Source organism: Symphalangus syndactylus, chromosome 3 (genome assembly GCF_028878055.3).
Source record: "Symphalangus syndactylus isolate Jambi chromosome 3, NHGRI_mSymSyn1-v2.1_pri, whole genome shotgun sequence".
Taxonomy (NCBI): Eukaryota; Metazoa; Chordata; class Mammalia; order Primates; family Hylobatidae; genus Symphalangus; species Symphalangus syndactylus.
In genome coordinates this window covers 64,477,586-64,549,674 of record NC_072425.2, presented here as the reverse complement: position 1 = coordinate 64,549,674, position 72,089 = coordinate 64,477,586, and the positions used below count along the sequence as shown (strand labels likewise).

The following is a 72,089-nucleotide window of genomic DNA, read 5'->3' as shown; positions in this document are numbered from 1 at the left end:
AATGCTATCATTATAGAATGGGATAGGGAGAAGTCCCTTATTTTCATTTTTTTGGAATAGTTTCAATAGGGTTGGTACCTGTTCTTTATACATGTGATAGAATTTAGTTGTGAATCTGTCTGGTCCAGGGTTTTCTGTGGTTGGCAGGCTTTTTATTACTGATTCAATTTTGGAACTTGTTATTGGTCTGTTCAGAGTTTCAATTTCTTCCTGGTTCAACTTTGGGATCTTATATGTTTCCAGGAATTTCTTCATTTCTTGTAGGTTTTCTAGTTTGCATGCATAGATGTATTCATAAGAATCTCTGATATTTTGTATTTTTGTGGGGTCAGTGGCAATGTCATCTTTGTATTTCTGGTTGTGTTTATGTGGATCTTCTTTTTTTCATTAGCTAGTGGTATACCATAGCTAGTGGTTTATTCTTTCAATAAACTGACTTTTGATTTAATTGATCTTCTGTATGGCTTTTCCCACCTCAATTTCATCCAATTCAGCTCTGATATTGGTTATTTCTTTTCTTTTGGTAACTTTGGAATTCGTTTGCTCTTGTTTTTCTAGATCCTCAAAAGTGTGATGTTACCTTGTTAATTTGAAATCTTTCTAATTTCTTGATGTGGGCATTTAGTGCTATAAACTTTCCTCTTAACACTGCTTTAGCTGTGTCTCAGAGATTCTTGTATGTTGTAACTTTGTTTTGATTAATTGTAAGGAAAATTTTAATTTTTGCCTTCATCTTATTCTTTACCCAAAAGTCATTCAGAAGCAAGGTGTTTAATTTCTATTTAATTGTATGGTTTGAGAGATCTTCTTAGTATTAATTTAAGTTTTTAATGTGCTGTGGTCCAGGAGTGTGGTTGGTATGATTTTGGTTTTTTTGAATTTGTTGAGATTTTTTATGGCTGATTGTGGGGTTGATCTTAGAGTATGTGCTATGGGCAGATAAGAAGAATGTATATTCTCTTGTTACTGGGTAGAGTATTCTGTAGATGTCTATTAGGTCCATTTGGTCAAGTGTTGAGTTTGGGTCCTAAATATTTTAATTAGTTTTCTATCTTAGTGATCAGTCTAACATTATCAATGTGGTGTTCAAGTCTCCCACTGTTATTGTGACATTATCTAAGTCTCTTCTTAGGTCTCTAAGAACTTGCTTTTTGAATCTGTGTGCTCCAGTGTGGGTGCATATATATTTAAGATAGTTGAGTCTTCTTATTGAATTGAACCCATCATCATTATGTAATGCCTATCTTTGTCTTTTTTATTGTTATGGGCTTAAAATCTTTTTTTTTTTTGAAATAAGAATAGTGACTTCTGTTCTTTGTTTTCCATTTGCTTGATAGCTCTCTCTCCATTCCTTGTCTTTGAGCCTATGAATGTCATTGCATATGAGATGGGTCTCTTGAAGACAGCATACAGTAGTGTCTTAATTCTTTATCCAATTTGCCACTTTGTGCCTTTTAAGTGGGGCATTTAACCTGTTTATACTCGATGTTAGTATTTATATGTGAGGATTTGATACTGTTGTGTTGTTAGCTGGTTGTTATGTAAACTTGATTATGTAGTTGCTTTATAGTGTCAGTTGGCAATATATTTAAGTGATTTTTTTTTTGTGGTAGCAGGGAACTGTTTTTTGTTTCCATATTTAGCACTCCCTCAAGGACCTCTTCTAAGGTAGGACTGGTGATAATGAAGTCCCTTAGCATTTGCTTCTCTGAAAAAGATTTTATTTCCACTTCACTTCTGAAAGTTAGTTTTGCTGTATATGAAATGCATGGTTGATATTTCTTTTCTTTAAGGATGCTGAATACAGACCCCAATCTCTTCTGGCTTGTAAGTTTTCTGCAGAATGGTCTACTCTTAGCCTGATGGTGTTCTCTTTACATGTGACCTGCCCATGCTGTCTATCTGCCTGTATTATTTTTTCTTTTGTGTAGACTTTGTGGAATCTGGGGATTACGTGTCTTAGGGATGGCCATCTTGTACAGTATTTTGCAGGACTTCTCTCAGTTTCTTGAATTTGCATGTCACCCTCTCTAGCAAGGTTGGCAAAATTTTCATGGACAATATCCTCAAATGTTTTCCAAATTGCTTTCTCATCCACATCTATTCTAGGAATGAAAAAGAGTCATAGGTTTGATCTCTTTACATAATTCCATATTTCTTGGAGGTTTTGTTCATTTTTAAAAATCATTAACAATTTTTTTTGACTACCTTTGCTGGTTCAAAGGAATTTCAAGCTCTGAGATTCTTTCCTCAGCTTGATCTATCCTGTTATTAATGCTTCAAGTTGAATTCTGTAATTTCCATAGTGAATTTTTTATTTCTGAGAGTTCGGTTTCGTGCTTTCTTAAAATGTCTATGTCATCTTTAAACTATTGGGCCATTTTATTGTTTTCCTTGGATTGAATTTCAACCTTATTTTATCTCAATGAGTTTCCTTGCCATCAAGATTCTGAATTCTATGTCTGCCATTTCAGCCTGGTTAAGAAACATTGCTGGGAAGCTAGTGTAGTCATTTGGAGGTAAGAAGATACTCTGGCTTTTGGAGTTGCCAAAGTTCTTGTGTTGGTTCATTTTGATCTGAGTGGTCTAATGTTCCCTTATTCTTTGAAGTTGTTGTATTTTGGATGAGGCTTTTTGCTTTTGTATTCTTTGATGCCTTTAAACATTTGACTGTGGTATGGGTTGGGTTTAGTCAAGGGGCATCATTTCTACATGCTTTCAGGGGGCCAAATTTTATCTTGGCATTCCTGGGCTGCATGCCCTAACTCTTGGGGGCTGGGATCAGGCCGCCTGCAGCTTTGTTCTTTAGCCCTTCAAGGTTAAGCACCTGCTGCACTAGAGGGGTTAAGGGGTTCCCGGTCTGCTGGCATCAAAATTCCAATGGAGGCTGCTGGCAAAAGCACCCTAGGAGGGCGGTAGTGACCTCCCTCACATACGCATGCCAGCAAAGTAGCAGGGGTCCTTGTGTGCATGTGCACTGGTTATGGATCCGCAGGTGTATGTGCATCTGCGAGTCTGTGCATGTATGCATGCTGATGGGGCAGTGGCTGGCCCCATGCACATGGTGCAGCAGTGGGTTGGTTGTGGGGAGGCTGAGGGTGAGTGGGCACAGGACAAGGAAGGCTGTGGGTGGGTCCATGCTGGTGGGGATCAGTGGGGATCTAGCTTCAAAAGTGTTATGATGGGTAGGTGATGTCTGTCAGTGAAAGAGCTGTGGTGGTGGCCGCTAGCAAGCTGAGGCTGTGCTGCTAAATGGGTGCAGCCAGGCAGGGACCCTGGTAGAGGCTGACAGATATAGGGGTGTTCAGATCACACTGGCCTCACCACACTGGCAAGACACCCCTGCTTTGTCCAGGTCTAGCAGCTAATAAAAGCTAAAGCCACCTGGGGGAGTATGTTGAGCTTTGGAGGATGGGCACCAATAACCATTCTCCACTGCAGCCATTCCCATGCCAAACCTCCTGGGCTCTGTGCAGGCTGGAGTTCTGCCTGTGCAAACTCTCTAGGCAGTCCTCCCTATCAGCTCAGATGTCTGTGGGGATCATGGGGTCTGCTGCAGCTACAATCCCAGAGGACCATGGCTACAGTTTGCCAGTTCATACCTGTTTCACTTGCACCTTCCCTAGGAGCTGCTAATGGTGAGGTATGAGTGCTGGTTCTTAGAAACCCCATGCAGGTTTCCCAGCTATCTCTCCTTTTATCCTGCAGCCTGCATCCTCCCTCTGTCAACTCCCAATGCCCAAAAGTCATTCAGAAACTACTTTCAGATCTGCTCAGAGTGTGCCAGTCTACCTCATGGTCTGGTCTCTCCTGATGGGAGAAGCTCTTCCTGGCTGTTTGTGGTCAGCCATCTTGGCAAAGCTCAAAAAAAAAAAAAAAAAAAAAAAAAAATCACCCTTCTAAAGACTACTACTAAGTCAATTAAATTTGTAGGCAATAAAATTGTTAATATTGTTAATGGGATTTCTGTTATATTTTTGTGTTTTCATAGCTGACAACAGAGATATTTAGATTAAAATATCATCACCATGGAGGCTTTTAATTCCTGCTTATAAAATTATCAAATTTATATAACATTAATCGATCACTTTCTTACTGGTGGAAAGAAAGCTTTTCTAAACAGCTTTCCACCAGTAAAAAGTTGTGGCAAAAGTCTCTGTAACCAGAAATGCTGGTTATCAAAATGCAAGAAATGTATAAAAAGCTTTGAATAATGTTTATGAATTGTTAAAGTATAATAAATTTATAGTTCTCCAGTTTTACTGTTAAAGAGCAAAGAGGAGAATTGGTATGTTATATTTTTGTTCACTATAAAAATAAATTAAAATAGGCCAGGTGTGGTGGCCCATGCCTGTTATCCCAGCACTTTGGGAGGCCAAGGCAAGAGGATTGCTTGAGGCCAGGAGATCAAGATCAACCTGGGCTGAATAGCAAGACCCTGTCTCTCCAAAAAATAAAATTAAACTAGCTCCAAGCATCTCTATTCTCTTTTCTGGTCTACCTAAATGAGAGCTTCTTAATGGAATCTTCTTACTCTACTAACCTGTCCAATTCTTGGATAAAAAGTACTGTTGACTCTGCTGTGGTTATTTAGATCTGTGATGCTGTAATCTTAAGCTCTGTTAACTAGAGATTGGTCCTAGATGCCACCTCCCTCTCACCTAGTTGAAGTGATAGAGTCTTTCTCTGTCACCCAGGCTGGAAGGCAATGTTGGGATCTCAGCTCACTGCAACCTCTGCCTCCTGGATTCAATCCATCCTCCCACCTCAGCCTCCCAAGTAGCTAGGATTACAGGAGTGCCCCATCATGCCTGGCTAATTTTTTTGTATTTTTAATAGAGACAGGTTTTCACCATATTGGCCAGTCTGGTCTCAAAATCCTGACCTTAAGTGATCTGCTCACCTCGGCCTCCCAAAGTGTTGGGATTACAGGCATGAATCACCTTGTTCGGCCGAATTCTAATCTTTGCTGGTGGAAAGTCTTGCCTCGATGCTGATGGCTGCTGACAGATCATAGTGGTGGTTATTGAAGGCTGGGGTGGCTGTGGCAATGTCTGAAAATAAGAACATCCATACTGTTCTTGTTGATTTTTCACCTCCTTCCATAAATCACAAATGTTCGTAATGCCATCCATAATGGGGAGTCCTTTCCAGGAAGTTTTCAATGTACTTTGCCAGATCCATTAGGGGAATCACCATCTATGACAGCTATAGCCTTACAAAATGTATTTCTTAAATAATAAAATTTGAAAGTTGCAATTACTCCTTGATCCATGGGCTGCCGAATGGATGTTGTGTTAGCAGGCATGAAAAAAATATTAATCTCCTTGTGCATCCCCATTCAAGAACTCTTGAATGACTAGGTGCATTGTCAATGAACAGTAATATTGCGAAATAAATCTTTTTTTTCCTGAGGTGTAGGTCTCTTCAGTAAGCTTAAAATATTCAGTAAACCATTCTGTAAGCAGATGTGCTGTCATCCTGACTTTGTTGCTCCATCTATAGAGCAAAGACAGAGTAGATTTAGCATAATTCTTAAGGGCCCTAGGATTTTTGGATAGTAAATGAGCATTGGCTTCAACTTAAAGTCATCAATTGCATTAGCCCCTAAAAAGAGAATCACTGTGTCCTTTGAAACTTTGAAGCCAGGCAGTGACTTCTTCTAGCTATGAAAGTCCTAGATGACATCTTCCAATAGAAGGCTGTTTCATCTACATTGAAAGTCTGTTGTTTAGTGTAGCCACCTTCATCAATTATCTTAGCTAGATCTTTTGAATGACTTGCTGCAGTTTTACATCAGCACTTACTGCTTCACTTTGTACTTTCATGTTACGAAGATGATTTCTTTCCTTAAACCTATGAACAAGCCTGTGTTAGATTCAAACTTTTATTCTGCTGTTTCCTCACCTCTCTCAGCCTTCAAAGAATTGAAGGCATTTAGGGACGTGCACTGGATTAGGCTTTGGCTTAAGAGAATGTCATGGCTGGTTTGATCTTCTATCCAAACCACTGAAACTTTCTCCATATCAGCAATAAGTCTATTTCACTTTCTTGTCACTGCAGTAACACTTTTTTCAAGAATTTTTCTTTTGCATTCACAACTTGGCTGTTTGGTACAACAAGCCTAGCTTTTGGCCTATTTCAACTTTTGACATGCATTCCTCACTAAGCATAATCCTTTTGATTTAAATGAGAGACTTGTAACTTTTTCTTTCAGTTGAACACTTGCAGCCACTGTATGGTTGTTAATTGGCCTAATTTCCATATTATTGTGTTTCAAGGATAGGAAAAGCCAAGCAGAGGGGAAAAGACAGCGGAACTGCTGGTCATGGAACAGTCAGAGCACATACAACATTTATTGATTAAGTTGGCTATCTTATATGGGTGAGGTTTGTGACGCTCCGAAGTAATTACTAGGTTGGTGCAAATGTAATTGTGGCTTTTGCATTTTTGGGTTCTATGCTAATAAATGCAATGCCACTTTATATAAGAGACTTGAGCATCCCTGGAGTTTGGTATTCGTGGGGGTACTGGAACCAATTTCCCACAAATATAGAGTGGCAACTGAGTTTTGTTACGGCAGACCTAGAAAAGTATTAATATAATAGTGACATCAAAGATTACTGATACTAATCACCATAACAGATAACATAGTAAGGAAAAAGTTCAAAATATTGTGGCAATTATCAAAATGTGACACAGAGAAACAAAGTGAGCACATGCTATTGGAAAAATGGTACCAATAGACTTACTTGATACAGGGTTGTCAAATCTTCAATTAGTAAAAAATGCAGCATCTGTGAAGCACAATAATGTAAAGTTTAATAAAATAAGGTATGCATGTATATATTACATTTTATTGATCCATTATTCCATAATTGGACAGTTGGTCAGTTTCCAGCTTTTAGCTATTGTGAATAATGCTTCTATGAACATTAGTTTACAAATATATGCTCAAGTCCCTGATATCAATTATTTTGCGTATATACTTGGAAGTGGAATTGCTAAATCATATGATGTATTTGATGAATTTTCATATGTTGAAACATCCTTGCATTCCAGAAACAAATCCCAGTTGATCATAGGTGTATAATCACATGCTGCTGAATTGAGTTTGTTCATATTTTGTTGAAATTTAAAAATTTTTTACATTAATTTTCATAAGAGTTATTGATCTGTATTTTTTTTGTAACATTTTTGTCTGGCTTCAGCATCAGGATAATGCTGGCCCTAGAGGAAAAGCTAGAAAGTGATTTCCTGCTCTTTGAGTTTTAGAAAAGTTTGATAAAGGCTGGCTTCGAGTTGCTGTGTAGCATCCTTCCATTTCAACCTGAAAGTCTCCCTTTATCATTTCTTGTAAAGCAGAGCTAGTGGGAATAAACCCCTCAGATTTTGCTTATCTGAAAATGTCTGAATTTTTCCCTCATTGTGGTGGACAGTTTTGTTGGACATAGAATTCTCAGTTTACAGTTTTGTTTTTCTTTTAGTACTTTAAATATATTAGCCAACGAACTCTGGATTCCAAAGTTTCTTCCTAATAAATTGGTCAATAATCTTACTGCTGATGATTGGCAAATGATAAATCACTTCTTTATTGCTGCTTTCATGTTCCTCTCTTTTTCCTTGTTTTTATTTTTCAACAGTTTGGTAACGATGTGTTTCAGTGTAGTTTGAGTTTAGCTTACATAGAGTTTATTGAGCTTCTTGGATTTGTAGATTCATACCTTTAATCAAATTTGGAGATTTTTAGACATTATTTCTTCAACTAATCCCTTTGCCCTTTGTTCTCTCTCTTTGCCTTCTTGAACTCTCATATTGCATATATTGGTCCTCTTAATGGGGTGCCACAGGTATCTTCAGCTTTTTTGACTTTTTTCATTCTTTTTTGTAGGCTTTCTCATCAATAGTTTTTGACAATTTATTTTGTTCCCTTAAGTAGGTCATGTTTTCTTGTTTCTTTGCATGCCTTGTAATTTGTTGTAATTGTTGAAAACTGAGCATCTGAAAAACAGACACATCTTCCAGTTTTTGAAGACAGACTCTGTCTAGGACAGTACTTCACTGATTAGCTGGATTTTCTCTGAGCCTAGCGATCAGCTAAAGGTGGAAGTTTAAAGTATTTTCTGAGTATTCATCTCTCCAGGGTCTGAAATTGGCCTTCTCAACTCTAAAATATACATGACTTCTCTCAAATGTCCTAATTTTCCAAAGAGTCTTATCCTAGATTCTCCTTAGGGCCTTAGATGGTCTATTCTATGTCTCTACCTATAATCTTTTGTCATAGACATCAGCAGGTCTGAAGTCTCCCTGAAGCTTTAAAAAGCAGAGCCTGATACTTATACCACCTAAGATGTGAGTTATGCGAAATAGAAACCAGCCCTTTGAGCAGTCCCTGAACAGTTCAGAACATTGCAGATAAAATCCTCTCCACTCTCTCCAGTTTGAGGGGGAGAACTGGTAGCTGGGCTGCCACCTCTTTCAGGCTAAGACCATGAAACACAGAAGGGAGATGGGAATTTGCGCAAAGGCAGGTGAAAACACCTTAAAATGTCCTACCATATGAAGGTGGCCTTTTCCTGATTGAGCGTACATTCATTTGCTGTAAATCTTTGACTTTTTCTCAGAGCTTCTATAAGGTTAGTTCAGCCAGTTTCTGGTTCTTCCTTGGTGTTTTTGGTGTTTTCAGAGCTTAGAGATTCCTAGTCTGCCATTTTGCTAATGTCACTCTTGTCAGTTAGCCTTTTCATTGAACCTTTTAATGAGTTCTCCTCATTCATTGATAACAGGACAGGGGCCATTCATTCTAAAGCACCACTGATATATATTTCACCAGTCCTCAATGCTATTATTTTCCATCAACATCCTATAGCCAGTTTCTACCATTCCACCAAAAATTACTGTCAAAGGCAACTTAATGACAGAGAAAGGACTTGGGGTTTTGAGATCATCAGGACTTGGTTAAAATTCTGGTCCATAATTACTTGTTTTTGTATCTTGGACAACCATCATAAACTCTGCAAGTCTCAGTATAGTGAGTTATTTCATTATTTTACTTGTAATATAATCACTTTGCAAATTTGATTTAAAAATCAGGATTAGGCTTGTGACTACCCCACCCCCCACCAATAACTCAAAATCCATCTCTCCCTTTTTTTCACATGGTTATCCTATGGAAATCCAATAAGAACTTTTATGCCTCTTTCGAATCGCTGTAGCACTTGTTACCTGTATCATTTATATGTCAGTTGCCACTCTGTGACTGGAAATACAATTTTTCTCTTTGCTTATGCCTTGGATCTTTCTTAATAATGTGTTCATTTGGAAATAAAGTCATGTCTCTATCTGTCAATTTATCTGTTGCTTATTTATTGACTGTTTCATAGACATTGTGTTAGGTTGTGGTTACAGATGCTAGTGAAATATAGTTCTACTGCAGAAGCTTACAGTCTGCAGAAAAATAGAAAAAAACCAACAGCCTATGCCTCAAATACCTTTGCATTTCCCAAAGAGAACACAATTAGTAGGCACAATAAATTAATGTGTTATAGGTAAACATATACTTATTTGGCATCAAAACCCAGTTAACCACTTTTCTATTTTGAAATAGAAAACTTCTCTTTTCTTCTTGGTTTGCTCCTTGATATCTGGGATAAACTTAAGCTAGCAATGAGCAAACCTTATGAGGTTCAGAACTTTAGTTCAGAGAAGCACTGAGAAGTTATTATCTGAACACTTATACAACATGCTTGACATGAAAATACAGCTGGAAATTTCTCAAAGTTAGGGATCTTTCAGGAATTTCAATACTTCCTGCTGTTGGTTGGAAGGCCTTTAAGAATAGCCTCCTTTAAAATGCAGTTAAATATTCAACGACCTATGTGTTGGCTAAGTGAGCTCAAGAAGGGAAAGAAACTGGAGTTTTAGTTCCATTTACTATGGAGCCTCTGGTCAAATTATTCACTTCTGCTATATCTCTGTCAGCTTGTCATCTATAAAATAGAGGAAGCTCTAACAACATAGTGAGAGATGCTACACAGCTTTATGTGTAATTGTGTTCATTTGTCTTAGAATACCAAGGACATCTAAACTATTACTGCAGACAATTCAAATGTTATTTGGGGTCATCTAGTAGACTCTGTGGAAACAAAAGTAAAGAGGCCCCAGAATAACTGACTTTTCCAAGGGGCCACAATTATTTTCTGGTCAACTTGGGACAAAAACCTAGATCTCCTCAATTCCACTCTATTGTTCTTTCAGTGGGTCCTAAACACAGATGCATAAACAGAAAATAAAATCCTTCTGTTCTATGTAACTTGTGCAGGGCTTGGCAATATCAAAATTGCAGCACTGAGTATTAAGAGGCATCTGGAAAATTCTGAAAATGAAGTAGGATACAGACCTGTGATACTGCAGATGAGCAGAACTGGTAAATAAAAGTTTACGAGAACTGTAGTTTCTAATAGGATAGTTGAATTATTGTCTTCTGGTAACTTGAAGTCTCCAACCCAACATACAACTCTAAAACAAAATAAATTTTTCAACTAGATCACATAGAATTCTACATGCATTCATGCAGACATGCATACATCTACATACACTGATGTAAATCAATAAAATATCCCATGTATCATTTATCATTTACTTTTCTTGATTTTTAATTTCTACTTCATTCTTTCCAAACATAGAACAGAGACTGAATATAGGTATATGGGAAGCTATGGAGATGAAATAAGCTCACTTCATTCACCATGAAAATTAAGAACCTGACAACCTCTTTGTACCTGAGAGTATCCAGACCAACTATCTTTGCTTTATAGGCAAGACTTCTGGAAAAATCAAGCTGACAAACTCTTAATTACCCAATGTCCCTTGTCTGTTTCAGTAAGTACAATTATATGAGAATTCTTCTAGAGACAGAGAAGGGCAGCCTGACTATCACCATGACCATAATATGGATATGATGGGCTCAAATTATGTTACAAGGGATGGAGCCTATTTCCCATTACTAATATTAATATAGTACAGCATTTAATATTCTCTTTGTTTTGTGCTAAATAATTTTTTACGTTTATTTAAATGGATGGGCTATAATTGAATCTGTAGTGTATGTATTGTCGAAAGCTGAATAAATCTTTGTGGGTTACTAGTATCACTTTTATAAGTCACAGGTTTCTAAGGAAGATCTGCTGAAAAACTCTCAGTCTAGTATTACATTTATAACAAAATTGTAATGTAGCCTTTAGCAAGTTAAGCTCATCTGTAAAAGAAAGATACTTACACAGTAGATAAATTGTGTCATTTACAGGAAAATTTGAATTCTCATTTTCTGATTCTTTCTCAGCAACTTTCGAAAGCTGAGAGTAAGTCCAGGGGCCTCGAAACTGAGCTCCATTACACAATAGAGGCTCTGAAAGAAAAGGCTTTGGTTTTTGAACACGTACAAAGAGAGCTAAACCAAACACAGTGTCAAATGAAGGACACTGAAAAAATGTACAAAGATGGCCCAGATAAAGTAGAAAAATGCATAGAAAAGCAAATACAATTATGTCAACTACAAAGACAAAATATGTTACTTCAACAGTAACTGGATGATGCTCACAACAAAGCTGACAATCAAGAAAAAACAATAATTGATATTCAAGCCAAATGTGATGTTAGAGTACAAAATCTTCAAGCTGAGTGCAGAAAACACTGTCTTTTGCTAGGAGAAGACTATAAGAAGTTGTTCAATGAATTTAATTATTTGAAAGTAAAACAATGTCAATACGAAGGAGAAAAAGCAGAAAGAGTAGTTGTGAGACAACTTCAACAAAAACAGGATGATATCCTAAACAAACAATCAACAACAAAAGCTCTGCTGGATGCTTCATTGCATCACTGCTTCCATTTAGAATGTGAGATGCAGGATTCAAGGAAGAAATTAGGCCAGATATCAGAGAAATGCAAATCAAAACCACAATGAGGTACCATCTCGCACCAGTTAGAATGGTGATCAGTAAAAAGTCAGGAAACAACAGGTGCTGGAGAGGATGCAGAGAAATAGGAACACTTTTACACTGTTGGTGGGACTGTAAAGTAGTTCAACCATTGTGGAAGTCAGTGTGGCAATTCCTCAAAGATCTAGAACTAGAAATACCATTTGACCCAGCCATCCCATTACTGGGTATATACCCAAAGGACTACAAATCATGCTGCTATAAAGACACATGCACATGGCCGGGCGCGGTGGCTCACGCTTGTAATCCCAGCACTTTGGAAGGCTGAGGTGGGCGGATCATGAGGTCAGGAGATCGAGACCACGGTGAAACCCCGTCTCTACTAAAAGTACAAGAAATTAGCCGGGCGTGGTGGTGGGCGCCTGTAGTCCCAGCTACTCAGAGAGGCTGAGGCAGGAGAATGGCGTGAACCCGGGAGGCGGAGCTTGCAGTGAGCCGAGAGTGCGCCACTGCACTCCAGCCTGGGCGACAGAGCGAGACTCCATCTCAAAAAAAAAAAAAAAAAAAAAAGACACATGCACATGTATGTTTATTGCGGCACTATTCACAATAGCAAAGACTTGGAACCAACCCAAATGTCCAACAACGATAGACTGGATTAAGAAGATGTGGCACATATACACCATGGAATACTATGCAGCCATAAAAAATGATGAGTTCATGTCCTTTGTAGGGACGTGGATGAAACTGGAAATCATCGTTCTCAGTAAACTATTGCAAGGACAAAAAAACAAACACCACATGTTCTCACTCATGGGTGGGAATTGAACAATGAGAACACATGGACACAGGAAGGGGAACATCACAGTCCGGGGACTGTTGTAGGGTGAGGGGAGGGAGGAGGGATAGCATTAGGAGATATACCTAATGCTAAATGATGAGTTAATGGGTGCAGCACACCAACGTGGCACATGTATACATATGTAACAAACATGCACATTGTGCACATGTACCCTAAAACTTAAGGTATAATAATAAAAGAAAAAAAAAGAAATTAGGCCAGATGAGAAGTCAATTTCAAGAAATACAGGTTCAACTTACAGTGACTATAAGACGTAGTAAGGAGAAGCAAGGCCACATACAAAAGCTTGACATAGAAAATTCCATGTTAAAAAATACAATTAAAAACTAAGACGACCAAATTGAGTGGCTTCAGAAAATCCTGTGAAGTTCAAGTTTGATGCAGCAGATGTTGCAAGAAAATGAAACTACAGAAGTAGATGAAGCTTCTTCTGAATTTAAATCTGGATCCTCCATAGCAGAGGTCCCCAACCTGCAGGCCACGGACAGGTCCATGACCTGTTAGGAACCAGGCTACACAGCAGGAGAGTTATTGTGGATCTTGTGGATCATTTGCATGCTATGTGAATCTTAAAACCAGTTTTCAATTTCTACAAAAAAAAAAAAAAAGCCTGCTTGGCTTGGGATGGGAATTGCGTTGTATCTATAGATGAATATGGAAAAGAATTAACATCGTAACAATGTTGAGTCTCTCAACCTATGAACAAGATATTTAGTTAGGTCTTCTTTAGTTTTTCTTAGCAATGCTTTTTAGTTATCAGTGTACAGATACTCCACATAGTTTGTCAGGTTTACTCCCAAGAATTTTATATTTTAATGCTATTCAAAATAGTATTATTTTAAAATTTTCAATCCCTAATTGTTTACTTTTAACATATAGAAACACAATTGATTTTTGTGTATCAGTTATACATCCTGCAGTGTTGCAAAACTCACTTGCTAGTTTCAGTAACTTGGTAATGGATTTTATTTGGTTTTCTACATAGATGATCATATCTGTGAATAGACAGTTTTACTTATTTCTTTTCAATCTAAAGGCCTTTTATTATTCTCCTTCACTCCCTCTTTTTCCCCACTCCCAATTAAAAAATGATTGCAGTGGCTAGAATTTCCAGTACAATGTTGAATAGAAGTGGTAAGAACTGACATCTCTGTCTTATTCTCCATCTTAAGGGAAAGCATTCAGTCTTTCATCATTACATAGGATGTTAGCAGTAGATATCTTAAAGATGCCCTTCAACAGGTTGAGGACATTCTCTTGTATGCCTAGTTTGCTGAGATTATTTTTTAAAGAATGGTTGTTCAATTTTCAAAAACAAAACAAAAAAAGAAAGATACTTATACTTGCTGTCTCTACCTCAAGGGGCCCTTATAATAAACTCAATAGAGGTGTACGTGCATGCATATATTTCCAATATTTACAGACATTTAAAATGAATTCTATAGAATGCACTAAAAAAAATCGTGATGTGTCTCCCTCAAATAGTTCCAGACTACATTAAAATTACCTAAATGAACAACACCCTATATATTTACAAACATAGAAGAGAACTCCAAATACTGCTTCTTGCAGTACCCTGTCCCAACCATGCTACCTTCTTCTTCACACTAGTCCTCAATTCAGACACTATGGGGATTCATTTACTAATCCATGCATACATTTATTTATTCAAGATAATTTATTAATCCCCTACCAAATGCCAGGTACTGTCCTTTGGTATGTTTCACAGGTATGTAGAGGAAATATAGTCATAAACAAAAAATGGTAAATATCTTCACCTTGTAGTTGGAGGGGGACACAAAAATAAATAAATGAATAATCTTATAAACATATACATAAATATATAAATAAAAATAGATGGGTAAAATAGTAGATCAGATAGTTGCTAGGGCGGAATAGAAAACTGCGAAAGGAGATAAAGACTGTTAGATGGTGGAGGGAGGTTGCAATTTGAAATTATGGGGGAGGCTGAAATTTAAGAAGGAGCCTGAGGGTGTTCCAGGAAACAATAATGTGCATATCTGGGAAATGAGCCTTACAGGCAGAGCGAACAGCCAAATGGGAAGGCCGTGAGGCAAGAATGTCCATGAGTATTTAGGGAACAGAAAGGGCATCAGTGTGTGAGGGAGAGAGGGATCAGAGTGGAGAGGAGAAGGAAATGATGTCAGCAAGGAAACGGAGAGCATGGGTTGCTAGGGGTTTGGAGGCATTTAGAGGACTTTGGCTTTTGCTTTGAGCAAGCCATTAGAGAGGTTTGAGTGATACAATCTGATTTAGGTTTTAACAGGATCTCTCTGGATGCAATGTTAATTAAAAATTGTAGAAAATTAAAACAAAAAAATTAGGGAGACCAATTCCTTTAAAGAAGTGATTTACTCAAAGATTTGCTTTCTACTCAGTAAAGAAATAGATCAGTGATGGGCAAAAAAATGGCCCACAGATCTTTTTGTATGACCCGTGAGCTAAGAATGATTCTTACATTTTGAAAGGGTTCTTGAAGAAAAAGAAAAAGGAGGAGGAAGGGGAACTACAGAAACTGTTTACGGCCTACAAAACATAAAATATTTGAAGTCTGGAAAATATTTGCTAAATCTTCAAGTAAAGGATGTAACTGGAAGTAGGTTCTCAATAAAATTGGAAACAGAAACACATGAGAAAATAGTTGCTGAAAACATTGTGAAGTGATAGGTGTTAAGAAACGTCTGTGGTTTCATTCCCAACCTTCACAATGTCATCATTTCCACTGAGATATTGAAAAATATGGTCGGTTTGTAAAAGAATAAACAAAAAGGCACTGTGTCACCTAGACAATGTCGTACATAAAATTGTATAGTAATAACAAAAATAATCACACAAAGCATTTTTTAGAACTTAAAGTTTTACAAAGCATTTTCATGTTAATCACCTCATTTCACCTTCAAATCAACTCCTTGGGATAGGTATAATTTCCTTATTAGAAATTACTGTATCCTAAATCCTTAGTGATTGATTGCTCAAAAAAAGTTGACGTCATAAATGCTACATCTGTTAACAGAGGTTGGTTTTCTCCTATGAGAACTTCAGATACGAAAATCAACAGGGACTTGTAGTAAAAAAGGATAGACCATGAAGACATATTAACCTTGTGTTCCTCCTGAAAACATACTTAAATAAAAGTATAAAGATACCAAAATTAGTAGACCAATAAAAGTCAAGAGATTGTGGAAGTCATCAACCACAGAAAGGTTTTGTTACATGTCTGGAAAACAAAAAGTGAACTGGAGGGGTAATTAATAAAACAATCAAGAAGAGTATCTTAAGAAGCAACTGCACAAAGCCAGTCTGTTTTTGCTGAGGCTTGGGTATAGTCAAAGGCAGAAGTGTGTGAACAAAGTGAACCTGAAAGAGCCAATCCTGGACCCTGACTGGTTAACTGGACTCCAAGCAGCCATTGGCTGACTAGAGGTCACACAGGTACTTTGAATTCCCTCAAAATCCACACCATTTCAACTTTGGAACTTTCAGAGATCACCTGAACCAACCAATTACAGCTCACCTGCCTAAGCTGATCAGGGCTCAGCTGTATGAACCAGGCAGGGCTTGTCTGTATCAGCTAATTAGAGCTCAGTTGCATCAAACTATTGGAACTCAGCTGTGTTGACCGATCTGAATTAAGCAAGTTTCTAACCTTTCATTTGTGTAAATGGACCTGAATGGGAACCTAGACAGAAAATTTCTGCTGTAAAACTCAAGCCTTCCCTGTAGGGTGAACCGTGTAGCCTAATATAAAACCTATCAAGAGAATTGCATGCGGCTATAGAAGCAAAGCCAAAAGATTGCACTCTCATGCCTGTAATCCCAGCACTTCGGGAGGCTGAAGTAGGTGGATCATGAAGTCAGGAGTTCGAGACCAGCCTGGCCAACATAGCGAAACCCCATCTCTACTAAAAATACAAAAAATTAGTTGGACATGGTGGCAGGTGCCTGTAATCCCAGCTACTCAGGAGACTGATACAGGAGAATGGCTTGAACCTGGGAGGTGGAGGTTGCAGTGAGCCGAGATCATGCCATTGCACTCCAGCCTGGCTGGGTGACAGAGCGAGATTCTGTCTCAAAAAAAAAAAAAAAAAAAAAAAAAGATTCTACTCAGCATTGTCTACAGTCACAACCCCTAGGCCCTAGGAAGAGGGGTGAGGATAGAAAGGGAAAATGAAAGAAAAAAAACAATAATAATACTATTATTATAGGGCAAGAAAGAAGAAAAAGAAGAAATACTACCTGCACGGAACTAATTACAAAAGTTAGAAATGCCAGTGTCTCCAGGTGAGAAGAAACCAGTCAAATAATGTTGGAACCATGAAAAATCTGAAAGTAGTGATACTACCAAAGGATTGCACTAGCTCTCCATTAGTGGATGGAGATTTAATTAGGTTTGATTCCTAACCAAAATGGAAACTCAGAAGTGACAGGTAAAGAATTCAAAGCATGGATTGCAAGGAAGCTCAATGAGATCCAAGACAAAGTTGGAAGTCAACACAGAGAAACTGCTAAAGCAATCCAGGAAAGGAGAGGAGTGTGTAGTGACTGACAGCAAGGACACAAAAGGTATTTTAGAGGAAAAAAGTTTATTTAATGAACTCCATAGGTCAGTAAAGTCCAGCAGACTCAATATGTCCCCATATTGACTCTATATGACTTACAATGGATTGTTGGTGATCAAGACAAGAAAAGGGGGAGTGAGAGTGTCAACCACAATTTGCCAGCTATGGTTTATTGTCACTACCACAGTTCCATCCCAAACTAGCCAACCCCAGATTCATTTTCTATGATTGAAAATTGTTCCTTTTTTTCCCTCAAAAAAAGAAAGAGGTGATTTTTTGTGGAATATCCTTGTCCACATTTCCTTGTATTGTCCTGAAGCCCAAATATGCATTATTATGTTTAACAAATTATTTCCTTTTTGGAGAAAAAATGAAAATAATATGATATTAATTTATTATTTTTAAATAAGTCTGACATATCATCATCTTTCTTCCTAGTTCCTCTAGGAAATCTTTGTCCAAAATTTGTACAGTTTGTTTTGTTCCAGAAAACAAAATCAAGAGATTATTCCTAATTGAACTCTCTCCAAATGATAGCAAGGAATTATGGTTACATGCCATAACTGTAAACCATTTATGCCCTGGTTAGAAAGGGCTTATAATATTTCTCCTCTTTTCAAACAAAATTTGGGTCTGAGCAAAATCTTTTTGTGTTCTACCAACCTCAGCCTTGTTGGGAATGGAACTCCAAGTTTGCTCTGACATGCTATAAAAGGAATCTTATGAGGAGAGGGCTAAAACCAATTTTATAGTATGTTAATTATGTACAGTGTTATTTTAAATAGATGTTTTAAAATGTAACATTATATGAAAAATTTTTAGAGAGCTCTCTTCTTGGTTCTGAAACTTCTGCATGTCATATATCTGATACACCACGTCAGCCCCAAGAGAGAAAAACACATTACTGAAATAAGCCTGAGAAATAAGATTCGAACTAGACAAATCCCTGTACGATTTTCAAATCTTTCTTGTCATGCTGAAGCTTCTAGCTCCTAGGACAGTAACACACATTTCTCTTTTCCTGACACTGAAGATCATGTCTCCTCTCTTGGGCATAAGGTTTAGAGTGATATTTAGGTGACAATAATATGTGGTGAAGAGTAGGTCCAGCTGGCATGCTCACAATGACCAAATTGTGTTAATCATATTTTAATTCAATACATTTCTCCAGTATTAACTGGCAAATAAATGATATACTTGCTTTCTAGACATATTTCAGGAAGACCAGAAAACATGGATTCTTTATTTATTTTATTATACTTTAAGTTCTAGGGTACATGTGCACAACATACAGGTTTGTTACATAGGTACACATGTGCCATGTTGGTTTGCTGCACCCATCGACTCATCATTTACATTAGGTATTTCTCCTAATTGTTGTGGGAAGTCAGGGACCCCAAATGGGGGGACCGACTGAAGTCATGGCAGAAGAATGTGGATTGTGAAGATTTCATGGACATTTATTAGTTCCCCAAATTAATACTTTTAGAATTTCTTACCCTGTCTTTACTGCAGTCTCTAAACATAAATTGTGAAGATTTCATGGACACTTATCACTTCCCCAATCAATATCCTTGTGATTTCCTATGCCTGTCTTTACTTTAATCTCTTAATCCTGTCAGCTGAGGAGGATGTATATCACCTCAGGACTATGTGATAATTGCATTAACTGCACAAATTGTAGAGCATGTGTGTTTAAACAATATGAAATCTGGGCACCTTGAAAAAAGAACAGGATAACAGCAATGTTTAGGAAATGAGAGATAACCTTAAACTCTGACTGCCGGTGAGCCAGGCAGAACAGAGCCATATTTCTCTTCTTTCAAAAGCAAATGGAAGAAATATTGCTGAATTCTTTTTCTCAGCAAGGAACATCCCTGGGAGAGAGAATACGTTCTTGGGGGTGGGTCTGAACTGGCCCCCCTGGGCATGGCCATCTTCTATGGTCGAAACTGTAGGGGTGAAATAGAACCCAGTCTCCCATAGCACTCCCAGGCTTATTAGGACGAGGAAATTCCCGCCTAATAAATTTTGGTCAGATTGGTTGCTCTCAAAACCCTGTCTCCTGATAAGATGTTATCAATGACAATGGTGCCTGAAACTTCATTAGCAATTTTAATTTCACCCCGGTCCTGTGGTCCTGTGATCTCGCCCTGCCTCCATTTGCCTTGTGATATTCTGTTACCTCGGGAAGTATGTGATCTCTGTGACCCACACCTATTCGTACACTCCCTCCCCTTTTGAAAATCCCTAATAAAAACTTGCTGGTTTTGTGGCTTGTGGGGCATCACAGAACCTACTGACATGTGATGTCTCCCCTAGTCCCAGGTCCTCCTCCCACCCCTGACTTGGGAGTGGGCCCAGCTTTAAAATTTCTCTCTTTTGTACTCTGTCCCTTTATTTCTCAAACCGGCTGACGCTTAGGAAAAATAGAAAATAACCTTTGTGACTATCGGGGCAGGTTCCCTGATACCTAATGCTATCCCTCCCCCAGCCCTGCAGCCCCTGACAGGCTCTGGCATGTGATGTTCCCCGCCCTGTGTCCAAGTGTTCTCATTGGAGAACATGGATTCTTATCCATAATAAATAAACTGCTGGTGAATTTCTTTCAGGATAGACCATAATGGATCTATAACATAATCTTTATATACTTAGATACTTCACACAGGACCAAAAATATCATCTGGTTTGCAAGGCTCCATTAGAAGAGAAATGTAGCATGACCCTGTGGGACAATTGCTGGTCCCTGCCCTACATTTTCTTAGAGGACTGGAGCCCAGTGTGGGCCATGGTCAACTTATGAGTTGAGGTAAAGGCCTCATCCTAGGAGTGCATGTGCTTATTACACATATGTCACCGTGCAAAGTACCCAGAGAAAATACATGTAAAGTAAATTGCCCATCTTGAGCAAGTTGTGCTCGCTTCTTTTTACAAATTTGCTAAAACACTCCTTTGTTTTGTACCGGATGTTGCTAAAACAACATTTGGGCCTGAGACTCTTCTCCAGGTCATTCAGGTGGCAGTGGCCCAACCAGGCTGTGAACCTGGGCTATGTGATTCCACAGCTCACGCTCTGGCCCATGTGCCTCCTTATCGTGGAGACATGGTGTTTTCTCATTCTTTCCTGTAGTCAGATGGAGGTTCATTGCCTTTGCTTCTGTCCTTCGCTGGAGACGGGCAATTTACTTCACACGTTTCTTCCCTGGTCTGGCTGTAGGCTCTCGGGCCAGCGGCCGCCCCTTGCCCTCAAGGCCATTGCGCCTGCCCGGGACAGCCGGGCCCTTTCTTATTCCTATTCAACCCGTGGCAGCCTCCTAGGCCCTCCTCTCCAGGCAGCTTGTGTGGCACCCCTTGTCCTCTCCCACATGACAAGGGCGACCCTCTGGAGTTCCTGCAGGCTGTGGCCTCCGAGCTGCCTGTTGGGAACTCCCAAAGGTTGCTGCACCCAGGGTCCCTGAGGACCCTCCTCCCGGCCGCAAGGTCGCCCTCCCGCTGCCTTCACCACCTAAGCAGGTCCCAACCAGGCTCCCGAAGGAGACTGAGAGTAGGGCCGAAGAGGAGCCCAGAACAGTGACGCAGGAGCATCACGTAGAGACCCAGGAGCAGGATGACAAGAAAAGGGCCCCTGTAGCCACGGCAGGACTTTATCCACGTCTAGGGCCCTGGAGACCCAGGGAGACCTCACCTCCTTCGAGTGCAGGCCTGGGCGTCTGCAGGGAAATGCCCACCCCTACTTGTCGGAAAACCATTTGAGAGAGAAGGCCCAGGTGTCTCCAGTGAGTGGCTCCTTCTGGGAGGGCCATGTGGCCCCCAGCTCACACAGCCCTGCTGGAGGTGGCCTTCCTCTTGGGAAGCCTGACCCGGCTCCAGCAGTGCTCCTGACCCCGGCCCCAGGCTGCTCCCTGCAGCCAGAGAAGGTGGCCAGGAAGGTGCTGGATGAAGACCATCCACCCAGCTCTCCAAGCTTGCTGATGTCGGGGAAGAAGATGCAGGGCAAGAAGCCTTCAGCTCTTCCATCATGAAACTCTTCTCCACTCAGAGCTGCCAGCAACAGGCCCTGTGAAAGGAAAATGTGGATTCCACCGCTGCTGCCCCTGGCCCCACCCTGTGATTGATGTGGAATAGAAGTGAGCTGTCTCCACCTGCTAAGCTTCCCTATCTGTCTATTGAGGGATACCTGGGCAACTTGGAGAACAGCATGGGGTGTAAACAGAACAGCAAAATCTTGGAAAATAAAATGGACACTTTGGAGGACAAAACGGAGGCCAAGGCAAACTGCAGCACCATCCAGCCTGCCCCTGCTATCTCCCCACATGTGGAAACTTCAGACTCCCTGTCCCTGGCCACCTACACCTCTCAGGTCCCAGCTCCTCCTTCCACCCTTGACTTGGCTGAGCCGGCTCCCAGACCCTGCTGCCTGTCTGTCACACCAAGAATATCCAAAATCCCTAACTCTCCATTGTCTCTTCCCACTGACCTTGTTCCCATTTTTTGGGTTCCACCTAATGAGGAAGGAGGTTCTTCTCATTCTGGAGTAGCTTCAGCATCTCCCACTTCTGACTCCCTGACACCTAGCCCCACACCTTTCTCCTTCCAGCCTACCTTCAGAAGGGAGTTCCCTACAGCCATGTGTGTGCATTCCCTTCCTCCTCTTTCCTCTCCCACCCTTCTTCCAGGACCTTCCACCAGGATCTCTGTTATCACCAGCAAGCAGATGAATTCCATAGCAGTCATTTCCACCATCACAGCAAACACATCTGCCCACCAGACCTTGCAGCCTCCTTCAGATCCTCAGGTCCTCGATAGGGACACCACTTTCCCACCTAAGGCTGTGATGTTCAGAACTTCCTCAAGCTCCAGGATGAACTCTCTACTAGTTTCCCAAATTGATGGCAGTGCACAGCAGGGGCCCCCTGGTAAGACTCAACCTACATCACCCAGCTACATTTATATTCCCCAGCCCCACCCCTCAGCCCAAATTTGGGGCCCCTGATTTGGCCAAGGCAAACTGCAGCACCCTCCAGCCTCCACCTGCAGAGACTTCATACTCCCTGTGCCTGGCCACCTACACTTCCCAGGTCCCAGGTCCTCCTCTCACCCCTGACTTGGGCATTGCCTCAGCCCACATCTCCACCAGTTTGCCTGCACAGCCAGTCATGAGACCAATGACAACTTCTAACCACACTGTAAATCTGGGAGCCACTGCTCCACTCACATTGGGGGCCCCTAATGGGCAGCAATGGAAAGCCTGTCTCCCCAGTACCCCTGTTACTCTGAGCCATCCCATCATGGCTCATCCAGACACCTCCAGTTTAGGGAGCAGCACCTCTGCAGCATCATCGTCCATTCCTACCACTGAAAGCAGTGCTGTGGATACCACCCTTGTTCAAAAGCTGTCATCTTCCAGTCTGCCTCTGTCTCATGGAAGAAGGGTATCCTTGTCTTATCTGAGGCTCCTTGGTTCTGGGAATACAGATCCCAGTGGCAACATTGTCTCAGTTCATGTCTCCACCAGTTTGCCTGCACAGTCAGTGGTAGGACCAACTGTAACTTCTAACCACACTGTAAGTCAGGGAGCCACTGCTCAGCTCACACTGTGGGCCCCTGATGGGCAGCAGTGGAAATCCTCTCTCCTCAATGGTTTTCTGAGACTTCCCAGACACCTCCAGTTTAGAAAGCAGCACCTCTGCAACATCATCTTTCCTTCCTACCATTGACAGCAAGGCTACGGATACCACCCATTTTTCAAAAGCTGCTATCTTCCACTCTGCTGCTGTCTCAAGGAAGAAGTGCATCCTGTCTTATCTGGGGCTCTCTGCTTCTACAAACAAACAACTCAATAGAAACATTGCCTTAGTTCACATCTCTACCAGTTTGCCTGCACAGTCAGTCGTAGGACCAACTGTAACTTCTAATCACATTATACATTCGGGAGCCACTGCTCAGCTCACATTGGGGGCCTCTGATGGGCAGCATTGGAAAACCTGTCTCCCCAGTACCCCTGTTTTTCTGAGCCTTCCCATGATGGCTCCTCTAGACACCTCCAGTTTAGGGAGTTGAACCTCTGCATCATCATCATCCATTCCTACCATTGGCAGCAGCACTGTGGATACAACTCCTTATTCAAAAGCTGTCATCTTTCAGTCTGCTGCTGTCTCAAGGAAGAAGTGCATCCTATCTTGTCTGGTGTTTCATGGTTTTGGTAACACAGAACCCAGTGGCAACATTGTCTCAGCCCACATCTTCACCAATTTACCTGCACAGTCAGTCATGGGACCGATCCCAACTTCCCACCATGCTGTAAATCCATGATCCACCTCCCAGCCCATATTTGGGGCTTCTCATGGACAGGATAAGTCAGACCGTTCTTTTATTCTGGGAAACCCAGCAACCCCAGCACCAGTTATAGGCCTAAGATGTTCTTGCAGCCAGCCACACAGTGGCAGCACAATGGCAGCAGATCTCACCGGCGTGACATTACCGTATTTTGCATTTGGCTTGCCTATCAATGTGCAGCCAGGTATGATTAAAAACCCAAGTGCTTTCCTCATTGGCACAGCCAAGTCATCTACATTTAGAGATACCACCAGAATGCCTGGCACTGGAGACAGTAACTGCATCAGTTGACAATTCTACTCTAGGCCCATGGGGGATAATGAGACCTGGAGCCCCTAGACATGGTGAAAACATTGGGGTGAAAACACGTCTCTGCAGTTCCACATCAAGAACACCGAAAACTATACCAGGATGGAGGGGAACAGCCAGCACCAGCCTGTTCCCCCATTTGGTCAGGTAGCCTGGGGCTCACCTGCTCACACCACATTGGTTGTGGCTACAAACACCAGCACCTTCCTTGCTTGTTCCACCTTCATGCCAAATATCTGGCATGCACCGCTGCAGAACCCAGGTGTTGCACCAGGAAGAGGCAACCACATTCCCATTGTTGGAGGCCCTCGTGGTTCCTTTTTCTATCAGTCCATGGTCGGTCCACCTGGACAAAACACAAATAGTGCATCTACAGTGAATTCCACCATAGCTATAATGAGAGGCCTTCATGTGCCGGCACAGCAGCCAAGCTCCCAAGGCCACCTGGACAATGATTAGATGGTGTCATGGGGGACAACAGCACAAATGCTGTGAGTGGTCACACTCATAGTTCCCCATTCACAAAGAGCACCTGAGGCCCACCTGTGGTGTGATGGGGGACAAATAAGAAGGAAGTTCACTTCCAAATGCAATCTCCATGAATAAACTTTGCCCCTGGAGAAAATTAAATTAAATTAAACTTAAAGTAAATTAAACTTAAATTAAACTTAAGCTGCTCTCTCCCTTCATGAGCCAGAGGCCCCAGACCTCAATGGGGGTGTGTGTGTGTGTGTGTGTTTGTGTCTGTGTGTGTGTATTTGTGTGTTGGAGGGCATGAGGAGACTGATAAACCCAGTCAGAACCACAGTGTATTTGAGACACTCCCCTGTGGAAGGTAGAGGAAACCAGCATGTGTCAGCTGTGCTTTCTCTGGCTTGACTGTTAACCTGGTTGTCCCAAGTGCCCAGCCAGTTCTCTAATCTTTGAACTGGCAGGATACCCCCTGCTATTTACAGGTGCTACTTTTCCACTTGCCCGTTTTTCACAATGAGCCCTTATCTTTCTCAATTGTGTGTATTAAAAGCTTGTTCTTGCTAATGTGCCTCTGCTCATGTGTCTTTGCTCTTTGACTCAGCTGTGGAGGAAGAATTTACGTGTATGAGGAATGATGTGTTGAGGCAGACTTTAGGCAAAACTTTCTGTATGCCAGGGAATAAGATGTGGAAGCAGCCACCCTTTCTGACTTCACAGGCTGAGTCCTGAAGCCTCTGTGTGAGGTTTGAGCATCAGGGATGACAACATAGTGAAACATGAGGTTCAGACCAGGGCGAGACCAGGTGGCCCGTCCTTGCCTTTTCTGTCTGTTCTTCTCTCCTACCTCATTGGAAACAATATATTTCCTGATGTGTGTTAGGAACCTGCACTTTCTCATTTTCATTTTAAAAAATTGTTTAAATGTCTTTTGTGTGTGTCTTTTTGTTTTAGACTTAGGTATGTCATCCTTACAGATTCCCGCTTCACTCAGAGAGGTTGGGCTTAGCATCCAGCTTCTTGCATGTAGAGGCATCAAGAAAGGAAGCACTCATGCCTACTCTGTAATTATTGAAAATTCATGTTTACTTAGAATTTATCATGCTGCTTAAAACGATCAGAAAAATTCTTTTTAAAAACTGCTCTGGCTCTAGTCTAAATCACCAAGATATCAAATCACAAGAGTTACAGTTACACCCAGATCTGGCTGACCTTAGCATTCTGCTAGGTCTCCACTAGACTGAAATGCCAAAAATACAATCTTTTATAAGGTGTTTCACAACCCAGGAGAATCATCTCAAGATGGGGAAAGAAGAAAAGTACAAGCATTTCCCTCAGCTTCTAGCATATTCAACATTTGCTAGTGATGACTTTACAATAAATTCTGTGCTAGGCCCTGAAGATACAGAGTTGAAAGACATCTCTTGCCCCAGAAAATTTACAATGTATTCGGGGAGACAGATGACCAGACCAAACAATTAACTGGATAGGTAGGTGCTGAGATAATGGGAGCAGGTAAGAAGAACATTAACTGCTGCTGGGGTAAATGAAGGATGAACTGCACCTTCAAGGAGGAGAAGGGGACAGTTGAGTGGATAAGGCCTACTTCTGGGTCAAAGCAATAGCATTAAAAGGCTAGAGAAAGAATGTAGATGACCAGTCAGTGGGACACTAGACTGGTAGTCAGGTGTGTTTGAAGAGTAAAACCAAAGGTGGGAGGTACACCTGCAGGGTTCCACAAGGGTGGATAGAAAACAAACTTAAACACCACAGTGGGGCACCTGTTCATTTTTCTGAAAGCATGAGAAGTCATGAAGGGATTGTAAGCAAAGATATGACAAGATTATATGTAGATTGTAGAAACCTCCCTGTGACTGTGTGAGAAAGAAGAAGTAAATGATGCCAGGGCAGAGGCAAGGAAACTTAGTGACACTGCAGTGAGTCAAGGAAAGATGAAGCAATGAGTTCCTGGTCTAAAGGGCCTGACAGCAGGGATAGTGAGGAGATCAGAGAAGAGGGAAGTTAAATGGGTGACAGCAACAAGCCCAGGCCTATCGTCATCATCTGGCTTGAGTAAACAAACATGAGTGATTTTGGCAAAAATTTAAGTTCTACTTTTCATAGTGTGAGATGATGGTGGAAAATCCAGATTCTATTTGGAAAGCAGTTGATTCACTCTGTCAATTTAATGTATCTGTTGAGCATCTGGGATGTGCTGTGGACTATTGTAGGTAGTAGTGTCAATTACAAGAAAGGAAAAATTCCTGACTTTGTGGACTCTGCATTCTAGTTGAAGTGGAGAAAAGAAGCAACAAACATGGAGATTATCTGGTAGGTTAGCCAGTAACAAATGCTATGGAGAATAAAGAAGTACGTGGAGGATTGAGATTGTGGATAGAGAGAAGCAGGGGTTTCCATTTAAACTGTGGACAAGACAAGCCTCACTGGGAAAGTGAAATGTGAGCCTCAGAGGCAACTGAGCCAGATATCTGAGCAAAGAGCATCCCAGATAATAGGAATAGTCACTGCAGAGGCTCAGGGGAAGGACGCCTCTCAGGTCCTCAGGGAGCAGCTAGTGAGGCAATGTGGCTGGAATGGAGTCAGTATGAGGGAGGGAGGGAGGGAGACAGGGAGGGGAGGAGGACAGAGAAAATGTGGGGTGAATTCCTTGCACCAACATTTGTTAGTTGTACAAACAGTAGAGTCAATCTTCAAGAGTCTCAATAAAGTCAGTTCTTAAGCTATGGAATGTTTACCTGAGAAAACTTCTTTTTTTTCTTTTATTATTATTATACTTTAAGTTTTAGGGTACATGTGCACAATGTGCAGGTTTGTTACATATGTATCCATGTGCCATGTTGGTGTGCTGCACCCATTAACTCATCACTTAGCATTAGATATATCTCCTAAAGCTATGCCTCCCCCCTCCCTCCACCCCACAACAGTCCCCAGAGTGTGATGTTCCCCTTCCTGTGTCCATGTGTTCTCATTGTTCAATTGCCAACTATGAGTGAGAACATGCGGTGTTTCGTTTTTTGTATTTGCGGTAGTTTGCTGAGAATGATGATTTCCAGTTTCATCCATGTCCCTACAAAGGACATGAACTCATCATTTTTTTATGGCTGCATAGTATTCCATGGTGTATATGTGCCACATCTTCTTAATCCAGTCTATCGTTGTTGGACATTTGGGTTGGTTCCAAGTCTTTACTATTGTGAATAGTGCCATAATAAACATACATGTGCATGTGTCTTTATAGCAGCATGATTTATAATCCTTTGGGTATATACCCAGTAATGGGATGGCTGGGTCAAATGGTATTTCTAGTTCTAGATCCCTGAGGAATCGCCACACTGACTTCCACAATGGTTGAACTAGTTTACAGTCCCACCAACAGTGTAAAAGTGTTCCTATTTCTCCACATCCTCTCCAGCACCTGTTGTTTCCTGACTTATTAATGATGGCCATTCTAACTGGTGTGAGATGGTATCTCATTGTGGTTTTGATTTTCATTTCTCTGATGGCCAGTGATGATGAGCATTTTTTCATGTGTTTTTTGGCTGCATAAATGTCTTCTTTTGAGAAGTGTCTGTTCATATCCTTCGCCCACTTTTTGATGGAGTTGTTTGTTTTTTTCTTGTAGATTTGTTTGAGTTCATTGTAGAATCTGGATATTAGCCCTTTGTCAGATGAGTAGGTTGCAAAAATTTTCTCCCATTCTGTAGGTTGCCTGTTCACTCTGATGGTAGTTTCTTTTGCTGTGCAGAAGCTCTTTAGTTTAATTAGATCCCATTTGTCAATTTTGGCTTTTGTTGCCATTGCTTTTGGTGTTTTAGACATGAAGTCCTTGCCCATGCCTATGTCCTGAATGGTATTGGCCTAGGTTTTCTTCTAGGGTTTTTATGGTTTTAGGTCTAACATGTAAGGCTTTAATCCATCTTGAATTAATTTTTGTATAAGGTGTAAGTAAGGAAGGGATCCAGTTTCAGCTTTCTACATATGGCTAGCCAGTTTTCCCAGCACCATTTATTAAATAGGGAATCCTTTCCCATTGCTTGTTTTTGTCAAGTTTGTCAAAGATCAGATAGTTGCAGATATGTGGCATTATTTCTGAGGGCTCTGTTCTGTTTCATTGATCTATATCTCTGTTTTGGTACCAGTACCATGCTGTTTTGGTTACTGTAGCCTTGTAGTATAGTTTGAAGTCAGGTAGCATGATGCCTCCAGCTTTGTTCCTTTGGCTTAGGATTGACTTGGCAATGCGGGCTCTTTTTTGGTTCCATATGAACTTTAAAGTAGTTTTTTCCAATTCTGTGAAGAAAAGTCTTTGGTAGCTTGATGGGAATGGCATTGAATCTATAAATTTCCTTGGGCAGTATGGCCATTTTCACGATATGATTCTTCCAACCCATGAGCATGGGATGTTCTTCCATTTGTTTGTATCCTCTTTTATTTCATTGAGCAGTGATTTGTAGTTCTCCTTGAAGAGGTCCTTCACGTCCCTTGTAAGTTGGATTCCTAGGTATTTTATTCTCTTTGAAGCAATTATGAATGGGAGTTCACTCATGATTTGGCTCTCTGTTTGTCTGTGATTGGTGTACAAGAATGCTTGTGATTTTTGTACATTGATTTTGTATCCTGAGACTTTGCTGAAGTTGCATATCAGCTTAAGGAGATTTTGGGCTGAGACAATGGGGTTTTCTAGATATACAATCATGTCATCTGCAATCAGGGACAATTTGACTTCCTCTTTTCCTAATTGAATACCCTTTATTTCCTTCTCCTGCCTGATTGCCCTGGCCAGAGCTTCCAACACTATGTTGAATAGGAGTGGTGAGAGAGGGCATCCCTGTCTTGTGCCAGTTTTCAAAGGGAATGCTTCCAGTTTTTTTCCATTCAGTATGATATTGGCTGTGGGTTTGTCATAGATAGCTCTTATTATTTTGAGATACGTCCCATCAATACCTAATTTATTGAGAGTTTTTAGCATGAAGTGTTGTTGAATTTTGTCAAAGGCCTTTTCTGCATCTATTGAGATAATCATGTGGTTTTTGTCTTTGGTTCTGTTTATATGCTGGATTACATATATTGATTTGTGTATGTTGAACCAGCCTTGCATCCCAGGGATGAAGCCCACTTGATCATGGTGTATAAGCTTTTTGATGTGCTGCTGGATTCGGTTTGCCAGTATTTTATTGAGGATTTTTGCATCAATGTTCATCAAGGATATTGGTCTAAAATTCTCTTTTTTGGTTGTGTCTCTGCCAGGCTTTGGTATCAGGATGATGCTAGCCTCATAAAATGAGTTAGGGAGGATTCCCTCTTTTTCTATTCATTGGAATAGTTTCAGAGGGAATGGTACCAGCTCCTCCTTGTACCTCTGGTAGAATTTGGCTGTGAATCCATCTGGTCCTGGACTTTTTTTGGTTGGTAAGCTATTGATTATTGCCACAATTTCAGAGCCTGTTATTGTTCTATTCAGAGATTCAATTTCTTCCTGGTTTAGTCTTGGGAGGGTGTATGTGTTGAGGAATTTATCCATTTCTTCTAGATTTTCTTGTTTATTTGTGTAGAGGTGTTTGTAGTATTCTTTGATAGTAGTTTGTATTTCTGTGGGATCAGTGGTGATATCCCCTTTATCATTTTTTATTTTGTCTGTTTGATTCTTCTCTCTTTTCTTCTTTATTAGTCTTGCTAGCAGTCTATCAATTTTGTTGATTTTTTCAAAAACCAGCTCCTGGATTCATTAATTTTTTGAAGGGTTTTTTGTGTCTCTATTTCCTTCAGTTCTGCTCTGATTTTAGTTATTTCTTGCCTTCTGCTAGCTTTTGAATGTGCTTGCTCTTGCTTCTCTAGTTCTTTTAATTGTGATGTTAGGGTGTCAATTTTGGATCTTTCCTGCTTTCTCTGTGGGCATTTAGTGCTATAAATTTCCCTCTACACACTGCTTTGAATGTGTCCCAGAGATGCTGGTATGTTGTATCTTTGTTCTCGTTGGTTTCAAAGAACATCTTTATTTCTGCCTTCATTTCGTTATGTACCCAGTAGTCATTCAGGAGCAGGTTGTTCAGTTTCCATGTAGTTGAGCGGTTTTGAGTAAGTTTCTTAATCCTGAGTTCTAGTTTGATTGCACTGTGGTCTGAGAGACAGTTTGTTGTAATTTCTGTTCTGTTACATTTGCTGAGGAGTGCTTTACTTCCAACTATATGGTCAATTTTGGAATAGGTGTGGTGTGGTGCTCAAAAAAATGTATATTCTGTTGATTTGGGGTAGAGAGTTCTGTAGATGTCTATTAGGTCCACTTGGTGCAGAATTGAATTCAATTCCTGGGTATCCTTGTTAACTTTCTGTCTCGTTGATCTGTCTAATGTTGACAGTGGGTGTTAAAGCCTCCCATTATTATTGTGTGGGAGTCTAAGTCTCTTTGTAGGTCACTAAGGACTTGCTTTATGAATCTGGGTGCTCCTGTATTGGGTGCATATATATTTAGGATAGTTACCTCTTCTTGTTGAATTGATCCCTTTACCATTATGTAATGACCTTCTTTGTCTCTTTTGTTCTTTGTTGGTTTAAAGTCTGTTTTATCAGAGACTAGGATTGCAACCCCTGCCCTTTTTTGTTTTCCATTTGCTTGGTAGATCTTCCTCCATCCCTTTATTTTGAGCCTATGTGTGTCTCTGCATGTGAGATGGGTTTCCTGAATACAGCACACTGATGGGTCTTAACTCTTTATCCAATTTGCCAGTCTGTGTCTTTTAATTGGAGCATTTAGCCCATTTACATTTAAAGTTAATATTGTTATGTGTAAATTTGATCCTGTCATTATGATGTTAGCTGGTTATTTTGCTCATTAGTTGATGCAGTTTCTTCCTAGCCTTGATGGTCTTTACAATTTGACATGTTTTTGCAGTGGCTGGTACCAGTTGTTCCTTTCCATGTTTAGTGCTTCCTTCAGGAGCTCTTTTAGGGCAGCCCTGGTGGTAACAAAATCTCTCAGCATTTGCTTGTCTGTAAAGTATTTTATTTCTCCTTCACTTATGAAGCTTAGTTTGGCTGGATATGAAATTCTGGGTTGAAAATTCTTTTCTTAAGAATGTTCAATATTGGCCCCCACTCTCTTCTGGCTTGTAGAGTTTCTGCCGACAGATCCGCTGTTAGTCTGATGGGCTTCCGTTTGTGGGTAACCCGACCTTTCTCTCTGGATGCCCTTAACATTTTTTCCTTCATTTCAACTTTGGTGAATCTGACAATTATGTGTCTTGGAGTTGCTCTTCTCGAGGAGTATCTTTGTGACGTTCTCTGTATTTCCTGAATCTGAATGTTGGCCTGCCTTGCTAGATTGGGGAAGCTCTCCTGGATAATATCCTGCAGAGTGTTTTCCAACTTGATTCCATTCTCCCTGTCACTTTCAGGTACACCAATCAGACGTAGATTTGGTCTTTTCACATAGTCCCATATTTCTTGGAGACTTTGTTTGTTTCTTTTTATTCTTTTTTCTCTAAACTTCCCTTCTTGCTTCATTTCATTCATTTCATCTTCCATCACTGATACCCTTTCTTCCAGTTGATCGCATCGGCTCCTGAGGCTTCTGCATTCTTCATGTAGTTCTCGAGCCTTGGCTTTCAGCTCCATCAGTTCCTTTAAGCACTCCTCTGTATTGGTTATTCTAGTTATACATTTGTCTAATTTTTTTTCAAAATTTTTCACTTCTTTGCCATTGGTTTTAATTTCCTCCTGTAGCTTGGAGTAGTTTGATCGTCTGAAGCCTTATTCTCTGAACTCATCAAAGTCATTCTCCATCCAGCTTTGTTCCGTTGCTGGTGAGGAACTGTGTTTCTTTAGAGGAGGAGAGGTGCTCTGCATTTTAGAGTTTCCAGTTTTTCTGCTCTGTTTTTTCCCCATCTTTGTGGTTTTATATACTTTTGGTCTTTGATGATGGTGATGTACAGATGGGTTTTTGGTGTGGATGTCCTTTCTGTTTGTTAGTTTTCCTTCTAACAGACAGGACCCTCAACTGCAGGTCTGTTGGGGTTTGCTAGAGGTCCACTCCAGACCCTGTTTGCCTGGGTATCAGCAGCAGTGGCTGTAGAACAGCGGATTTTCGTGAACCGCAAATGCTGCTGCCTGATAGTTCCTCTGGAAGTTTTGTCTCAGAAGAGTACCCGGCCGTGTGAGGTGTCAGTCTACCCCTACTGGGGGATGCCTCCCAGTTAGGCTGCTTGGGGGTCAGGGACCCACTTGAGGAAGCAGTCTGCCCATTCTCAGATCTGCAGCTGTGTGCTGGGAGAACCACTACTCTCTTCAAAGCAGTCAGACAGGGATGTTTAAGTCTGCAGAGGTTACTGCTGTCTTTTAGTTTGTCTGTGCCCTGCCCCCAGAGGTGGAGCCTACAGAGGCAGGCAGGCCTCCTTGAGCTGTGGTGGGCTCCACCCAGTTAGAGCTTCCTGGCTACTTTGTTTACCTAAGCAAGCCTGGGCAATGGCAGGCGCCCCTCCCACAGCCTCGTGGCTGCCTTGCAGTTTGACCTACGTGAGAAAATTTCTAAAAGGATAACATGAAATAATATAAGGAAGTAACTTGGAAGCCATTGTTGTTATTGTTCTATGGATAAATGGATGGATGGATGGATGGATAGATAGATGAGAGAGGTACAGACTGAAATTTTGCATTCCCTCAAAAATTCATATTTTGGTACCCTAACCCCCAATGTGCTGTTATTAGGAGGCTGGGCCTTTGGGAGGGGTCTAGTTTTAGATGCAGTCATGAGGATGGAACCCCCATGAAGGGATTCATGCCTCTATAAGAAGAGCAAGAACCACCTGAGCTTCTTGTCACTGCCACGTGATGACATAGCAAGAAGGTGACCGCCTTTAAGCCGGGAAAAGGTTCATCATGAGAAACAGTATCTGCTTTCATCTTGGACTTCCCAGGCTCTCCAGAAGTGTAGAAAATAAATGTCTGTTGTTGAAGCTACCAGTCTATGTCACTTTGTTATAGGAGCCTGTGATGGTTAATACTGAGTGTCAACTTGATTGGATTGAAGGATGCAAAGTATTGATTCTGGGTGTGTCTGTCAGGGTGTTTAACATTTGAGTCAGTGGGCTGGGAAGGACAGATCCACCCTTAATCTGGGTAGGCACCATTTAATCAGCTGCCAGCACTGACAGAATATCAAGCAGGCAGAAAAAGATAAAAAGACTAGACTGGTTTAACCTCCCAGCCTACATCTTTCTCCCGTGCTGGATGCTTCCTGCCTGCAAACACTGGACTCCAAGTTCTTCAGCTTTGGAACTCAGACTGGCTTCCTTGCATCTCAGCTTACAGACGGCCTATTGTGAGACCTTGTGATTGTGTGAATTCTTTACCTGTCACTTCTAAGTTTCCATTTTGGTTAGGAATCTAACCTAACCAAATTTCCATCCATTGATGGAGAGCTAGTGCAATCCTTTGGTAGTGTCACTACTTTCAGATTTTTCATGGTTCCAATATTATTTGACTGGTTTCTTCTCACCTGGAGACACTGGCACTTCTAACTTTTGTAATTAGTTCCGTGCAGGTAGTATTTCTTCTTTTTCTTCTTTCTTGCCCTATAATAATAGTATTATTATTGTTTTTTTCTTTCGTTTTCCCTTTCTATTCTCACCCCCCTTCCTAGGGCCTAGGGGTTGTGACTGTAGACAATGCTGAGTAGAATCTTTTTATTTATTTATTTTTTTTTGAGACAGAATCTCGCTCTGTCACCCAGCCAGGCTGGAGTGCAATGGCATGATCTCGGCTCACTGCAACCTCCACCTCCCAGGTTCAAGCCATTCTCCTGTATCAGTCTCCTGAGTAGCTGGGATTACAGGCACCTGCCACCATGTCCAACTAATTTTTTGTATTTTTAGTAGAGACGGGATTTCGCTATGTTGGCCAGGCTGGTCTCGAACTCCTGACTTCATGATCCACCTACTTCAGCCTCCCGAAGTGCTGGGATTACAGGCATGAGAGTGCAATCTTTTGGCTTTGCTTCTATAGCCGCATGCAATTCTCTTGATAGGTTTTATATTAGGCTACACGGTTCACCCTACAGGGAAGGCTTGAGTTTTACAGCAGAAATTTTCTGTCTAGGTTCCCATTCAGGTCCATTTACACAAATGAAAGGTTAGAAACTTGCTTAATTCAGATCGGTCAACACAGCTGAGTTCCAATAGTTTGATGCAACTGAGCTCTAATTAGCTGATACAGACAAGCCCTGCCTGGTTCATACAGCTGAGCCCTGATCAGCTTAGGCAGGTGAGCTGTAATTGGTTGGTTCAGGTGATCTCTGAAAGTTCCAAAGTTGAAATGGTGTGGATTTTGAGGGAATTCAAAGTACCTGTGTGACCTCTAGTCAGCCAATGGCTGCTTGGAGTCCAGTTAACCAGTCAGGGTCCAGGATTGGCTCTTTCAGGTTCACTTTGTTCACACACTTCTGCCTTTGACTATACCCAAGCCTCAGCAAAAACAGACTGGCTTTGTGCAGTTGCTTCTTAAGATACTCTTCTTGATTGTTTTATTAATTACCCCTCCAGTTCACTTTTTGTTTTCCAGACATGTAACAAAACCTTTCTGTGGTTGATGACTTCCACAATCTCTTGACTTTTATTGGTCTACTAATTTTGGTATCTTTATACTTTTATTTAAGTATGTTTTCAGGAGGAACACAAGGTTAATATGTCTTCATGGTCTATCCTTTTTTACTACAAGTCCCTGTTGATTTTCGTATCTGAAGTTCTCATAGGAGAAAACCAACCTCTGTTAACAGATGTAGCATTTATGACGTCAACTTTTTTTGAGCAATCAATCACTAAGGATTTAGGATACAGTAATTTCTAATAAGGAAATTATACCTATCCCAAGGAGTTGATTTGAAGGTGAAATGAGGTGATTAACATGAAAATGCTTTGTAAAACTTTAAGTTCTAAAAAATGCTTTGTGTGATTATTTTTGTTATTACTATACAATTTTATGTACGACATTGTCTAGGTGACACAGTGCCTTTTTGTTTATTCTTTTACAAACCGACCATATTTTTCAATATCTCAGTGGAAATGATGACATTGTGAAGGTTGGGAATGAAACCACAGACGTTTCTTAACACCTATCACTTCACAATGTTTTCAGCAACTATTTTCTCATGTGTTTCTGTTTCCAATTTTATTGAGAACCTACTTCCAGTTACATCCTTTACTTGAAGATTTAGCAAATATTTTCCAGACTTCAAATATTTTATGTTTTGTAGGCCGTAAACAGTTTCTGTAGTTCCCCTTCCTCCTCCTTTTTCTTTTTCTTCAAGAACCCTTTCAAAATGTAAGAATCATTCTTAGCTCACGGGTCATACAAAAAGATCTGTGGGCCATTTTTTTGCCCATCACTGATCTATTTCTTTACTGAGTAGAAAGCAAATCTTTGAGTAAATCACTTCTTTAAAGGAATTGGTCTCCCTAATTTTTTTGTTTTAATTTTCTACAATTTTTAATTAACATTGCATCCAGAGAGATCCTGTTAAAACCTAAATCAGATTGTATCACTCAAACCTCTCTAATGGCTTGCTCAAAGCAAAAGCCAAAGTCCTCTAAATGCCTCCAAACCCCTAGCAACCCATGCTCTCCGTTTCCTTGCTGACATCATTTCCTTCTCCTCTCCACTCTGATCCCTCTCTCCCTCACACACTGATGCCCTTTCTGTTCCCTAAATACTCATGGACATTCTTGCCTCACGGCCTTCCCATTTGGCTGTTCGCTCTGCCTGTAAGGCTCATTTCCCAGATATGCACATTATTGTTTCCTGGAACACCCTCAGGCTCCTTCTTAAATTTCAGCCTCCCCCATAATTTCAAATTGCAACCTCCCTCCACCATCTAACAGTCTTTATCTCCTTTCGCAGTTTTCTATTCCGCCCTAGCAACTATCTGATCTACTATTTTACCCATCTATTTTTATTTATATATTTATGTATATGTTTATAAGATTATTCATTTATTTATTTTTGTGTCCCCCTCCAACTACAAGGTGAAGATATTTATCATTTTTTGTTTATGACTATATTTCCTCTACATACCTGTGAAACATACCAAAGGACAGTACCTGGCATTTGGTAGGGGATTAATAAATTATCTTGAATAAATAAATGTATGCATGGATTAGTAAATGAATCCCCATAGTGTCTGAATTGAGGACTAGTGTGAAGAAGAAGGTAGCATGGTTGGGACAGGGTACTGCAAGAAGCAGTATTTGGAGTTCTCTTCTATGTTTGTAAATATATAGGGTGTTGTTCATTTAGGTAATTTTAATGTAGTCTGGAACTATTTGAGGGAGACACATCACGATTTTTTTTAGTGCATTCTATAGAATTCATTTTAAATATTTGTAAATATTGGAAATATATGCATGCACGTACACCTCTATTGAGTTTATTATAAGGGCCCCTTGAGGTAGAGACAGCAAGTATAAGTATCTTTCTTTTTTTGTTTTGTTTTTGAAAATTGAACAACCATTCTTTAAAAAATAATCTCAGCAAACTAGGGATACAAGAGAATGTCCTCAACCTGTTGAAGGGCATCTTTAAGATATCTACTGCTAACATCCTATGTAATGATGAAAGACTGAATGCTTTCCCTTAAGATGGAGAATAAGACAGAGATGTCAGTTCTTACCACTTCTATTCAACATTGTACTGGAAATTCTAGCCACTGCAATCATTTTTTAATTGGGAGTGGGGAAAAAGAGGGAGTGAAGGAGAATAATAAAAGGCCTTTAGATTGAAAAGAAATAAGTAAAACTGTCTATTCACAGATATGATCATCTATGTAGAAAACCAAATAAAATCCATTACCAAGTTACTGAAACCAGCGAGTTTCGCAACACTGCAGGATGTATAACTGATATACAAAAATCAATTGTGTTTCTGTATGTTAAAAGTAAACAATTAGGGATTTAAATTTTAAAATAATACTATTTTCAATAGCATTAAAATATAAAATTCTTGGGAATAAACATGACAAACTATGTGGAATATCTGTACACTGATAACTCAAAAGCATTGCTAAAACACTCCGGCTAACTATGATGCAGACAGTCCATATTTCATGTTCCTCCAAACACTGCTTCAGGCCTTAGGCAAAGGCTCACCAAGGGCCCATTCATCTCATCAGATAAATAATTTTATATAGGAAGTGAGGACAAAACCGTAGTTACTAATAAGCAGAGTATATATCTACTTCTCAGGAATTAGAAAGTGGCATGTGGGAAATTTTAGAATTTCAGAGATGTGGATGCATGTCTTTCTGGCTCTAAATATTTTCATTTTAGAGATCTAGAAACTGCCCCTGGCTGTAAGGAGCGTTCCTAGGCCCTCCCTGAAGCAGTCACTGCTGTGACCCCAGGGCGATGTGATGCAGTGAGGGCCTCCTGAACTACAGCTCATTCTTTTCCTGAGACAGAGCTGGGAATGACTCTCCCATAAGTCCCAGGACAGGAGTGTCATCTTCAGGAGTGCCTTCTGGATAGGAAAACTAAGGCTCCTAGGATCAAATAGCAGCTAAGTCTTAGAGCCACAATCTAGATCCTGGATTTATTGAAGGCAGGGAGGGGGTCGTGGGAGGGACCAGAAAAACAAAACCAAACAGAATCTCTGCTAAAAAATGGTTTGTCTTAGGTAAATAGCACCTTTTCTTTAAGCTCTTATTTTTTTGTTAATGACTAATATCAGAGGCTTTCCTGGAAGTACGTCTCACAGGATGGAGGGAAAAATGAACACTTAGGAGTAAAAATATAGGGCTTTGTGGAGAGACTGCACTGAAGATAAGGGTTCAAAACACATACTAGGTCAATTTCTAATTTGCCATTGGACTAGCCTAGGCTAGAAGCACTGACCAGTGTAATGTCCAAGTTAGCCACAGGGACAATCACTAAGAAGTATTTCTTCTGATTTCCCTTGAAGTTTGATGATTTCAGCAAATATATATCTCATATATGCACAGAAAATGTAAGCCTTGAAAATGCTGAGATGTTTGTGAGCCTAACCTTGATGGACATCAATACCTATGACAGAAAGTGGAGTAAGTGATAAGCTTCGGATTTGCATTTATTATTAACAAATAGTGCTTACTCTATGCCAAGCACTATTGTAAGTCATCAGCAAATTCTGATTCATTTAATCTTCATAATAACTCTGTTGATAGGTATCATTTATAATCCTACTTGTTTGTTTTTTTAAGGACGCTGAGGCCCCGAGAGGTTAAATACCTTGTTCAATGTCACACAGTTAGTAGATTGCAAAAACCCAGATTTATAACCAGACCATCTGAACTTTTGTCACTTGGCTGTACCACCTCATTAGAAACCATGTGTAGGGAAAAGACTAAATTGACAAGAATCTGAACTAAAGGCAGAAGAGGGAAATGAGAAAGTGAATGATGCTGGGACCTGGGGAGAATTTAAGTTCAGACGTTCTCAGGGAGGAGTCCTGGGAGAGGGCCTGAGATATGGCTGGAATGTTAACTTGGGGTGGCACCTAAGTCCCCTGAGACAAGACTCTGTTCTCTTTAAAGTTCAGAAAGGCAGGTTGGATGAAATGTATTGGAAACAGGGTAGAAAGAGAAAGAATAATGTGACTTCAGTGATGAGCAGTAACATTTTCCCTTTAAGTAATAGAAGAGAGGGTCTCTGGGGAAGGAAAGACCTCTTGCTGCCAGATGTCTAGGCTTTTATTCCCCGGATGAACATGGGGAAAAGTGACAGTCATTGTACTGGTTTCAGAAATCCCTTAAAACCAAAGCTTCAGTTCCCCAGAACAGGGTTAACAGTTGTGTGTTAGGCTCTCCACTGTGTCTGCAGTCACATGTTTTCCCTGGAGTAACAGTTCTTGTTAAGTATGCATTAGTATCCTATGGCCGTTATAACAAATTAGCACAAACTTGGTGACATGAAACAAAATACATGTATACTCTTGCAGTTCTGGACGTCAAAAGTCTGAAAGCACTTTCACTGGGCTGAACTCCAGAGGTGGCAGGGCTGTGCTCACTCTGGAAACTCGAGAACAGGATCAGTTTAAGATGAGATAGCACCTACAACATAAGCTGAGAACTGTTGGGTGCAAGTCAGGGACACTGAAAATGAAGGCAATTCTAGTTTAGAGAAAGAAATCAGAGAATAAAGGTTTACTTGTTAATATTTGGGAAGGTTTTAATTTTATACAACAAACATTTATAGAGAAAAGGTGACTGGAGAACAGGAATGTGCACAGGATTTGGTAATTGGTAGTGGGGTATCTGCTGTGACACTCATGAATCCACATGCTTTTTCCTCAAATGGCAAGTGGAAGTCTGTCTCCACTACTGACGTTGTCAGCTAGAACTGGATTTTGGCATTTCATTGGCTCAAATCACACTTTCTTTTGGTGTTAGAATCTCCTTAGAGTTTACAATCTTGTGTTCTACTTAGGTTGCTTTTTAAAAGTTAAATTCCAGCATAGGCTGGGGTTTGCCCACACCAACTCTGTTATAGGCGACGCCATGAACTTCCAAGGGCGTCCATTTCAATCAAGTTGTCAGAAGTGTGCAGGAAGCTGTAAGACAGGTTGTTAAGATACAAAGGGCAAGTTAAACTTTAAAATGCACTATAAGAGAGGCTGCCTCGTGACATAGTATATTCCAGGCCCTATTGAATTCACTAGGTCCCCACAGCCGAGCAAATTGAAACCTGTAGGGCTTCTTAGGGGAGAGGCCCTCTGTGTTACCTAACCTCTGCCCTGTACCAGGGCAACTGCTAGTTTTCAATCTGGAAGAAAACCAGTAGAAACAAAATTCTTATTGTGGAATCTTATATTAATACTCTCAAAAATAAGAACTAAGGTTTTCTTACATGCTATTGATGAAACTCATGATGATCTAAATTTTTTAATGAAAAATTTTAAATTTTAGTATTTAATTATGGGTGAAATTGAGCATTCGTTCAAGCATGTTTCCAAGTTATTTGTGTTTTCTTCTAAAATGTACTTCTCCTTAAATGAAAGGCAACTAGAACTTTGTTCTATGTCTATAATTGTATGAAATAATCTAATCATTTATTTCTCCAAAAATAGTATTGTGTCTTTTGATAAAAGAAAATTAAACACTGACCCAAGGGGAAAGCTCACAAATCTCGATACCTTCACATTTATTAGGGCCAACTATCCTAATGTCAAAAAAAAAAAAAAAAAAGAAAAGAAGAAAAAATATTGGCAATACATGTAATTGTGTTTAGAATTAAACTATCATTTAAAGTGCTATTATAAATCATTAAGGAAAGAGTAAATATATCCATAGAGAATAGGGAAAGGACATGAATAAATAGTTTGACAAAAAAGAAAATATAAATAGCTTAGACCATATGAATACATACTCAGTAGCATTCACATTTTATATTAAAATTAAAATAACTGTGAAATATCATTTTAACTTTTATATTAATCACAAAAATCATTGCTGAAGATGTGGAGAAATGAAAATTTTCAGGCAGTTTTAACAAGAATGCACATTGGGATAGCCACTTGAAGCACAATTCAGAAATATCTTTCACATTTTTCAATGTATTTACTATTTGACCCGACAATTCCATCTCAAGGACTCTCTCCTATGGATGCGTCTAACACATAAGCAAAGACATGTGTCCATTGTTATTAATAGTAATGGTCTGGAAACATTTTAAAAGACCCATTAATAGGAAACTGATTAAAATAATTATAGTGCATTCATATAATGGATCACCTTACAGACATTTTTAAAATGAGGTAGGTACCTCCCTAAGTTCTGACGTGCTGAAATATAATTTTCTCTAAGATATATTGTTAAGAGAAAAAAATGAAAGCTGTAGAAGAAGGTACCACAGGACACAATAATTTACATAGAAAATTCCAGAAAATATACATAAAAACTTTTAAGCAGTAAGATGAGAGGGAAAATTATTTTCACTGTTTACCTGTTTTGCTATTTTGCATATACATTCCTTACTTTAATTATATAATCTAGCTAAGGAGAAGTAAAGTGTGCCATGTCAAAATAGTCTGAGCTCTATATAAGCTTTTTAACGTATCTTTAAGGAAAGGAGGAAAAACATTCTGCTGAAATATGTCAAAAAGAAATTACACAAATAATGAATAGATAGATGAGTATCCATGATGCATGCCACTTTTAAATCTAGATGCCTGGAGTGTTTCACAAATATATCCGGGCAGGCAATGTGTATACTAGTCTCACTGACTAGTTCACTTCATGTAATTCATGCCAATTCCTCATATTGGGTTCAAAGAACACAATTGTACCTAAAGGCCTAATAGAAATACTCCTAAAACTTTTGTGACTATAAAATGAAGATGCTCAGCCTAGGAAATATGACGAGACCTCGTCTCTACAAAAATGTTTATATTAAAACTAGCCATGCATGGTGGTGCATGCCTGTAGTCCCAGCTACTTGGGAATCTGAGGTGGGAGGATCTCTTAAGACTAGGAGGTCAAGGGTACAGTGAACCATGATCATGCATTGCCCTCCAGCCTGAGTAACACAGTGATACATGGTCTTAAACAACAAAACAAAACAAATATCAAAAAAATTGCTAAATACAATTTCAAAGATAAATTGTTCATTTTAGAAAATTTATCTATACAGAATTTCTCTGATTCTGAAGAATTTGATATTTTAATCTAAACCTTAGTTAACTATGGTATCTAAAAATGTCTTAAAAGAGAAAAACAAATATGCTATTAAATCTCATTACTACTCTTAGGTTGATACATTTCCCAATAATCAACCTAGCTTAAAAGTACTCAAATAATATGGCAATGTATTGCCCAGATTCAATGCCACTTTTGGGAGTGAATATAATAACCAAACTTAGATTCACCTATTTATGGAATAATTATTAGCCTCCTTAAGATCCTTTGTGTGATTGAACCGGTAAGTAATATCATTAACTGTCAATTAAAAAGTCACACTCACTGATTTTATCAGGAGTAAATACACTCAAGAAAAAGACCTTGGACATCATCATAATTGGGATTTATACAAACTAGTGGATGAGAAAAGTCACGATGGAAGTCAGATTTCAGAGAGTGACTGGCAGAAAATCTCTGAAAGTGCAGAAGGGATTGAGTCTACTAGGGCTGACTCAGAAATAAGACCTACTTTTCAAAATGGATAGTGATTTTGGGTAGAGAGTCAGGCTGTGACTGAATTTAGTCTGCATTATTTCCTGCTAGACTGCCTAAACACTGCTAAAAAGAGAGTTTTGTAGGTGGAAATTAAATAATTGTGGCACCGGAAGCCCAAGACGTTCAGTGGGAATCCGTTTTCTTTACAGAGAGTGCTGGATGGTATAGACTGGACACTTTCAATAGGAGCCTTAATTATGGATGTGTCATAAGAATAGAAAATAAAAGAGAATAAAAAATAAAAGAGAACAAAGGCATGTTGTGGAACTTTGGGAGTCAGAACATTAAAATAAGGTGCTCCTGGAGCTTGGAGTTGAAGCTTTTATAGGTGTGGGCCAAACAGCCCATTGGTAATGATATACATGGGCCGAAGAGGTAGAGGGTTTCCAGGCTTCAAAACAAGTGTGGTGAAGCAAGTACCCTCACGAGCCTTTCTGCTAGAAGTCAGCTGGATTCTGCATTAAATATAGTTTTGGATTTAGTGCTGGTCTTCCAGGACATAAGAGAAACCTCTAAACATCTATAATAAAGAAAGGCAAGAATCTGTGTGCTGAAAGTAGAGGAGTGAAGGGCAAGCAAATAAAAGTTGGATTTTCCCAAGGCAAAACCAACATTAGTATCATACCATGTGAATTAAGCCTCAGGCTAATGGTAAATAAGTAAATCTGACCCATAGTTGCATGTATAAAACCAGAAACCCTGAATAGGGAAGTAGTTCTAGATAGGAAGTCCCTCTGGTTCCCAGCAGATACAAAGGCAAAACCACAGAATAATGTCAACCAAGCACATATAAACTCACAACCAAAGGTCATCCACCAAAATAGGCCACCAAGGGTAAAAATTTGGAGAAAAAGCAGATTCTTTTGATATTAAATATTTCAGTGTGGAGCATTAAAATGACTCTTATTAGATGTTAATAAATAAAAGAAGTAATCACAAATTTAAACAAGCAATAAGAACACAGTGCAGATATTAAAAGGAATTATGTACTATGTTTTGAAATGAAAATGTATTGTCAAAGTAAAAAGAAATCCTCAAGGACTTATGTAAACAACAGATTAATAGCAAAGAGTTGGAACCAACCCAAATGTCCAACAACGATAGACTGGATTAAGAAAATGTGGCACATATACACCATGGAATACTATGCAGCCATAAAAATGATGAGTTCATGTCCTTTGTAGGGACATGGATAAAACTGGAAAACATCATTCTCAGTAAACTATCGCAAGGACAAAAAACCAAACACCGCATGTTCTCACTCATAGGTGGGAAATGAACAATGAGAACTCATGGACACAGGAAGGGGAACATCACACTCTGGGGACTGTTGTGGGGTGGAGGAAGGGGGGAAGGACAGCATTAGGAGATATACCTAATGCTAAATGATGAGTTAATGGGTGCAGCAAAACAACATGGCACATGCATACATATGTAACAAACCTGCACATTGTGCACATGTACCCTAAAACCTAAAGTATAATAATAAAATAAAAAAAGAAGAAAAAATAACAATAGCCATTTAAAAAAAAAAAACAACAGATTAGCACACTGAAAAAAAAATTAGTGAACTGAAAGCTAGATCAGAAGAAATCAGACAATACAAAGGGACAAGAAAATGTATAACATGAAAAGAGGCCAATGGGTATGGAGGACAGAACCGTAAGTTTCACCATACATCTAATCAGACTTATATAAGGAGAGAAAGGAGGAGAGGCAATATTTGAGGAGCATTTTTTCCAGAAATGATTGAAGACATGAACTCACAGATATAAGTGAAAAGAAATCTAGACCCAGATCCATTGTAGAGAAACTGTAAAATATCAGACAAAGACAAAGAGGTTAAAAGCAGCCAGAGAGAAAATATAGATAATCCAGCAAATTACAAAAGCTACATGACAATTAACATCTCAATAGCAACAATGGAAATTAGAAGACAAAACCTAACTGTCAGCAACAAACTGGGCACTCAGAAAAAATACATTTTAGAATAAATGTAAAATTAATATTTCATTTTAGGTGCTCAAAAACTAGAAGTTTTTATGTAAAGCACCTTCTAAAAGTTATACTTAAGAAAGAAGAAAAAAAAACATCAGAAGGAAATTCTCACATGTAGGATCAAGAAGGCATAGAAACAGGTAAACATGTGGCTAAATAAAATTAAGCCATGTCATATGGAGTAATCATAGTGTTGTCTAATTAGTAGGGTTGAAAATGACAGAGATGATACAAATAATGATATGCACACCAGGAGGGAATAGTCGAAGGCATTACATTTCTCATACTGTTTTTGAGGGAAGGTTAAGATATTAACTTTTTAAAAGCATACATGGTAACAAGTTAAGATCAGTAATTAAAATTAAAATAGCATATATAACTTTTCAGCCTCTGGGTATGTAGGAATGAAATAACGAACAAAACAACAGTTAAATTAAAAAGAGAGGCAAGACCTAGTGTTTGATAGACCAGTAGGGTGACCATGATTTATAATAATCTATTACAAATTTCAAAATAGCTGGAAAAGAATAATTCTAATGTTTCTAGCCATAAAGACAAGAGAAATATTTAAGGTGATTTATATCTCAATTTTATCTTTACAAATTATATGAATGTATTAAATTATCACATGTAATCCTAAATTGCATCTATTATGAATCAATAAAATAAGATAAACTTTTTTTAAAGTTAAAAAAGGCAAGAAAGCAGAAAAAAGAAATTTCTTGAAGCAAAGGGACACATAGCAAGGATAAAAGAGTAGGCAAGTCTAAATATATTATTAACAACAATTAATTTAGATATACTAAACTAGATGGCTAGAAAACAAATTGTCAGATTAAAAAAAAAGAAAATCTTGACACATGCTATTTGTATTAGACAAGTGTAACACTTAAGGGCACAGGAAGTTTTATATAAAAGGATGGACAAATTATTCTAAGCCAAATAACCAAAAGAAATAAGCAATACTGATTTTTTTAAATGGGTACATTGGAATCAAAGTTGCATAACCTCTACAGAAAAAATTAAAAATGTGTCTTGAAAGATATTATAGAAGATCTAAATAAATTGTGAGACATTTCATATTCCTTAGACTCAGACTGTTAAAGATGATAATTTGCTCTAAGCAATCCACAGGGCATTCAAGAACTTCCACTCAAAATCTTGATAGAATATTTTTTAGGAACTTGATGAGATGATTCTAAAATTTACATAGCAGAAATAAATACCAAGAATGGTCAAAATTATCCTTAAACAAAAATAAAGTCGGGGAGAGATTGCCTTACTAGATAATAAGAGTTGTTATAAAGCTATAATACTCAAGATTTTGTTGTACTGTGAGAGATGGAGACATTGACCAATGGCGCAGAATACATCGCTAATAGGAACAGACCAATGTAACCTGGACATCTGAGAAATGAGAGTGTTGGATTTGTAGGGATAATTATAGACTATTATAAGTGCAAAGCTGGGCTTTCTTAAACAAATGTAAAACATGCAAACAGAAATTGGTAAGTTATAATTTATAGAAGAATTTCTCTTCATGTAAACACACCAAAGAGAAAATGAAAGCAAGTCACAACTGAAGTAGATATTTGCAGTATGTCCAGCTTACATGAAGAGCTACAAATCAGCAAGTTAAAGACACCTGCAGAAATTCTGGTTATGTGTGTGACACTCCCTGATCCTCAAGATCCCAAATTCGGGGACTATTTAAGAGACACAGAAGTAGTGGCTGAATTCTTTGAGACTGAATAATTTCCTAGACTTTGGGGATTGCCACTGAAATAACTTTTTGGGAAAACAAGCAGGTGATCTTAGGGAATTTCAATTTACATATAGTCTATGAAATATGTCAATTTGCAGTACTTTGTAATGCTTGATTCTGATTGTGTATTCTTTTCAAGTAGTACAGTCAGATGAATACAGAATAATGTTAAGATGGTAGGGCAATTGAACTAGAGCAAGTTATTAAGAAAACAACTTATTCTTCACTAGTGTTGAGGGTAAATATATATACATTTTTTACCAACTGAAATGTAAGCAAGGCATGAAATATTGCATCAAAGACTAGTTGTCTGAAAATATGGAAGAGTATTCTTTATATCTTTGTCTGCTTTTCTGCCTTGAAGGCTTTGGTTTCCCTCATCTCTCTTTCCACAAGCCTCAAAGTCTAGAATGTCTTCTCAATCCTTTTGTTTCCCATACAAACTGTAGCTACCTGTCTAGCCTCTCCTCTCCTTTCCTCCTCTCCTCTCCTCTCCTCTCTTCTCCTCTCCTGTCCTCTCCTCTTTCCTCCCAGTCCCTCCCCTCCCCTATCCTTTCTCTCCCTTCTCCCCTCTTCCCTCCCCTCTCCTTCTTCCCCCCCACCTCTCCCCTCTGTCCCCTTTTCACCTCCTCTTCCCTTCCTCTCCTCCCTTTCCCCTCCTCTCCCTGTCCTCTTTTCTTCTTTTCTGTCTTCTCATCTTCTGTCCTCTCTTTTTAAATGTTGACACTGACTTTTCTTATCATCTTTTTTTTTTTATTATACTTTAAGTTTTAGGGTACATGTGCACAATGTGCAGGTTTGTTACATATGTATCCATGTGCCATGTTGGTGTGCTGCACCCATTAACTCGTCATTTAGCATTAGGTATATCTCCTAATGCTGTCCCTCCCCCCTCCCCCACCCCACAACAGTCCCCGGAGTGTGATGTTCCCCTTCCTGCGTCCATGAGTTCTCATTGTTCAATTCCCACCTATGAGTGAGAACATGTGGTGTTTGGTTTTTTGTCCTTGCGATAGTTTACTGAGAATGATGGTTTCCAGTTTCATCTATGTCCCTTCAAAGGACATGAACTCATCATTTTTATGGCTGCGTAGTATTCCATGGTGTATATGTGCCACATTTTCTTAATCCAGTCTATCGTTATTGGACATTTGGGTTGGTTCCAACTCTTTGCTATTGTGAATAGTGCCGCAATAAACATACGTGTGCATGTGTCTTTATAGCAGCATGATTTATAGTCCTTTGGGTGTATACCCAGTAATGGGATGGCTGGGTCAAATGGTATTTCTAGTTCTAGATCTCTGAGGAATCACCACACTGACTTCCACAATGGTTGAACTAGTTTACAGTCCCACCAACAGTGTAAAAATGTTCCTATTTCTCCATATCCTCTCCAGCACCTGTTGTTTCCTGACTTTTTAATGATGGCCATTCTAACTGGTGTGAGATGGTATCTCACTGTGGTTTTGATTTGCATTTCTCTGATGGCCAGTGATGATAAGCATTTTTTCATGTGTTTTTTGGCTGCATAAATGTCTTCTTTTGAGAAATGTCTGTTCATGTCCTTCGCCCACTTTATGATGGGGTTGTTTGTTTTTTTCTTGTAAATTTGTTTGAGTTCATTGTAGATTCTGGATATTAGCCCTTTGTCAGATGAGTAGGTTGCAAAAATTTTCTCCCATTCTGTAGGTTGCCTGTTCACTCTGATGGTAGTTTCTTTTGCTGTGCAGAAGCTCTTTAGTTTAATTAGATCCCATTTGTCAATTTTGGCTTTTGTTGCCGTTGCTTTTGGTGTTTTAGACATGAAGTCCTTGCCCACGCCTATATCCTGAATGGTATTGCCTAGGTTTTCTTGTAGGATTTTAATGGTTTTAGGTCTAACATTTAAGTCTTTAATCCATCTTGAATTAATTTTTGTATAAGGTGTAAGGAAGGGATCCAGTTTCAGCTTTCTACATATGGCTAGCCAGTTTTCCCAGCACCATTTATTAAATAGGGAATCCTTTCCCCATTTCTTGTTTTTGTCAGGTTTGTCAAAGATCAGATAGTTGTAGATATGTGGCATCATTTCTGAGGGCTCTGTTCTGTTCCATTGATCTATGTCTCTGCTGTGGTACCAGTACCATGCTGTTTTGGTTACTGTAGCCTTGTAGTATAGTTTGAAGTCAGGTAGCGTGATGCCTCCAGCTTTGTTCTTTTGGCTTAAGAGAATAACACTGTTTCCTATCAATAACACTGTGTCCTATTAAGGACAATGCAGGAATAAATAGCCACAAATTCCTTTGAATGGAATTTATGTTTCAGATAAGAAAGCCTATTTAACAAAATCTCAATGGTCTTTTGCCATAATAATAGGTTAATAAGTTAATTAGCCAACCAAACATTCATATATGCTATACTATTTTTCTTCACTTAAATCTTTATTTGCTAAGCACTTTCCATGAAGTCTTACATTCTTCTAAGTTGGCTTTTCTCAAACTGGGTTCTATAGATCCTTGGTTCTCAAAGAACCAAGAGTTTTCTATGAGAAATCTAAAATGCTAATTTTTATTTAAATGAGGACTTACAAATTTAATATATTTATCTTTTAATTCTCTAATAATCCCCTTATAAAAGGATACTCCCCTCTCAACCTCGGGGATCTAATTTGTGCTTGTATTTATGACTATGCTGTTGCTCAGTAAGCTCTCAAAGTGAACACATTTAACTCTTAAAGTGTCGTTAAATATGTCTGGTAGCCATTAGGTGAATAACAATCATAATATCAGAAGGACAATAATTGCCTGATTTCTGCCTCGTACCTATTTTGAGTACTTTTACTGTCAATAAATACAAAATTTCTCTTTTACAATGATACTTCTCAATTGAAGACACTTTTCATAGAATAAGACTTTAATGTCTTATTGGAATTAAAGAACAATCTTTAACATAATATTACATAAAATTAGCAAAGCAAATCTTACAATAGTATAATAAAAGTACAATACTTTATGAACAAATTGGTTTTAGTCCAAGAATACAAGGTTGATTTAACATATGAAAATCAATTAATGTAATCCACCACACTAACAGGTTAAAAGAGGAGAATTATATAATCACTATATGTAGAAAAAGCATTTGACAAAACACGCAACTCATTTCTCATAAAAATTGTCAGTGAACTAGGAATAAAAGGAAACTTAATCAACCTGTTAAATGGCACCCATAGAAGTCCTATGATAAGTATCATAATAATGAAAGATTGAATGCTTTCTTCTAACATTGAAGAAAAGGATGTTTTTTTCTCACCATTTCTATTCAATATTGTATTAGAAGGCCTACCAAGTGCAAAAACTAAAATGAAAAGGATGAAGATTTGAAAGGAAAAGGAAAACTATCTGCACATGACATAATTTTGTAGCTAGAAACTCTTGTGGAATCTAAAATTATTAGAACTAATACTGGATGTAGCAATATTATAGAACACATGTTGAATGAATAAAACTTTTATTTCTACATATTAGCAATAAATACGGAGAAAATAAAATTTAAAAACGTTATCAAAAACATTGAATACCTAGTAATAAGCATAAAATATGTGTAGGACCTCTGCATTGAAAACTAGTGCAGGCTCTAATCTGCAATGCACCAGGCAGGATCAGGGTGGAAGTGGGGCCTGAGGTTGTACCAGGGCCGGATGTGGGGTGGTAACTGGCAGGGCTTCAGCCCAGAGCTGTGGCACAGCTGTGGGGTGGGGAAGGCTCTGGGGAGAGGAAGGAGTAGGTGGGGACCACTTAGCCTGCTTTAGGACTGAGGGTGCATGAGCTGTCCCACCTAAGACAGAAGGGACCCTAGTGGCGAAGAGCTACCAGAGATGGGGAGAATCAGCCCTGAGTCTCGCTGTGCAGGCAGAGGACACCCTGAACAGCTGGCCCCACACCTGCCGCTCAGGGTGCCCCAAGGTTGTGGGATGCAGAGGCCTCTATGGCCTGTGCTGCTGTTTTCATTGTCTTCATTGCTCCTGAAAGTTTGGACACCTGTGGTGTCCTGCTTGCCAACAACTGACTCTCAGGTGTTTCCAGTCTTCATTTGGTAGACTGACCTCAGGAGTTTTGGAAATGATCCCCCCCTTTATGTGTCCTCCCAAATCCAGACATCCCCTTTTTGGATAACTTCTCCCCAGGTACTCCTGGACATCACAGAGGGGGAGTCAAGCAGCTTCCACCTGCCTGCTTGCAGGACCTCCCAGAGACAGGCTTCTGGCAGGTGGCTAGAAATGAGCTCTTGCAAGAGAATGGACAGGGAGAAGGGGATGGAACACACCTGTGTCAGGGGAAGGGGTAAGCTGGGTGCTTTTTGCCTGAGACTTCAGGGAGGAAGGGAACACCCAGCCGGAGGTCACTGGAGAGCAGCACTCAGGACAGGGCACAGCGGGTGGATCACAAGATCGAGACCATCCTGGCCAACCTGGTGAAACCCCGTCTCTACTAAAAATACAAAAAAAAATTAGCTGGGTGTGGTGGTGCACACCTGTAGTCCCAGCTACTCGGGACTTGAACCCGGGAGGCAGTGGTTGCAATGAGCTGAGATCATGCCACTGCACTCCCTCCTGGTGACAGAGTGAGACTCTTTCTCAAAAAAAAAAAAAGATTGCAACTGAGTCCCATGAGTCAGAGTTAAAGCAGAGTTTGCCCAAGGAGGAGCAGAGAGGGTGGTAGGTGCAAATCCCAGTCCAGTGAATCAGTGTGATTCCTGGGATGAGTTAAAGTAGGTGAAAGATTGAAATTCTGACAGAGGAGCTTGGGTCAGACACCAAAAGAGGTTTGGATGGGTAATAGAATACAGTGTCTGAGTGTGCCTTGGAGTTAAAAAGAAAACATCACTACCTTGATGTGAGAACCAGACCATCAAGAGATTGAAGGCCAGTGGCATAAAGACACCCTGTGGTGAAGGGAAAGAAAGGACAGTGATGGGGTGGCTGGGTCATGTGGGCAGGTGGACACCAGGAGATGAAAAGGCCAAAGTTAGCAAGGACTCTAGCAGGGAAGCTGTGGCATCCCAGGGGGACACAGAGGGAGTAGCTTTCTCCACCAGCTCTCACGACAGGATGTCCTGCTCCCCCAGCTGTTCTGTGGCACGCCTGTCTGCAGAGATCTTGATGGAGTTTGCACAAGGCTACTTTCAATGGGAGCGTCCCCAGATGGCTGCAGGAGACAGGCAGTACTGACTACAGCCAGGAGCACTCCCAGGACAGGACGCTGGCAAAGTTCGCATCCTCCCACATCTTGACTACACCATTGCTGCAGCTTTTCTGCCCTGAATGAATTCTGAGTTAGGTAAAACAAAGGCAATGGCCTTGTGTCAGTCCTTCAGGTAACCCCCAGACAGGTTAGAACAAACATACACAATTCTTTGAGAATAGGTTCTTCTCTGCTCCCTTGGGAACCAAGGACCAGGGTCCCATCCTGGGAACCTGGCCACCTTCTTCAAGACCATCACCAAGCGGGAGAGAGTGGGGCGAGGGCAAGGAAACACACAGCAAAGCTGCCTTGTTGTTTTTCAGCTGCTTTTGTGCTGCTTCAGCTTTCACTCTGTTGAAGCTCCTAGGGCTATTTCCGAGTTCTGACAAAGCTGAACCCAGCCACCCAGTTTACTTCCACAATTTCCCCCCAAATCTGCATCTACAGAGAAGCATCAGTGAGCAAAGTGGCCTTTATTAGAGCGACTGAGGAGGAGGGAGCGGTGAGCACACCCCGTGGCCCCAAATTTAATACTGTCTCTTAGTGACAATTTCCTTTGAAAGTCCCTTTTGCACTGCTTGGCCCTTGAGGGCTCTGAGCCTCTCACTTGTACCCATGTAGTCCCAAGCTGCCAGCGTCCTCCTCCCCTTGCCCAGGGTCCCTCCCTCTCTCCCAACAATCTAAAATATTTTCCCAGTTTTATACAGAGCAAGCCAGCTCCCAGGAGTCCCTATTCCTACCTGCACCTTCTAAAACCATCTAGATTTGAAGTACAGATAGGCCTTCTATTTGGTATAACTTAAGAGAGAAGTTGCAGTGATATAAAGCACTCTCTTTTTGTTTTGTTTAGAATCACACCAGTGGTTGTTTCCCCATGAAGGGTTGTTTTATGATGTGTATGTATGTGAGTGTACAGATGTACACAATACACATACATATGCACACACACATACATATGACACACACACACACACGCACCCCTGTATTTTATTTATTTATTTGTTTTTGAGATGGAGTCTTGCTCTGTATTGCCCAGGCTGGAGTGCAGTGGCGTGATCTCAGTTCACTGCAACCTCCACCTCCCAGGCTCAAGTGATTCTCCCTGCCTCAGCCTCCCGAGTAGCTGGAATTACAGGCGCCCACCACTACGCTTGGCTAATTTTTGTATTTTCAGTAGAGACGGGGTTTCATCATGTTGGCCAGGCTGGTCTCGAACTCCTGACCTCAGGTCGTCTGCCTGCCTCGGCCTCCCAAAGTGCTGGGATTACCGGCATGAGCCACCGCACCTGACTGCTCCCATATTTTATATCCTCATATTAATAGATTCAATTAGCTCAGCTTAAAAAGCATTGCCATTCATTGGTGTGCAGGGTCCTGAAAGCCACTGCGCACATCTTCTCAGTGCTCTGTAGCAGTGCTGTCATGTTGGTATATTGAAATGATAGAGTGGTGGAGTATTTACACCATGGAATACCAGCAATGGTACTTTTAAAAAGAGTGAGCATCCCACTGTTTCACAGAGTTGTGATGCTCAGTATTACATTATTAAGATCCCACCCTGGTGGAAGCAAGCATCGTATCATTTCCTCATTAATCTCCTCAAGTCTCATGATAATTCTAATAAATCAACCACGGCCAAAACTTTTTCCTCCCATATGATGAAACCTCACAAGCGTTGATACCTCCATTTTTGTTTGTTTTCTCTGGCAAGACAGCTTGTTCATAATCCCTCCCCATCAAAGGACTTACACTTCAAAATCCCCTCTTCTGCTCTCCTTTCACTGCCAGATGATGCTCTGTTTGGCAAAGACCTGCAACTCATTGCTGACATCTCTTGCTTTGGCATTTGCAGCCTGATTCTGGCCGAGACTGACTTTAAAGACCCAGATCTCTTAGATCTAAAAATACCCTTCAAAGTTTGAACATAGGTAAGATCTAGAGAGAGAAGTTCTAGGTGAGAAAATAGGGCTTACAAATGGCCTGAAGTATATTTCTAAAAAACAAATCAGTATTCTAAAAGGCAAAAATTTGCTGGAAAATTTCAAATGTTAAAGGAGACTACAGAAACATACTATATGATATGCGGTCTTATGGTAGACCAGTACTCCAGGGAAGACAGTGCTATAAAGGACATTACTGGGTAAATTGACAGAATTGTCATGCAGAAAGAAGATTCGATAAAATTTTAGTAATGTTAAATTTGTTCACGTTGATAAACTCTGTACGCACTGAAGTATCTACTTTGTGAATGAATATACTCTGAAGTACTTAGAGAAGTAAAGGACCATGTTGTATGCAACTTATTCTCAAAGCTTAAGGAAAAATATTGATAATTATATGTATATATAGAAAACAAATCTGATAAAATGTTAAAAATTTGAGAACCTGGGTAAAATGGTATAGAACTCTTCTTTTTATATTATAATTTAGCTGTAACTTTGCAATTATTTCCCAAAAAAAATGTTTAAAACTTTTTTTCTACATAACCCCAGTAGACTCAGGACTTGGAGACACACAATAAGAAAGAAGAGGCCGGGCGCGGTGGCTCACGCTTGTAATCCCAGCACTTTGGGAGGCCGAGGCGGGTGGATCACGAGGTCAGGAGATCGAGACCATGGTGAAACCCCGTCTGTACTAAAAATACAAAAAATTAGCCGGGCGTGGTGGCGGGCGCCTATAGTCCCAGCTACTTGGAGAGGCTGAGGCAGGAGAATGGCGTGAACCCGGGAGGCGGAGCTTGCAGTGAGCCGAGATTGCGCCACTGCCCTCCAGCCTGGGCGACAGAGCGAGACTCTGTCTCAAAAAAAAAAAAAAAAAAGAAAGAAGAAAAGTAAAAGAAATGCAAGCCTGAAAATTGGTTTCAGGGCTGCAGATATCTATTGTGGTGATTGTTGTTAGACTTCCAGTCACCACACCAACAGCTTTTTTTCTTAATCAAACCAGTTCTAAGAATATATAGTAAATTAGCCAGCAACAAAAATCTCCATGGGTAAAGCCATCTGATTCCTGCCTCAGCTCACTGCCTATAGCTCTAACCACCCTGCAACCCAGCATCCAAGTGGATTCTGGGAGCTTTAGTTCTGTTGCAACTGTTCTGTCATTACTGGTGTACAGAGAGGAGCTTCACTGAGGATCCCTTTCAGGATGCTGTGACTCCCTTTACAATTCTATTTCTCACTGCCTTGGTAAAGGGTCTTTTGGACTCTTCTTGGATGCAGTTTAGTGGGTAGGTGAGTGGTTCTTCAATGAGAAACCTACTCTAGCATTTCAATTTCCCTGGGCCCTGTAGACCTTCTGCAACATACCAGTGGAGTTCTGGCATTTCACCTGGATTTAGTCTAGGCCACCAGATTTTAGTCAATTAACCAAGCAAATTCTTAGAGCCACTCAAACGGACACATGGAATCCAGAATCTTGGCTTAACGTTTCTATATCAAGATTTCATCCTTGTCCAATATTATATTCCTTTCCTCCTGATCAGACCCTTAGGATCCATTTCCATGCATGTTCCTCGGGTTTCTGTCTATATAAGTTGATAAACTCTTGCAATATTTAGATGTAACTTGCAGCCTCTCATGGTTCACACTTTGTAACTCACACTCTGGGGCCTGGTGAGACTTGAATCTGGTTACAAATGTAGAAACAAGAGGCACTGAGGGTTTTCAGGAAGGTTAGCAATCCTTTGCGAGGCAATTACCTTGAAAGAAGTTATTACAATCTTTAGGCAAAGGAATACTAACCTTAATCTTGGAGGAAGGGTTTCCATCTGCAAAAGGGGCTCTGAAGAATTTAGACATTCATGGTCTCCAACTTCACTGGAATTTGTCCATGTGTCCCCTTTTAATTGTTAGAGAGAGTCTCACTCTTAGTCAGTGTACCGACTTCAATGTGAATTCAATTTGCCTTGTAATTCAGCCACCAGAAAGATCAGACTTTGAATTTGTTTTTCGGAAATCTTGGCCCTATGTCTACAGGAGAAAAAAAGGTAGACATTGAAGCATTCTGCTCCCTTATGCAGACCTTGAGCTGGGAATTCAAAGCTCCGACTTCATTGTTTTCTTTCCCTAAGTTCTCTATTTTACTTAGAAGCAACTAACCAATCCCATTATGGTCCTTATTTCTACCAAAATATTCTAAGGTATCACTACTTGATCCCCCAAACCTCTGCCTTCTATAGGCTGGTGATTCCAGATGCCTGCAGGTGATCAGATATCTAAGTAACCCTCTTGCCACCAAATACCACACACACTTCAGTTACTCTTTCAAAAAAAATTATCAAGCAACTGCTCTATGCCAGAGACTCTTCTAGTCCTGAAGATACAGTGATAAATAAGATACAGTTCCTGCTGCCATTCAGCTTGGTTCTAGTGAGAAAGACAGATATATTAAAAAATAACTTGACATTACATTTTCAAGAATTTAAGTACTTTATTGGAAAATATAACTGTGTAAGAAGACAGATATTGACAAGGACACTTTTAGTTCTTGTAGCGAGGAAGTATAGACTTAACTCTTATTAGTAAAAGAGTGTTTAAGAATAAAAATATATCAATACCCCTAACTTTGGAGACAAGCTGAAGTACTGAATGTACTTCTATTTTTGATTTTTCCCTTAGCATGGTGAGTTGTTTGGGAAATGATTCAATAGTTATTTGTAGTTTCTAAATTCTCAGCAGCAGTTGCCTCCTGATATGTGTCACTATATATTCTGAGTTGACATCTGTTATCTGAATCACCAAAATAGTGCCTTGTTTTAAAATTTATCCACTATTGGCTTATGTTTTATCTTACTCTAGGCCATGTTATCACTACATGTGACATCTCTGTATATGTGTTTGTGAAACTGGGATAAAGTTGGCAAAACTTGAGATAGAGGAAACTATCTATGAAACATGTTTTGCATTAGTAGAACAGGAGGCATAAGCACATTTGGAATAGAAAGAACAGAGAAGGCGATATTGGAGAAATAGGATCTCACAAAGGAAAGTAGAATGCAAGTAGAGAACTTAAATGCAATTTAGGCAACCTATGCAATTTGGACAACTATAGACCTACTATGGCTTATGGTTTCTACCAACTAGACTTAAGCTCCTTTTGGAATAAAGCCTTTGCCTTATGGAGGAAGTCAGTTAATGTTTGTTGATTGTGATTTTGATGACGACATTCATGATGATATTCTATTTGGGGAATGTTTTTCAAAGCGGGGCTTTGACCTGACAAACTGTTATACCGATAGAAAACTCAACATTCTCTCACTGACACCTTAGGTATTTGACAGATATCTGAAAGAAAAATAATTTGATATGACCAAGCAATAGTGAAGTGTAGGATATTGATCTCCAGAGATTTATGAGACTAAAAATTGTGCAAACGAATAAAACCAATCAGTCTAGATGATCCCAATGTTGAGCAATATAGTTATGTTTACACATAATGTTGGAAAAGGCATCAGTGCAATTTCTACAATGCATTGATGATAATGATAATGAAATTTTAGTGACAATGTGATAATGAAATTTTAGAAGAAATTATAATTAGTTTTTCATCTCTCTTAAATGGATGTGTTGTTTTTTCTGTCCTCTTCCTTCTCCATTTATGCCTGTTCTGGTTTCTTGTTGACTTGGGGAAATATACATGTGGATAATAAGAGTGAACATTTCTGCAGAAACAAAGCAGGTCTACTGTGCTTCAGCAGGTTTAATTCTCACTTGTTTAATGAGGGTTTGGAAAGATGGAGGGGTTTCCTACATATAGTCAATGCATACTTAAGAACACCTACTATGTGCTGGCTTCATTTTAGTCTCTAGGAACTGGGAGACATATTGAGCCATCTGTATCTACATATATTAAAATTGTTGTACCGAAGAGCATTTCAAGGTCTTCTATCTATCTGTTTTCTTTTGGATGGAAGCAGTCAGTGCAAACCAGCGTGGTGAATGAGCTTGATTGTATTTAGGAGAAAAAATTCTCACTTTTGGGGTTTTTGCTGCCAATTTTAAGAATGGGGAGCTGTTTTCAGAACTAAAAGTTTGCTAGTGCACTAATAAGATGTAAAATGAAGAAAAATTAAAAGACAGCTCTATCGTTTCAAAGAATGTGGAGCTACTTTGGCTTCAACAGCAGAGTAAGTCTGTTAATAACCCTGAAGCACTCCCCTTGTTGAAATAATACAAATTAGCATTTAACCTGGGAGGAAGAACACGTGAAGTTATTTAACATTTACATAAAATTATGGAGTAAACTCCAAACAGGTCGCCTCCAAAATGTATAATTACACTCAGCAGTCCTGTCAGCATACATAGAAACAATTTTATTTCCAATCATCTTCTGCTTTTATTCACTCAGGAATGTATCATTAAAATTTCCACAGAACAATGAACCTTAATAGGCGCTAATGCAATTGTGAATTATGGTAATTGTTACCTAAATTAATCTCTGTACTTTCCATTCCTTATTGCCCTGTGCATAAGGAGTGTGAAAAAGATAATGTTGAAACTGACATTTGTATAAATGGTATAAAAATTTATCTTATTTAATAAAAATTTAATATAAGAACTTGCTACTTTGTAAAGTAGTTTACTTAGAAAAAATGTTAGATTTGTTGCAAGTTGGGTTTATATAATCTTTAATTTGTGAAATTTGAGAGGGAAAATGGCAGTTGACCCATTATAGTTATCTTTGGGGTATGTGTATGCACCGAGGTATCTGGACGGCACATGTATGTTCCTCCGTGCACATATTGCCAGGGCAGTGTATGCATTCGTACCCTTATCTGTGTGCACGGCCTCTTTCTGTGTGTTTATGTTTACTCATTTACGTAAACTACCCTCTTGGTGTAATAAAATCCACCATTACGTGTTGAATTGTGTTTCTCTCAAATTCATATGCTGAAGTCTCCTAGTTCTTCAGAATGTGACCATATTTGAAGATAGGACTTTTAAAGAGGTGATTAAGTTAAAATTAGGCTGTACGATTTGGGCTCTAATCCAATGTGACTGGTGTCCATCTAAGAAGAAGAAATTAGGACAGAGACATAGAGGGAAGACCATGTGAAGACACAGGGATAAGATGGCTGTCTACAGGCCAAGGAGAGAGGCTCCTGAAGAAACCAGCCCTGCCAATACCATCATGTCAGATATATGGCCTCCAGAACTGTGGGAAAATAAATTTCTGTTGTTTAAGCCACACAGCCTGTAGTACTTTGTTATGGCAGTCCTAACAAACTCATATACTCACCTGGATTGGAAATAAAGAAATACAGGGTTTTGTCTTGTTTCTGTCACTCCTGACTTATATTTGAACTTGGGCATATCACTCAGCCTTCCCATTTGCAGTGTGGTCCAGTTCTTGTATACTTGTTTATTCAAACCACTCAGTTTCATAGTCTTTGCTAACCGCACCCTGACTTTACTCTGAGAAAACACTCATCCTTCACATTTATTTCTCACAGTTCAGGTAGAGCTGATCTTCAGCTCCAGCTCCAGTGGGCATGTTACTCAGGTCTGGCCAATCAGTATGTTCCATGCTCACAATGATTGGCTCAAGAATGCACATATGACAGAGCCCTGGACAATGAGGTTCCATTTCAGGACTTAATCTGGAACTATTGTGCAGGTAGGATCTCTGTTTGCTGAAGCTGCTAAGGTGAGAGGATGAATATCTGGGGCTTGCTTCAGCTGACTTGGAACCACAGAGAAAGGTCAGACCAAGAATGAAGCCAATGCAGAGAAAGCTGAACCACAAGATGGAGAGAGATTCAGTACTAAGAACCCTTTGCGAGTCCCTGATCCAGCCTTGCCTGAAGCCAGTGATTCTTGGGGGCCCTCTAGTTTTCATTAATAAGCTAGTAAATCCCTCCACTTGTTCCCCTCAAGGCAGTTTGACTTGCATTCCTCTCATTGCTACCAAAAGAGTCCTGAGTTGTAGAATGGCTGAATGCTGCCTCTTCCTCTGCAAAATGAGTGTATCCTTTATAATTGAAACTATTTTTTCCCAATTAAATATTATATAGAACACAAATACTGCTGTGTATGTGAGAGGAGGCAGGAGTGAGGGTGGGAAATAAAACCTGACCCCTTTGACATTCCTCTAATCCCCTGGTTCTGTCTGGAAACCTCTGGGTTAGATGATTCAAAGTTTCCTGCCAATCCTTAGAATTATTAAGTTTTCTGTACTTACGAACATTTGTAGCACTCGGTGGGTAGGAATTTCAGGGGCAAAGGGGATAGCAGAGTGAGGAGAAGAGAGCACTAACAGGTAAAGAAAACGCAGTCAGAGGTCACACACAGGCATTTTCTCCCCCTAATGCTGGTGAAGTTGCCAAATGACCAGAGATGAGGGCTGCTTGTAAAGTGCTTTAATGTTGGGATACTCTATGTGATTTTTCTATCTGTCTTGGGCAGGGCTCCAGGCTGTCAAGCACATGCTGAATAATTGACTTGAGAACATTTATGGAGAGAGGTACACTTGGTCCTCATGGTAGTAACAGAACTTAAAGAGCAATGTCACTGGAGCCACTAAAAACTTCCGTAGATGGGTGAGAAGCCCACCAGGTTCAACTTGAATGTACCATAATTAGTAGTACTTTTATAGAAAATGTTTTACTGAGCCCCATCTGAGATGAGTTTTGCCATTTATAATAATCTTTAGCACAGTGGTTTTTCACCAAATCTGAAGAAAACTTTGAAAAATACATGAGCCTTCAATCCCTCATCTCTCTCAAATGTGTACATTCAGTTTGCAATCAATTTCAAGGATTCTGTCCTTTCAAAGCCATTTCTGTACCAGACCTCAGGCAAAGCGCTCCTGCTGTGGACACATGTGTCACACATGCATTTGCTGATTTATTTTTTAAGCCACTGGGATCTTTCTAAATCCAAATTCTTTAAATCATAGTTTAAGCAACTCTGCTAATTCATTTTGTTAACTGCCATTACCTTTTTCTTTTATTTTGTGAGTTGCTTTGTCTCTGATTTGGTTCACCTCTGAGTATAATCTAAGGAAGAGTTCCTCATTTACTTAACAAATATTTATTGGGAACATGTATGTGCGATATCATGAAAGTGAAGATAGAGGGTCTCAGTTGCCTTGGAACTTCCGGTCCTGTGGGAAAACATAGGACTTAGGTGATGTGAAGTCAGCAGACTCTTATAATGTCAGCTCTATCTCTAGAACAAGGGCATTAGATCGGTGGGACTCAGAGCAGCAGAGGACTGGAGTTTGGAGGGGACTCTTGCACCTAAGACGGTGTAAAGTCTGCCCCTACAACTGTTGCAGCTTTGCAGAAATGCTGGAGGCTTCACAGAAAGAGAGACTAAGAAAGACTGAGGACTGTTAAGCATGCCCTATCCTATTATCAAACACTTCACTCCGGGGTAAGTTCAGTGAGGCACTTGGCTCTTGAGTGAAAAATTTATGGAGACTCTAAAATCTTTTTGATAAATAGATATCAAAATGTTGATATTTTGCCCATCATGGAAAAATTAATTTTGATCTTTTAAAAGTATTTCATGAAAATGTTATCTCTCCGTCACTGAGATTTTTTATGCTCCCTTAAATTTTGTGCCTGGAGTGTCTTGCTCATCTCACCCTAGTCCCAGCCCCGCCTCACACTGCAGTGACAAGTCACAGCACATGGTTTAGAAATATTTGCAATTGATCATTTTATAATTTAGTGTATATAGGATGCATATTGTTATAATAAATATTTGGGATTCTGTGTGTGTGTGTCTGTGTGTGTGTGTTTGTATGTAACTAATCTGACTTCATGAGATCCTTAAAAAATTTACAGTAAGTGTTTAAGGGTCAGCAGATTGAGACACAGAGAGAACATACATGCATCATTTTTGACTCAACACCTCTTAGTTTAGCTTGGAAATCCTGCTGCACAGCACCACATCTGCTTCTGAGGTTTAGCTGTTGTCTACATCTGTCCTATGTGGTCATAAAGAGCTGGTGGAGGCTGGGCATGGTGGTTCATACCTGTAATCTCAGCACTTTGGGAGGCCGAGGTGGGCGGATCACTAGAACTCAGAAGTTGGAGACCAGTCTGGACAACATGGCGAAACCCTGCCTCTACCAAAAATACAAAAATGAGCTCAGCCTGGTGGCCTGTGCCTATAGTCCCAGCTACTCAGGAGGCTTAGGTGGGAGGATCACCTGAGCCTGGGAGGTTGAGGCTACAATGAACCGTAATTGTGCCACTGCATTCCAGCCTGGGTGATGGAGTGAGACCCTGTATATATAAAAAAAGAGCCAGCGAAGACTGCTGACTGCATGCCCTGTAGCTACATGCCTTGCCCTGAGGCCACTGTTATTTTCCCACTTCACGATCCTCCATGGGATCGCTCAGCCCCTCATCTCTGGCTTTATGTTGCCCTGATCTCTTCTTACTGTCCCAAGTCCCAAGTCTACCTGTTCCCCAGTCTCAATACCAGACTTTGCTTTGTGTTTCATCCCTGACTCCTCTATTGCTGCTGTATATCTGTCTCCCACGCTATTTCTTTGCCATCTGGAACAAGTTCTAGAAGCCTAATTAACTTGTAAAGTGCGTTTGGTTTGGGTGGCATAACCCATCTTTCTTCCCCGTGACTTGAACCTCCTGACCTTTTCTCATAAAACACTCATGTCCTATTTGCTACCCTGTGCTCAGTTGTCATTAGTTCGTGTTGACAGTTTTATTGTTTCCTGGTGACCCCTGTCCATCCACAATTACTATGGTATGTAGCAACCTATTTATTTCGAAGTTAAATGTGTGGTATAAAAATAAAACCAAAAATTCCACATTCTCGGGGGCAAAAATCCCAGTTTTAAAAATATAATCCACATTCATTCATGTATGTGTAAGTCCTATTCTAACTTATTTCACTAAATTAGTGGCTAGGTCTCTTAACCACGTCCAGAGAACAGTTAGTAACTCTTGGCTTTTTAGGACTCCTAGGCTCTTAAAATTGTTCATATGAATAAACAAACATTGAAAGAAAATTTTTTCAAGGAAGCCAAAATTAACCAAAAATAGATACATTTCAGCAATTACCACATAAATGGCTTTAAAATATTGGCCTATTAATGAAGATGATTCATTCTTTCAAAACATCCTGGATTTTGACATAAAATAAGTTTATAGTTATGAGACCTGTGTGACCTCATCATAATGTTGGAATTAAAATAATGGAGAAAAAAATAGTTTGGTATATAGGAGTATGAAGTGAGGTGAGGAGACCAAGGTCTTTGTGTCAGTTGCTGACACTGATTATGGAACCAGCTTGGGTAAGACGTGTACCGTGTGGATGCCTTATGCTGGTAAAAGGAAGATGGGGGCTAAAAAGAGTAGCTTCCACCCAGAAATCACTAAAGCCAATGTAAATCAGCATCACATGGCTACAGACCTATATTTAAAAAAAATTTTTATCTCTAGTTGCATTCCTATGATCAGTTTACATAGTAACCGATCGTTATTTGATTTTAAAAGTTGAAAGGCCAGCACAAAGATACAGAAAGAAAAAAAAAGTCCTGTGTGTTCCATAGGAGGCCAAGAAGTTTGGTATTTTTTCAGATACACGTAATATTCTTCTATGTATATCTGTACTTGTTAGACTGAGGATGCAGGTTTTATTAATTTCCATATCCTTTTTATAACTCTGTGGGATTCACATCTTTTGGGAGAATGGACTCTGGGAATAGCCACATCTATTTGTAAAAGCATGCCCTTGACAGTTTATCTATAGATTAATTGGTAAGTTTTATGAGTCAAATTGCCCCAGGCTTTTTCCTGAGTTTCTTCAGAGAAGCAATGGGAGGCAAAACTAACATTTTGCTGGTGCTTTGGGATCCTTGGTAAGAAGCTTATGTGAGAAGCACAAAGTATCGCTCTCATTTGGCAATCGTGATTCGAAGGCATATTGAAGCAGACACTTGAGTGCTCCAAATGACAAGATAATCCAGATAAACTTTACGCATCTTGCAGCACTTGAAGTTTCTAAAGCCAAATAGAGTGGAAGGATAAAAGACAAACCAAGTTCCTAAGTTAGTTCATATCCTATATGTACTTAATGTCTCTCCTTCATATGAATCCCTGCTGCCAGCAACAAATATTACAGCCAAGCACCTAGAGTTGGCCTATCTCCATGTGGACAATTCTATCACATATATGGGCTATGGATTCCAAAAATGAGACTATCTTCTTATGTAACTTGCTTCATTTTAATTAACATAGTACTGAGTAATTAAATATGCTTTTCTACAATATCAGCTGTAATAGCAAAATAGTTCTCCATTATATAGATGAAATGAAAATATACTTAATCAATCCCCTATATTTACATATCAAGAATCTCCACTGTTGGTGACTTACAATGCGGAAAAAGCCTCAATTTGACGTTTTAAGGTTTCCAAAACTTTTAGTAAAAATAAAACTGACAGGAGACCCAAGAGAGTAGGACTCAATGCCCTGTGAGCTATTACATATTGTTACATATTGGGTCAGCAGGGCTTGCACCCTACAGAATCTGGGGGACAACTAGATGCTTGAGTAATAATTTATGTAAAATCATTATATAAACTGGGACAAATGCACAAAATATGACATATTAAGGCTCAGAAATGACTATCTTTCAACATAATCTTTCCATGGTCATTTCCTGCTGAAGATATTGGCCTATATTTAATTATCAGCCATGGTTTATACAGTTTAATGTGGGGTACATCTTTCTGAGAAGAGTTTTTTCTTTTTTTTTTTTTGAGACGGAGTCTCACTCTGTCACCAGGCTGGAGTGCAGTGGTGTGACCTTGGCTCACTGCAACCACTGCCTCCTGGGTTCAAGTGATTCTCATGCCTCAGCCTCCCTAGTAGACGGGATTATAGGCACATGCCACCACACTCAGCTAATTTTTGTATTTTTAGTAGAGACAGGGTTTCACTATGTTGGCCGAGGTGGTCTCGATCTCCTGACCTTGTGATCCGCCTGCCGCAGCCTCCCAAAGTGCTGGGATTACAGGCGTGAGCCACAATGCCTAGCCTCTTAGAAGAGTCTTAATATGGACTTAAGTATAGTGCAGTTTACAAAGTGGACAACGGCTTTATAAGTGAATTAATAATTTTAGATGTATTAAGTCTGGTGACTTGTATTGTGTGAACATAGCTACCTGGAACTACATGTCCCAGGATACTCTTTCCTATTTGGTACCCGGTTAAAGTTGGCCACTAGAAAAATTCACACAAGTTTTGGAAGGCCAAAGCCAAGCCACAGCCATCTTGTTATTTTTGGAAGGTTGGCACAGGATGCCAGGCACGGAGGCAGCTCATGCACGCTGTGACTCTTCTGCAAGCTCACCTCGTTGTTGTGGGGCAGGACCCACACCCATCCACCTGCACCTCCCAGCAGAGCTACTCCTTCAGGTTCTGTGAACTCTGGGTCCCATATGCGTGTTGCTCCTTAATGAAGCGTGCAGCTCTTCCTGCAGATCATCCGTGGCAACACGGTTGAAGTGGTGCAAAGCAGATGCAAGTTCCAGTGTGATCTCCCAGGTTCCAGTTTGTTCTTGCTCTTATTTTCATCCAGCTTCCTGCCCTACTGCAACCTGGCTGATCTATGGAAATTGCACAGACTGCTTCTTCAGTTCCCACAATTACCTACAGTGTAACCACTACAAGAAATTCCTTATCTGAGACCACTCATACCAGTTCTACTTCTTTGATCAAATTCTGTTACAATAAGGAAAAAAAAGAAAAAGTATTCATACACATACAGACAAGCACACACGTTGAACCTGAAAGGTAGATGCACATAGCAGCTAGGCCTCCTCAGGCACTGAGGGATAGGATTGGGGTGGAGATTGAAAGACTCTTTAGTATAGGGAGTTGCGTGTGAGAGATGTATGAGATGTGAAAGATCTGAGAGTGATGACAGGAGTAGCCTCAGGCTTGATGGGGAATGACCACATGGGCCTGGGAACATGGGACACAATTCCAGACACAAGAGCTCTGGAGAGTTTAACATAGATATGTGCATTTAGTGAACCAAAGTTCATGGACCTGGGGCCCATAGAAAACATAGAAAGTACATATAAGAAAATATAGAAAAGAATATGGGACTGGGATGGAAGCATTCTGGAAAGGAGTAGTGGACCTCTGGTAGTTTTGCCTGCCTAGCAAACATCCCTAACCTCCTGAGAAGAATACCAGGGTTGTTAATGCATACAGTGATTCTCTGTGAATTTACAAAGGATGATCCCTCCAGGCAGATGCCCTAGATTGGGGCACCTGGCCTGGAGACTGGAGCAGAGCCTAGATTCATTTGCCCACTTGAACATTCTGCCGGTAACTCTGAGCCATGAACATGCTTGACTGTGTGCCATACCTCCCCACACAGTTCATGTGTTTCAGGTGGAGGGGCTCCAGCCCACCTTAGGCACAGGAATGGGCATTTGACCGACTCCTGGCTATATTCCCACAGCCAATAATCCCCATGGATGAAGAGAACCTCATTTTCCCCAGAGAAACAGAATCTTGGTGGTGTGACTTTGAGGAATATGTTCACTCCTGAACCTATCTCTATGGTCAGCCATATGATCTCCTACTTACACGTTTGTTTTGGGCTGAACTGTGTCCCCTAAAATTGACATGCTGAAGTCCTAATCTCCAGTGTCTCAGAATGTGACTGTATTTGAAGATAGGATAATTAAAGAGCTAATTAAGGTAAAATGAGGTCTTATGAGTGGGCCCTGATGCAGTATGACCACTTTCTGTATAGGAGATTAGGACACAGACGTGCACCGAAGGAAGGCCAAGGAAAAAGAGAGGAAGGAGAGGGCCATCCACAAGCCAAGAAGAGGGGTTCCGATGAAACGAACCCTGCTGACACCTTGTTCTCAGACTTCCAGGCTCCAGAATTGTGAGAAAATAAATGATTGCTCATTAAGTTACCCAGTCTATGGTACTTTGTTAAGTCAGCTCTACCAAACTTATACAGCATTGTTAGCTCTTACTAAATGACTCCATTTTTATAAAAAGACACCAAACTAATCTCTATTGTTTGCCTAGATACATGCCTATTTAAAAAGTGACATAAACTAGCCCCACAATGAGCACTCTTTTAGCTTGGGGCCAACCCACCATTTAGCAAAAATCAAGCTGAAACAACCTTTGTGAAGGGAAGTTTGCTTAAAGTGTATGTGTTTCATCAATTCTGCCAGCTATTTGAAAGCTTACCTCTCTACTAGGCTCAATCAGTAAGCTGAATCCCTTGGCTGTCGAGTGTTATTTCGGCATTAGCTTATGTATAACAAATTGTTTTTTGTTGAGGTGTCATCAGCATTGTGCAAAGAACATTCTTGAAGAACTTCAAGAAGCCCATCTGTGTGTCTCCTGAAAGGTAACTACTAAGAACATTGCATGGGATTTTTGCCAGGAGGGCCCTAGGGAGAAATTTCTAACTCAAGTACCAAGAATATCTGCTCTTCTCATGATCAATTAATCCAGAGATTCACATAGTTTTTATTTTTGCAAGGATAGCTAGAAAGTTGGGTAATGGTTCTTAAACTTAATGTGCAGAAGAATCACCTGAGGAGCTAACTCTGAAACTCTTCTGGAGTGTAGGGAAAATGTAATATAATACCTACTTTGGTCCGATCAAAACATTGAAGCTGTTTCTTTAGGTCTTGTTCCACTCCTATTAGGTAGAATTACTTAAGTCCTGTCCCTCCTTATTTTGCTTTCCAGGATGGCACCTGGGTATATGAGGTGTCTCCATGTTAGTGGGTTGGAGGGGTCCCTGTCCTTTTCTGGCTCTCGAGTGTTCTCTGCCATGCCTCCCACCCAGCCCTTGGACCAGTCTGCTCAGTTCCACCTTCTCCTGTGGTGTCATCTTGCCCAGGACAGCAAGCTCCATGTGAGGGTGGCTGACTCACAACTCAGACATCCACAACCCACAGACCTTGAAGGAGAGGGAGAAGTTTTAACCCAGATCAACCTCTGTTTAGCAACATGGGTTGCTTTCTTAATTGGGCTGAGTGGCTTTATGTTGGTGTGAGGCCCTCCTCATAGTCATCTCCTCCTTCAATCCCAAATGGAGAAGAAGGGGCAAGAGCCACCTTTCTTTGAGATTTCTTTGCTTATTCAGCACAAATCACCCTCTGGGCAAAAGTCTGAGGGGAAAATCAGGACACCCAAGACTCTACATTTGAATCTTCATTTCTTTCTTCCCTTTCTGCTCTCTGTAATTCCCCAAGCCAGAAATGGGGAATCTTTTATTTTTCTTTACCTGCATTTTGTTTTCCTACAATTGAGCAAGAGCTTTCCTGCCATTGCCTTCTTGGGGGGAAATAAAATTTTCTTAGCTCTAAGAAGAACTCAATGGCCGTGGGTCCTTCAGGATTGGCTGTTGATGTCCTAAAAGAGTAAATAAAAGCATTTGGGAAATCCTTTCTCTCTAAAAAATGCATGGCTCTTAAGCTTATTGACTTTCTGTTATATCCTATTTTATATGTCAGATGCTGAATATTACATCAGTCTTTATTTTTATTTTTCTTTCCCCAACACATCTCCCCAAGCATATGGATGCTCTAGGACATGTACTTGGAAATGCAAAACAAATAAAGTGCATTAATAATTTAAAATACTGTCTCCGATATATGCCTCTATATTATAAATAATAATAAAAGAGAGATATCAGAAAAGAAAAAATTGTTTTGAAGGAAAGGAGGAAGAATAAATAATAAACTCCGAGAGCTCATTTTTTTTTTCAATCCTGGTGAGAGAGAGCAGTTTTAAAGGCATAGATACCGAGAAAGAAGAGATGGGGTCTGGGCCATATTTTAGGGCCCCTAATTTGGAGCATCTATTGGTGGACAAAAATTACTTTGAAAATTAGATGTGAGGCTAGTTGTCCTTGATCTGATAAAGGATTAAAGGGTTAAGCTGAAGTATTTCTAAGAGCATTGGGACGATGGCAAGTAATCCAAATTGTCTTTGCTTCAATTTTTTTCTTTACTTTTATGAAGCTGATCAGACCATTCTCTTATCTGTCTTGCTGACCTCAAAGGAATGTGATGGAAAAAAAAATTGAAGAATAGAGCTCCCTTTAGAATAAGGTTATTAGGTTTATTACATCTTTATTGTTACACATCAAGAATGGGCAGCTTTCTTATTCTGTATCTTTAATAATGGAATTGTTGCAAACTGGTGGGCAGTTAAAGACTTTCAAAAGCAGCATGTCTTCCTATTTCATTTCACATTGCCTTATTTCTTGTTTTGATAGAGATTGAGATGAAAGGAGGACTTAGAAATGTGCAGTCATTAGACACGGCAGTGGAATAGCCCGGGTGTGTGTCAGGCGACAGACGATTCCATAGCAAGAGACAGTGAAGTACTTTATGGTTAAAGAGTAGCAGGAAAGATTGTGAAGCAGGAAGGTTTCTATTATGAGTTTTATTATTTAGGCTTGTTTAGCAAGTATATGTAGATACAAAATCCTTGAAGATTTTGAGAACTTCATAATTGGTTTAATTAGGAGCCTCCTTATTTCCCTGTTTTTCCAAAGAATCTCTGTTTAGACAAAAGGTGGTTACCAGCTTTATATGTCATCTTTACCACAATCGTAAGATGTACTTTTTGTTCCTTTTGCAACCCACACACTGATGTAGCACACTGCTTAGCTTTCCATATTTCTTCTCTAAATCTTATCCCTTTTTTCCAGTGTTTTTGTAGCAATACGGACATGCCATCATTTTTTTTTTTTTCAGTTGAAAAATACTGTAATAAAGGTAGGCCTTGAATATATTCTGGTGGCATGATTTGTAAGTGAGAAATGTTTTTAAAGATGCGTTTCTTGATGAATCCATTAGTGGTGTCTTGGTTTAAAAAAAATAATTGATGCCAGGGTGGAGTCTCCTTTTCTCCTAAGCACCTCTGATCCCAGTGTACAAATAATGTTTATATTCCAGTTCACAGAAAAAAAAAGGAACGTGAAAATATTTCATTGAAAGCTGACAGCTTTAACGAACTTTAAAGGTTAACCCTGGTGCTAGTTAGCATATCTATTCATGTCTCCATCAGTCTATTGAATTACTCAGCTGAACACGCACACAAAAGCAAAACTGGAAAAAAAAAATACCCAGAAAGCCAACATTAATAATTCATAAATACTGGAGGCTTGTGACTGACAATTTTCCCCCTACTGTGTTGAAGTCTGTTAAGAACTGAATCCTGATAGCTCCTAAGTTACTTTAGAAACTCAGTGAGCAACCCTGTCCAGGAATGTTAATGTTTCTGTAAGTGGTTAGCTACCGAAACACATTGTGGGTTTTCATCCCCTCAAGCACTTGTTCATGTTCCTTTGGATTAGTATAAGGTACGGCTTTTCATGAGATGTTTAACTGACAGTTTTTATATTTGAATTTCACAAGCATCTGCAGACCATAAAGAACTCCAAATTCAGCCATAATCCTCTGTTACAAAGTAAATCGGCATTTTTGAACAGATTCCAGATACCAATTATAGCATTAATGAGGATATACAATCACATTGTCTGCTTGGGCAGGATTAGAAGTGATGCTGCTCCTGACAGGCCTGGCCTGCCTTGGAATTCTTAATCCTTCTTCCTCCATGTACATGAAATTATATTTATTAAATCTTTCCATTAAAAATAGAAGCTATCAACATTTTTTATATATTAACTATTTTTCCAGGGGATATAAGGGACAAATACTATCACTGTTGCCTGATGATGAATTGATTTCAAGCTCTTATATAGGAAGAATACAAACTCAGGCTTTATGTTATTAGAAACATTTAACGAAGTGCTCCCATAGAGGAACGAGGAGATGGGAACTGCCTAGGTTCTCCAGTTGGTACTGATTGCTTTTCTCTACTGATTGCTTCAGAAGGGGTTCCAAGGTGGTGGGCCAACATTTCTACCATTTATCAATGATGAAGCTTCCTTTTACATTTTGCATTTTAGGATTTTGAATTGTTATGCCATCTTTGGGAAAAAGCAATGGAAGTGTGTGGATGCAGAGTTTTCTCAGACTATTTTGACATGAGGCTATTGGTTAGCTCTCACTAGCCTGCTTCTAAAGGTGAAATGATGGTGATGTTCCAATTTTAAAAACCTTGCTTGGCTTCCTAAATTGCATTGCTAGAAATTGGTTTATATTAGGGATAGCTAGAGAAATAACTCAATCTCTGACCCTGTTAGCAACAAGTCTGTTTTCATTTCCTTTAAGTTGCTGTTACAACAATCAGAAACGATTACATTAACTCAGGTCCTTCCTCATTAAAGTCTTAGCCTCATGAACTGTCACTAAGGGATTTAAGTTTCAAGATTTGCAAGTTGTGGAGTAGATACTCAAAAATAAATGATTGATTCCATATGATTGCTTAATACAGAAGGCATTGACTTTTGTAGTGAGCAATAAATAATGTCCAAAACATCTATTGAGTACCTTTCCCATATGGGGAGCTTCAACTGGTATGGTGACTGTATCAGTCATTTATGATAGATGTAAGTTTGAAATCCTGCACTGCTGATTAATAACTGTGTAAGTTTGAGCCTTTGTTTACTGGTCTGCAAATTGGGGATCATAATATTCACCAAAGAGGGTTGTACTGTAGATTAAATAAGATCATTTAGATGGAACGCCTAGCAAAATTAATAGTAAATGCTGTTTTCCTTTCCTTCATATGAGCATCAGAACAATCTTTTGAAGAATCAAAACAATCTTTGTGTGTGTGTGTGTGTGTGTGTGTGTGTGTGTTCCTTTACTGTAATCCTGTGAGGGAGAAAAGGCAGATGTTAATGAAGAAATCGAGGCACAATCAAGTTATGTGGTTGGCTCATTTAATTCAAAATTGGAATTTCAGTCTATTGATTTTTCCTTATACTGCTTCTATGAGTATATACTGCCTTTTTGTACCATTCTGTATCAAAGTCCAAATTAAATAATAATTACATCCCTCCTGATTGCTTTAATCAAAATTTGTCATTATACTAAAGGTTATAGGTTAATTCTCCTTTGCTCAAAACACATTCATTAAAAAAATCTATTTGCCTATTTTTTCCCTTGGAGGATTTGAGGCAGCTTATAACATAGCAAACCAAAATGAAAGTGACAAAGAAGATATAAAATATCAGGATCAAATAAAAAGGAGATCATAATTATCCACATCATAAGGCTTAAACCTTGTTGCCACAGCTGGCTTTCAAATTTGGCTTTAAGCCATTATATAATTCCTTGAGGGCAGTGAGTGATGTAATAAAAACTGACCTCAATCACATTTTTATAACTGATAAAATACTAAATTTCATACGGCTTGACTATATGATGACATTTGATAAAAGCTAAAGGTAAACATTACACTCTTAGGGATAACCCTAATGTGTACAAAAATGTAACTTTCTGGCAGTTCA

At 39.7% G+C, this 72,089-nt stretch overlaps 1 long non-coding RNA gene across 1 annotated transcript; it reads right to left on the bottom strand.

Moving 5' to 3' along the window:
* Nucleotides 1-24,191: 24,191 nt before the first annotated feature.
* On the bottom strand, nt 24,192-54,206 carry LOC134736300 (uncharacterized). The gene is made up of 3 exons (XR_010120227.1): nt 54,070-54,206; nt 53,434-53,619; nt 24,192-24,369 (listed from the first exon to the last, which is right to left on the bottom strand). It is a non-coding gene; the product is annotated as an uncharacterized lncRNA (long non-coding RNA).
* Nucleotides 54,207-72,089: the final 17,883 nt, after the last annotated feature.